Raw genomic sequence first — 57687 nt, forward strand, 5'->3', positions numbered from 1 at the left:
TTGGCAGCATAATGCACACCCTCGTGCTGCATTCACACGTGCTATAAAGGTGCCCGGTGGCTTGCAATGCATAGTTGGAGAATAAACTTCCTTTTGGGTGAGGCTGGAGCAAAAGAACCAACCGAGGATCCCCGCTTTTGCCTCTTTAACTGCACTCCCACTCCGAAAGAAAATAACGCTCAGGATTTGTAAACGCAAATGTAAGAGACTGTACAAATTCATCAGAAAGAACACAGCCAAGGGAGCCTCTGCCCCACCAGGGCTGCTATGCAGGAGGTACCTACCTGGCAAGCCCACTTTGGGCCTCAGCAGCACTTCCAGCGTAGCTTTATCATAGATCTCTTTGCTGACCTTGACTTCCGTTGGGCCATAAACACCAGCAAGCACCGAGGTGTCCCCTGAAAACAATCCGGAACAAGGGAGGGGATAGCTGTGAGTATTTTGGCTTGCTTACAGCAACCTCCGCACACAATATCCCCATCCTTCGGAGGAAGGGTACAAAGGAGGTGCGCCAGATTCCTGCTAATCTGGAAAATGGCACAGAATTTCAGCATATTTGCCTAAAAAGCAGCAGGCGAAGTTGACCCCCCTCCCCCCGCCCAAAACTTCATGGAATTGAGGAAAACTCTCCTAAATCCAGGGTAACAAAAAATGACAGGAGCAACCTCCTCTGTGTGGTATTTCAATGGAATTAAATAGGAATTCTGTGACTCAGCTGAGGGAGGGCTTTCGCCAGCCATGGACTTGCTCCTACTCTTTCCAGCCACCTATGGCAGAATCACCAATGGAACACAAGGGCGAAAAGTATGCCTCTCGGTGTACACAAATGCCCTCCCCACCACAATGGAACAAGCTACACCTGTTTCTGGGATTTTGTGTGGGGGGGCGAGTCCCCAAGACAAGGTTCATGACTTCCAGACCAGTTCACCCACTCTGAAGCTAAGCCCATAAGAGCCCAACCCTCTCAGAGAAGTCAACCGAGGGGAAAGATCTACAAGGAGGGCTAAGCATCAAGCTATGGGGAGAAAAACCAGGAACACACAGGGTGTTCCGCAATGTATGGGAGGAACTCCTCACTGGGCTGAACAGATGCATTTTATTTATTTTATTTATTTATTAAAACATTTCTATGCCGCCCCTTGCCGTAGCCTCGGGGCGGCTCACAACATAATAAAATACACAATAAGTTAAAACAATAACAATTAAAATATATGCATTGGAATAAAATAAGCCGCCCTGGCCAAATAAAATTCAATGATATTAACATTTAAAATGCTGCTTAAATAAAAAGGTTTTCGCCTGGCGCCGAAAAACAAATAACGATGGCGCCAGGCGGACCCCTCTGGGGAGTGCATTCCATAACTTAGGCGCCACCGCTGAGAAAGCCCTCCTCCGAGTAACCACCCTCCTAATTTCCTTCACTGAGGGCTCCCGGAGGAGGGCCTCTCCCGCTGATCTCAGGGGGCGACTGGGCATATATGGACGTAAGCGCTCCTTCAGGTAACCAGGACCCAAGCCGTTTAGGGCTTTATAGGTCATCACCAGCATTTCCAGGGTTCCTAAGCTGGGGGTTAATGCAGCTAGATTCAGACAAAGCACAAAGCACAAAACTGTATTCCAACAACAACAACTCATGGTACAACGACAACCTACCCTCAAGCCCCAAGTGTGAATTACGGCGTTTTCTGATCCCAGTCTCTAACTTGCAGTGCAATCCTATTAATGCTTACTGGAGGTCAGCAGGAATTACCCCCCACCCCCGTGCACCTTGCCCCTCCCCAAGACACGCAGCCATTCAAGCCATGAAGCGCTACATTCCCGGAGAGCTCGGCCGCGGGTCAGATTAAAAGAGAACTGGGGGGGGGGGGGGTACAATATCCGTCCCTGTGGGTGTTATTGCACCGCTGACACTTCGACTACGGGTCAAGGCTCGGGGGGAAGCAAGCGGCGCATCCCAAACGGAGCTCCAGTCCACAGGGCGGCGGAGCGAGAGGGCTGGGTGCTGCTTTGGGAGCTTGTTCCCGCGCAGGGGGGCGCGGGCAGGGACCTCGCCCCGGGGAGGGAAGGAGAGGCGGAGAAGAGGCCTACCTTGCATCCAGGACGCGGAGCCATCCGGACGGGACAGCGGCCCCTGCTCGCACACGATCCGGCGCAGGGCGGGCAGATCCCCCGAATCGAACCGCTTCTGCTCGCGCTCCATGGCGCGCCCACCCACGTGCCTCCTCCGGGACGCTTCCGGATCCGGGCTTTACGCGTCCCTGTGACGCAGCGGTCAAGCTCCGCCTCCTCTTAAAGCGATACCAGCTTCCCACCGCCCCGCCCCATCCCCGCGCACTCAGTCGTCCGCCCACCCGCCCTCCCGTTCTCCTTTTAATTTCCCCGCCTTCTCAAGTCCCAGTCCACGCTGGCTGGGAATGATGGGTCTTGCAGTGCAACTCGTCCGGAGGGCGCCTGGCTGGGGGAGCCTGCCGCAGATGCTCCTCTCGGCCACAGTCTTTGGCTGCCAGATGCAACCAGCTGCGTGGTCGGTTTGCGGGGGCGAAATGGTCCCCCCGCTTCCGGACTGCGCCTCCTCCTGAGGGGCGGCGAGCCCGCTCTGCCCGCGGCCGAGCCTTTACGGAGCCGTCCGTGGTGCTGAACCGCATCGGGGGCAGAGCAGGTGCGGCACCGCGGAGCGCGCCTGCAGAGCCGAGCCTCGACGCCCCCTCGGTCGCATCCCCTGGCGCAGCGCCGCGTCGAGCCCACCCGGCGAAAGCCTCGCTCTGGCCACGCTTGCCTTTCGTCCTTTCAACGCACAGGGGCGCCTCTTTCGCGGATGGCTTGAGAGCGCACGTGGGCGGGCGGGTGTGCAGCTAGGCCCGGGGCCGTGCAGGACCTCGCGTGCCACCTGTGAGCAGCTTTGCCCTCCGTGGAAAACTTCCGAGGAGGAAAAATGATGAAACAAATGCCCGGCCCCACAGCCAGTGAAATAAGAGGAAGGGGGGAACTGGGGGTTCCTAGGGGGAAAGGGGGTTGGCGGTCTTACTTAATTAAGGCACATGCATTAAAACAGGAGAGCATTCAAGCCATGGCTGGTCAAGAAGGAAGGTTCTCTGGAACAAAGACACTCTCAACAGGTGCCAAAAACACCCCGATGACAGAGCATGCCCGGCTCAAGGCAGAGAGCGGGTTCCACAGAGGAGGAGCTGCCACACCGAAGGCTTTGCACTTGGTGGCCTCCAGTCGAGCCAGAGGTGTGTGTGGAACGCACTGGAGCACCTTCAGAAGTGCCCTGGCGCATAACGCATTGCAAACATCGGGGTGGGGGGCGCAGGCACATGCACCTCACCTTGCAAGGTGGAGGGTACCTGGAATATTCTATCCCACACTGATTGGCTTGGCGGAGAGGTAGGAAATCTCTCTCTCTCTCTCCCTCTCTCTCTCGATAAATTGGAGCTGGAAGGGACAAAGCAGCAGGCACAGCAAGAACAGAGCAACAGTGGGCAGAGTTCAGCTGCAAAGGCTGAACTGGGGAAGCGCTGGGTGCTCATCCCTCCCAGCTGCCCTGCCCCTTCCAAAGCACAAACTGGGTGGGGAGCAGAGGCAGTGGGAGGGGTGTCCCGTGGCTACGCCACCCCTCTGATTTATTGGTGCGTCCTGTGCTGCTCCCGTCTCCGGCTGCCGTTCTGGGCTCTCGTGCATCAAGAAATGGGGCTGGCAAGGCTGTCGTGTCAAGTGGGGCTGCAGATCCTGCAAAGGCGGGTGCTGCTCAGCTGCCCCCCACGTCCAGGATGGGAGGCAGCTCGGGGTCTTCGAACTGGAGTAAGTCACCCTGGGCCAGAAAGCCGTTGCTCATGTGCACACCCTGGAAGATGGAGAGAATGACCTGGCGGGGGGGAGGGGGACCCATGGGTAGGTGGGGTGGGAGGCCCAGGGTCAGAGGGAGGACTTGGTTTCTCTCTGTGGGACCACCCCATCCCAGTTGGAGGGGCAGCCATGTTGAAAGGTATCTCTAAAAGGGCAGCAGGGAGGGGTCCCTACTCCCCCTGGGATTTCTGAAGCAAGACTTAGAGCTGAGGGCCTGCTCCTCTATATTTTCAGAGAGGCAGATGGAAAAATAACATGATGGGGAAAGGGAAAAAGAGATTTTTGCTCAGACTCAGTTTTGCAGGAGAGGAGAAGAGGGGGTCCCTCCCCACCATATGAAAAACTCCAGGGTGGCACAGCACTTAGATGAAGGCTGCGCTCAGTTATGCAGTTTTTGTGTGACTGGATCACATGCAACCTTCCACCCCAGCCTACTTCACAGGGCTGTTGTTATGAGGATAAAATGGAAGGACGAGAACCTTGCAAGCCGCCTTGGCTTCCATGCGAGGGGAAGACAGGTGGGGTATAAATGCAATGCTGCAACCACAACTGTGCTCACATAATTTGTTAAAATTTAAAATATATTTATCCAGCACCAAAAAGGAGGCTCCCTTGAGTGACTTAGCAACAGTTAATGGAGGCCATCAAGGAGGCTGAGAATAAGTTGAAGCCCAAGCCTCAGCTCCTCTTCTCTGACATCTACTCTGAGATGCCCAGGCACATCCAGAAGCAGCGGGAATCCCTGGAACGTCACCTCAAGCAATACGGCGAACACTACCCCCTGGACCACTACGAGAAATGACCTGCTGCCCCGGAGTAGGTCCTCGCCTCCCCTCTCTCTGACCGACCACGGCCTGTAGCAAAAACTCTGGCCTTGGCTCATTTGTGCAGAACACGTGATTTCCTCACTTTTGCCATCGCTGCCCTGTCACTATGGTGATAATATGAAAAAGAAAGATCACTGTTAAAAGGTGCCCACTGGGGCAGCTGGCACCAGGGCCTTCAAAGGGAAATTGGTGTTGCGTGGGAGGCTGTGGAGAATAAATTCAATCATTCCTTGCTCATTATCTCTTGAAAGGACTTCAGAAATGATCCCCTTTAGGCTACATCAACTGGAAACTCAGTCAAAACCATGGCAGGCATGTCATCAGCAGAGCTGACTGGAGCCGGGGGTCAGACTAGATGATCCGGGAGATCCCCTTTTGACTTGCTCTGTTTCTTTGTTTCTAGTGAATTGGGGATGGTTTTCCAGGGGTTTTCCTTGGGATCTGGATGCTTTTAGGAACTGGGAAAATGCTGGTATGGCCAATCTATGCACCCTGCACTAATTTAATTCAGTGCCAGTTTCATCTTAAATGTTAACACTGGAAATCACTTGTTGTTCTGCCACGCGATAGTATAGGTACCACTGACTTAATGTTAAAGAGTAAAGTTCTCATTTCCAGGAATGGTTGCTCTGTGCCTTAAAAGATGCAAGCGTTAACCTCGGGAACAGTATTAAGTAATTGCAAAGTAACTGTAGACATAAATAGCACAATTCCATACATGCAACACCAAAGACATTTTCTTTTATCTTGACATCATCCCAGTGCGTGGGGAAAAGAGCTTCCCGCGCTATATCCCCAAAAGAGCTAAACCCTCTTCAAACATCCATACAAGATGCAGCCTAGAAGGAAGTAACAGCCAGTAATTTAGGAGAGCACCTATTTTTTACCATTGATGGTGTGCTGTACACTTTTCTTAAGGTGTACTTAAGCTCTTTGAGGTCAGGAAGGCTGTGATTGTACACTTGAGTCCTGTGTTTACCCTGCGGTGGCTGCATTGACCTGAGAAGAACTTGTCATGGTGAAAGCATGTGCAGAGAACATATACACAATCCTAGGCATGTTTAGACTACCAAAAAGTGGGGGGAACTCCTCAGCCAGCCAAGCTGGGGGTAAGCAGGCATAGGATGTGCCCATAAAGAACCTGGATCATCCAAACCTTGATGGCATTGATTAAAAATAAAATAATCAGCAGAACAAGAATCCTACTAAAGCAGGGCCAATTTAGTCAAGCATTTCACACAGTGGCTGATGATGGGTGACCTGTTGGCAGGACATCAGTGCACAATACCAACACCACTCATGTTCCCCAGCAATTGGCATGCTTGGACATGCTGCCCCTGGTACTGGACAAGTAGCCCTTGATCAGGACCAGTAGCCATTGATTGCCTTCTCCAAGGATTTGTCCCGAGCCACTTCCAAGCAGTCCAAGTTGGTTGCCTTCACTCCATCTTGTGAAAGTGAATTCCTTATTTTCCTTTTATTTAGTCTGAATCTTGCAGCAGAGGCTGCAAGAAGCTGGTGAAAGGGCTCAGGGAGACATGGGAAGCGATGAGAGGGCTCAGGGCAAAGCTGAACAAAACTGAGGGGCCCTAACGGAGAAATCGGAAAAAGCCAAGGCGGCAAATTCAGGGAGGCTCCGAGAGAAGCTAGAAAAAAAATGAGGGGGCTCAGAAAAAGATTGGAAAAGAAATTCACGGGGGCTCAGACAGAAACTGAAAAATATTCAGGGGCCTGTGAGAGAAGCGGAAGAAAATTGGGGAGGTTTAGAGGGAAGTGAAAGAGACATTTAAAAAATGTTCAGGGGGCACAGAGAGAGACGGAAGAAAACTGAGGGGGTTTGTTTTTCGGCGCCAGGCGAAGACCTTTTTATTTAAGCGTCATTTTAATTGTCAACAGTATTTGCTTATTTTATCTGGCCAGGGCGACTCCTTTTATAGTGTTATTTATTTTATATTGTTATTTTTATATTGTTACTATTGTATTTTTCTTCATGTTGTGAGCCGCTACGAGGCTTCGGCGAATGGGGCGGCATATAAATGTTTTAATAAAAAAATAAATAAGGTGAAAAAAATCGGGGGGCTCGGAGAGAAATTGCAAGGCATCCAGGGGGCTCAGCAAGGCGTCGAAGGAAACCTGAGGCGGCTCAGGGTGCGACGGAGCAGGACTGCGCGGGCGCCAGCAAAACCTCAGGGGGCTCAGGGGGAGGCCGGCGGGGCTCAGGCGCGCAGCCGCCCCACTCGCCCCCCGCCAGGCCGCGGGGGGGGGCGCAGAGCGGGGGGCACGCGCGCCCGCGCCCGCGCAGGGGGCGTGGCCTCGCTGCCCGCCTCCAGTGCCCAAAATGGCGGCGGCGGCGGCGTCAGCTCGCGCCGGGCTGCGCTCCCTGCGGAGGCTGGTGCTGGGCCGCACCCCGTTGCCCGGACGGATCGCGGCGCGGGGGCTCCGCACGGCAGTGAGTCCGCCCGGCCGGGGGGGCGGCAGGCTCTCGCGGCCGCGCGGGGGGGGGGGGGGGGGGGGGGGGGGGGGTCCCCGGGGGGGGGGGCTCCGGTCGGGGGGGCGCTGCGAGACCCCCAGTCCCGAGCGGAGCGGGGTTCGCGCGGCGCGTTGCCGCAGGAACGGAAGCGCAGACGGGCCCCACCTCCTCCCCCCCGGATTTCTGCAGAGACATCGTGTGCCCCCTCCCCAAATACTCTCGGGGGGATGCGCGGAAAAGGCGTGCGGGGCAGAGGGGCTTGGCGGGGCTCAGATTTGCCCCTTGGTCACGCCGCTGCCCTGCTCGTTTCCCTTGGGTGCGGAGCCCAAGGTGGCTCGCACTGCGCGACTCCGGGTCCTTTCATCTCACAGCGGCCCTGTGGGGTAGGCCAGGCGGAGAAGTCGTGCTTGGCTCAAAATCACCCGGGGAGCTTCGCAAGCAAGTGGGGGGATTTGAACCCAGATCTGCCAAACCCCAGTCTGGCACTGTCGGCACACTGGCACAGACTGGTTTTGCAGGAAAAGTTGCCTCCTTCCCCACGTGTGTGGCAGGTTACATGGGGGTGGACAGAGTGGGACTAAAGGGAGTTTTGGGGCCCAGAGCACGGTTGTCTTCTTTCAGTGCGATTTGATATGTTTGGGGACGTGGGCAGCGGCACAAGCTGCCTGTCTGGGATATGGCTGGACAGCTCTTCAGGGTACGGGGCTAACTTGTGAAGAGTTAATGAAAAGCCAGTCAGGAGTAGTGCCTCGGCATACCTGGGTTCTGTTCATTCATTATGCTTTTGCCTCACGCTGGCACCACGCGCACCAAACATTGCCCCCTTCCGTCTTCGCAGGCTTTCTGGGGGTATATTGGGCCAGCCCCTGGCTGAGTTCCGACATGATTATTCACAGTCAAGCACTGAGCATAGGCTAACTTTAGGTTGCTACCCACTAAGAACCTGTGAAGAGAGCCCATGGTTTGCCGCTGGATTGTGAACCGTGGGTTGTTCGCCATGGTTTTTTACCTCACCTTGCTTCAAACCAGATAGTAAACTGCATTTCACAACAACCGTTGGACTGGCGCTCCGGAGACCCGGGTTCCAGTTCTCTCTGGCCGAGAAGCTCACTTTGGGCCAGTCACTGATTCTCAATTTAAATAACTTCACAGGGTGGTTGCGAGGATCAAATGGAGAGGAGGTTTGCTTTGGGCTCCTTGCAAAAGGAAAAAGGCAGTAGATAGAATAAATGAATACATAAAAGTAATCCGCACTCGCCCCATTTGCAACCCCTGAGGGTGGGTTCCCGGGTTATTGTCTCAACCCAGCTTCTTTCTCCCAGTCGCCTTTGTGGGATTTCAAACTGGGTCTCCCTGACTCTTCTCACCCAGCTGAGCCCAACCCAGTGTCCTCCAGACATGCTGGAATGACAGCGCCCAGCGCCCTTCAGCATCATGCCATATGGCTGAGCTCCAGTGGCTGGTTGCATTGAGGGACAGGGAGGAAGAATCGGAGAGCCTCCTAAATGATTCCTGGCCCCCTCTGAGGAGGAGCGGCGCTACGGTGGGGTCAATGCTGCCCGTTAGAATCTCAGATTATTCCACATGCCTGGCAGTGGTGGATATGGATTCTGAAGCATATTCATTTATAATACCACCTCCTGCACACTTGCTGTGGCATGTAACTCAATGGTCAAACCAGCCATCAGTGTCCAAACTAATGTTTGTTTATGCTTTGAAATCTACACTACTGTTCACAGTAAAGGCTGCCATGCTGGGTCCACTTCCTTAGGAGTAAGGCCCCTGAATTCAGTGGGGCTTGACTGCTGTGGACTATGTCTCAAAACAGGAGGGAAAATGTTGCTTAATTTCTTATTCAGATAACATTGCAAAGGAGCCTCTCAGTGCTGCTTCTGTCTGAGCACTGGCAGAGAATTGGAAGGATCCTTTGTGGCATCTTTGAGAAAAGATAAAGAAGGAGAGCCCTTTCTGAAGTCTGCTGGACAAAATAAACATATGCTCCTATTGTGGTTTAAAAACTCCGGTGCAGTTTCTTGAAAATAGATCCTATTAAACTCGAGAGTTACTTGCAGATGAAGGTGTCTGGGCTCTGGCTGAGAGAGGATCCAATGCCTGAAACGCTGGAAAGATTTCAGAAGCCTGTGTGAGGAATTCAGATCTTTAAAAGGCGGTTTTCAAAGGCAGGGCATGGAGATCAAGCTGTGTGCATTCAGCTCAGAAAAAGTCCCTTTCTTCCTTGCAGGACGGATGGGTGGGAGGAGCCTGTGCCTTTTCCCATGTGATTTTCTCCCTCCCGATTGGGTCATTTCGGGGGCGTGTGTGGTGTTTATCTCCTTTTTCCTTTCCTCCTCACCTGGTGGTTCCGAGGTCAATTCGCTTTCTGGTCACCGCTGAGCTTCACATGGTCCAGATCAGCAGAGATATTTTCCTGCTCAGGCTGATATCAACAAGGACATTTTGCCCCTCAGCTAAATGTTTCCCTGCTCTATCGGAAACCTCAGAATCGCATGCTTTTAAGGCTTAGAAGCTCAGAACTCCGTAAAGGACAGTAAAATCAGCCCTCCTCTGCGAAGGAGAGGCCGGGGCTGGAATTTGCTTTATCCGTGTCTGTCCTGCTGTGCTTTGCTGCCACGGCATTCCTGCAGAAGTGTCCAGTGCTGCTTCGAATGCCCCCCAACACTGAATTCAGCCCTTGTGGAAAGGAGTGTGATGGAGGGTGTGTTGTGTAGAGGTGTGTGCTAGTCAGAGGGAAGCTATGAACCTCATGGTGCCCACCTGTTAAAAGCCAACCTGTGCTCCAGCCGCAGCAGCCCCATGCCGCAAGCGGCGTCTGAGAACTGCTTGTCACGAGGAGGGTAAAGCTGTCCATGGCTGGAAATGGTGCTAGTTGTGCATGACTCCCCTGGATAGGTTGGCTCACGCAGGGGAGTGGGAGCAGGAAGCTCTTGCTGCATTCATCCTATAGGTTGGACGCTGTATAGACTGGTCAGAGGAGATCGGCGGGGGAGGCCCTTCTCCGGGAGCCCTCTGGGAAGGATATTAGGAGGGTGAGCACCCAGAGCAGGGCCTCCTCTGCGGTGGCGCCCCACCTATGGAATGCGCTCCCCAGAGAGGTCCGCCTGCCGCCGTCGTTATTTGTTTTTCGGCGCCAGGCCAAGACCTTTTTATTTAAACGATTTTAATTGTTAATTGTTTTTATTTACTGGTTTTATACTATTGCCAAGGTGCTCCAGATTTTTAATGTTTATTCTATGTTTGCTTAGTCTGCTTTGTAAGCCGCCCCGAGGCTTTCTGCGACGGGGGCGGCATAAAAATGCTATAATAAATAAACCTGCATGATTCTGGCACCAGTTGACTCCTCTTGCTCAGCCTCTCATGTGGGCTGTTGTTTGCTTCCACCCCAACCAGGTCTTCCTCCAACAGCAGGAAGAGTTCACCTCCCTTGAGGAAAAGCCTCAGTTCCCAGGCGCCTCCGCTGAGTTCATAGACAAGCTTGAGTTCATCCAGCCCAATGTCATTTCGGGGATCCCCATCTACCGGGTCATGGACCGACAGGGGCAGATTGTCAATCCCAGCGAGGACCCTCAGGTGAGAGACAGGGCCCGAGCAGAATCCCGGGGCAGAGGGGCAGGGTGTCCATGACGCCCTTGCCGAACTCACCCAGGCTCACGGATTTGCCGCCGGAGGTGTTTCCCGCTTCACTCCGCTGGTCTTCTCCTTACAGCTTCCGAAGGAGCAAGTGCTGAAATTCTACAAGAGCATGACCCTCCTCAACACCATGGATCGGATCCTCTATGAGTCCCAGCGGCAGGTACGGCTCCGTGCAGCCCTGCTCCAACAGGCGGGGGACCAGCATCCCGGCCTCCTCCACTGCCTGCCCAGCTCCAGAGCCAAGCTTTCACTGGCCCCTGAGGAGGTTCCTCCTGATTTAGGAATACTTAATCCAGTCACCTGAAAGAAAACAGAACTTGAGGGCTTGACCTTCTTTCCATGACAGTAATTATAATCTTTTGTTCGCAGGGTCGCATCTCCTTTTACATGACTAACTACGGGGAGGAGGGCACCCACATTGGCAGTGCTGCTGCCCTGGATGACACCGACCTGGTATTTGGACAATATCGGGAAGCAGGTAAGGGGCAGTTGCTACCTGATGTGCTGCTCTTTACTTACCCTCTAGGTGGCAGCACAGGGCAGCTGACCCGGGAACCCTCCCTGGCCCTCAGCATGTTCCCAACCCAAGGAAACTTCTGCCTGACGATCCCTGCCCCTTCCTGCTGTCATGGAAGCTGCAAATATTTAAATGGGGCAAGATAATAGTCAGGCTCCTTGGTAGGCAAATAGCCTCTACTTCAAAGGTTGATTCACCTGGTTTGCTAATGCTCCTTTGGGCATTCCATAGCACTAGGGACCATATGTAGTCCATGAGATGTAGAGCAACAAATACCAGGAGAGAGCAGTAACTGCAGCACTTACGATTCATGAAAATCAGTGCAAGGTGCTTGTAGCAGCAGCCTTGTTGCTAACCGTGTGCCCCTTCTGCTCCCGCAGGTGTCCTCATGCACAGGGGGCATCCACTGGACCTCTTCATGGCACAATGCTACGGCAATGCCAGTGACCCAGGGAAGGGCCGCCAAATGCCCGTCCATTACGGCTGCAAGGATTTGCACTTTGTTACCATCTCTTCCCCGCTAGCCACGCAGATCCCGCAAGGTGAGACGAAACCAGGTTCAAATATTTCCTTCCGGAGAGGCAGGCAAAACACCACCAACTGCATAGCCACTACTGTGCAGTTTCTCTGTGTCCAGTACCGAAGGAGCAAAACTTCTGCTTTGTATCGAGGGTCTACTAACCTTTCCCTTAATGGGTTTGGGAGCACAGTATTGATGCGCCACTGCATCAAACAAATCCCAGGCTTAAATGCATGCAGATATTTTTCTGCACAGATTTCAGGTGCAATATTTTTGCTTCAAAGAATGCTTCACCAGGCACAACTGAATAGCCGGCCAAGCTGTCCCTAACATAACGATTGGCTAAAACACCCAACTTTTTCTGTGTGTGCATGGCCACTCTGAAATCCCCCAGACATCAACCCTTTGCTCTTCCTATTCCCGTTCCTTCTCACCTCCCCATAACAGCCGTCGGCTCTGCCTATGCCATCAAGAGGGAGAACAGCAACCGGATCGTGATCTGCTACTTTGGGGAGGGCGCGGCCAGCGAGGGCGATGCGCATGCAGGTTTCAACTTCGCGGCCACCCTCGAGTGCCCCATCATTTTCTTTTGCCGCAACAATGGCTACGCCATCTCCACGCCGACATATGAGCAGTACCGGGGCGATGGAATTGGTAAGACGGTTAAGTTACGGAGAGGAAACTCATGGCGGGGGGAGCTTCAAGGCCCCAGAAGCTTCTAGGGCTGTGCTTGCAGCACCTGTGGAAGCTTTGCAGAAGGGCAGCGCAGAAATGTCTTCAGTCAAAATTACGAATCGATACAAGCACAGGCACAGGGGCTGCCAGGGGTGGGCTCCAAGGGTCTCCGTCCTTCCTTTCCCTCTGCAGCTGCCCGGGGGCCTGGCTACGGCATCCACTCGATCCGGGTGGACGGCAACGACGTCTTTGCGGTGTACAATGCCACAAAGGAGGCCCGGCGCCGTGCCCTTGCCGAACACCAGCCGTTCCTCATTGAAGCGATGACCTACAGGTGGGCATAGAGCTGGGAGGTGGAAGCCGAGCACCGGCCTGACCACGGTGGCTCCGCGAAGGGTGGCCAAGTGCACAGGTTGGACTGAGGGCCCTACCTGAATGCTGAGGTGCCTGTTGCCTTCTCAGGATTGGGCACCACAGCACGAGTGACGACAGCTCCGCCTACCGCTCTGTGGACGAAGTGAATTACTGGGACAAACAAGACCACCCCATCTCTCGTCTCCGCCACTACATGGTGGGCCGAAACTGGTGGGATGAGGAGCAGGAAAAGAGTTGGCGCAAGAAATCCCGCAAGCGGGTGAGTGGCTGTTTGATTGAAAACAAGACAGAGTGCTCTGGACAGTCTCAAAATACAGAGAACATGTTCTCAGGTGCCTGAAAATAAGCCCGGGAAGTTTTTACAAAGGTATCTCTTTTCTGGTTTTTGACTGAACCATGGCTCTTTTCTCCAAATGTGTCCACACGAATCAAGCAGCTTCCACAGATGGGCAGAAGGATCTCATCTCAGACTTGCTGATCTGCCCTAGCCAACTCTTGGGAATAGTAGTTTTGTGAAAAGAGCCTGGGCCCTTTTCACATGCAGAGTTATTTCCGCTTAATGCATGTTTTATGTTTATATTTTAACTCCTGTGTTGCTCATTTGGGTGAAGTAGTGTCCACGCCTCTTTAAAGGAAAGGAGAACTACCTTTTCTCCTGGCTCTTGCTTGTGTAAATGTCCCCTAGGGATCTTGTAATAGGGGAAATTTTGGTATCCTTAAAAGAATGAGCCCTATGACCAAAGGTAGGCAATGTCATGGCTTGCTCTTCAGGTTAATCAGTAGGGTATAGTTTACTTTTGCTATGTTCACGCATGTTTTATAAACAGAAGTAATTCTCCAGAGCCTCCTATGGGGAAACATGCCCAATTTCATGGGAGAATATTCTGGTGGACTGTACTTATTTTCTAAGCAGAAAACTGATCTCCCTCATGAATGGAAGCATCTTTGGTCAGGTGGACGTACTTTGGCTATGTTCACATGAACATGACAAAATGCCCCCCTTTGAAGGAACCAGACTACTCCTTGGCACAGGGATTAAAGCTCAACAAAGGTTTGAAAACAGAAGTCTCCTACCTTCGGAGCACGTTCTCCATCTCTGGTTTTGTTCCATGTCTACCATTTTTTCCAGGTCATGGAGGCCTTTGAAGAAGCTGAGCGCAAGTTGAAGCCCAAGCCTCAGCTCCTCTTCTCTGACGTCTACTCTGAGATGCCCAGGCACATCCAGAAGCAGCAGGAATCCCTGGAGCGTCACCTCAAGCAATACGGCGAACACTACCCCCTGGACCTCTACGAGAAATGACCTGCTGCCCCGGAGTAGGTCCTCGCTCCGCCCTCCCTGACCACCCAGGACTTGCAGCAAAGACTTGGCCCCGGCCCATTTGTGCAGAACGAGTGACTTCCCGGGTTTGCAGTCGCTGCCGTGTCACTAAGGTGACGATGTGCAAAGGAAAGATTGGTTGTGAGAAGGAGCCCGCTTCTGCTCGGAGCCGGGGCCTTGGGATCCCTCTGGCTTTTCGTAGCCCGCCATGAATGGCTCTTGAGGAGTTTCCAAAAACTCCTTTAATTTGCACAGAGCCCATGTAAAGCACAGGAGCCCTTCACATCTCTTCCACCGTGAATGGGAGTTGCCTTATCTCTGCTGCTTTCTTTACGGGCGCTCCAGTACTGCCTCTTCCTCCATTCCAGGTTCAGCTCAAAATTGGGCCTTCAGGAACGGTTTCCTTCCATGGAGGAGTTTGTTTGGAGCAGAAAGCCTTTTTGCCAATATTATTATGGGCCTCGGAGACTGAAAACCTGGGGAACGCGCTTGCTTTGCGGGATGTCTTACCTTGCTTCGAAGGTCAAGGTGTGATGGCTGAGTGGGAGGCCACGGCTTGTTTTCCCTAGGAAATGTCCAGCCCTGCGCTGGGCAATATGCTGTCAAACAGACCTGCAAAATGTTGCCTTGCAGGAAAGTGTGTCTCAAGCTGGAACTCTTCTTCAGCCAACTCCTCCCACGGGGATGTGTCTCCAAGGGTTTAACTGGGATCTGGGGGCTTTTAGCAGCTGGAAAGACCTCTGGAGTAATATGTGAGCTGGCTTGGGCAGGGAAAGGGATTGATAGTGGGGGAACATGGGGAATGTATTCACTGGGCTTTTGGCAGAGCTCTTGGTGATGGAGGGGTGTGATTTCCTGCAGCTTTCCGTGGTGGAGGGGCTGAGCTCTTTTGGTCTGTTACACGTCCTCATTACTGTTACAACTCGATGGGATGCGTATGCCGAATCCGTGGCGAGTATCCGGTGAGTGTTTGTCACTAGGCCAAATTGGGAAATTAATAAAGAAAGAAATGGATCTTTGCCTCTTCATGTTCGCTCTTTGAGCAATTGAGTAAGCAGAGAGAACAATCCACGTTCTCCCCGGCTGGGTGGCAGCTGGACGCATTAACCCTGGAGCAGGACAGCACATGTCCGGAGATGCTCTGTCACTGTGTCACGGGAAAGAGGGCATCTGCCTTGGATTGAAACAGGCCCTGAGGCTAAGCGCAGGGACACGGCCTGCTCAGTTCATGACACTACAGAACTAAACAGGGTGTTTTTCCTTATCTAGATTTCAACACCAGCGAGCCTGCTGCTTGAAAAGAAGCAAGCACAAATACCTTCCAGAGAGCCTCGGTCTAAGTGGCCATAAACCCTCAGATCACAGCCAGTGATACACACAATGCCCGAGACACGTTTTATTTTGTCTGTCTATCCTTCCGGTACGGGGAAAATGCGCTTGTCCCACTAATTAAATAGGTCTCACGGAAAGTCTTGAGCCTCCTTCAGTCATCTATGCAAGATGCAGCCTAGGAAGAAGTAACAGCCAGCAATTTAGGAGAGCAGCTATTTTTTCAAATCCTGGATGGTGTACATTTTTTCAGGCATGCTTCAACACTAGGTGGTTGGCAAGGCCGCCAGCGCACACTCGTTTCCTTGACTGCTGTGTTTACCCAACAGTGGCTGCACTCGCCCTAGAAGAGTGCATCACAGGGCGAACAGTTGTGGAAAATACTTCAAGGAACAGAACTTTTCATGGAAAGGAAATGCAAAGGTTAGCTAAGGGAAAAAGCAGGTGAGAAAAACGAGAAGCAGCAAGGTGATGAGCTGGGGCCAGCCAGAGTTGGGGCACTCCAGGACAATTGCCCCCCCCCCTTTCCTGCCCTCCTGCGCTTGCAAAACCAGCTCAGCATACCAAAATTCGGTGGGCGAAGTTTTTTCCCCGCATTTGGTTGTACAAAGTTTGCCTTTCCAATTTCTCTGTGCCAGGCCCCGTTAGAGAGGCACCGTGGGAAGGGGGTGGGAAGGGTTCCCCTGGCACGCGAGACCATGCCGATGCATCCCTTCCTCTGTACTTGCTTAAGTGGAAAGAACGAGGGGTATCCGTTCTGATCTTTTGGATTTCTAGTGCTACTGATTCTGGTAGCTGGTTTGCAATACGTGGCTGCGCTGGCGTGAGCCCATGTTTTCATCAAACGTTTTGAAAGCACCTGAAATGACTCTCTCATTCTGTCAAGTCAATACAAGTTGGAACAGGAATTTAGCAAGGGTGTCCTCAAGGGAGCGATGATGCCTCCTTCCAGTCTGGGGGCGCTGAAGGGTGACGGGGACAACATCGCCCTTCAAAATCTGCAGGAATATCCCCTGACCTTGCGGTGCTGCTGCGTCTCCCTGATTTGATACAACCCTTGCAATACATTTAACTTTGGTCAAGGACCGAAAACTAGGCCTCTTAACCAGGCGGACCTGTTGGGCCACCTGATCCAGTGCCGTTCATGCCTGGCTGGGTCTCCTTGGATTTCCCCAGCCTTGCTGTACTCGAAGGTCACTTCAGCTGCCGGTTCTAGGAACTGAAGTGGGCACGGAATGTGTCAAACAAGCTTTGCTCCGAGTAGCCGTCCCATTCCATTTCTGATAACCCTTGGCAAAAGTCCCAATCCTTTTACACCCTGCATTCAACAGATCTGCTTCTTTGCACATGCCGACTTTTCCTTCACCTCCCTGGTATCCCAAAGCAGGCAATCATTGCTCTGCATGCAAATCTAAGAGGAGGAGAGCTGGACTGGGCCAAAGGCCTCTGTTTCCGAATCTTATTTCTGTCCAAAACCGCTGGGGCCCTCAGCCTGGGCTGACGGCGACAGCTTCTTTTCCGTCTCCAACTTTCAGAAGGAGCCTGGATCTGTGCTGAGCCATGCCGCCTCCACCCAACACCAGCGCCCGACCACTCCCAACCATGGCCCCAAAATCCGCCAGTTTCTAACTCCCTCGGCTTCCCCTTCTGCACCTGAACAGGTGGGCCTCCAACACCCCCCTCCCCACTCAGGTCTGCTCATTCCCGGCTGGCTTCAGCACTTGAGGTTGGGGTCCTTGATCTGCTTCCAGAGGTCAAGAGTTTGGTGGGGGCTGCGCCGGTGCACCAGGAGGAGCTTGCTGTGTACACAGGGGTCCATCCGGTCCTTCTCGGCGATGTCGAAGGTCTGGAAGCCGGGGTGGGCCTCGGGGAGGATACCCAGGGCGTGGAAGCAGAGCCCGGTGTAGACGTCATCGATGGGGTAGAAGGCGATGTATCGCGAGACGAGGTGAAGCCACCGGACAAGAGGCCCCGAGAAGATGTAGCCCCCGCCCCCCGCGTAGGCAGGGTATGGGCCCACGTAGAAGGATTCTGGGATGTAGTACTTGCTCCTGTGGACGCGGAACGGGGAGGCGTTTGACACCACCTGGCCCGTGTAGAGGGGCCTGTGGCTGTCTACAGAGCTCAGGTAGCTCAAGACCTGTGGGGTGTTGATAAATACGTCGTCGTCTCCCTTGAGAATGAAACGGACGTCCCGGCAATACTCCAGGGTCCAGTTGAGGAAGAGGAAGTCCTTGAGCGTCAGATTGAAGAAGGTGTCCTCGAAGTCCCACATCAAGATGTCGCCGTACGTGCGGCTCTCAAACGCCACCATGTTTTGCAGCCGGAGGCCGTAGCGGCTCTGCCCCGTGCCCAGCAGGAAGACCGTGCGGACCGGCAGTCCACCGGGCTCCCCCTCCCGCCCCCACGTGTCTCTCACGGCCTGCCGGGCCGCAAAGTTCTTGGGCAGGGACTTGATGGCCAAGAGCAGGAACGTGCGGTCCTTGGTACCGTTGCACTTGTCTGGCTGGTTGATCAAGAGCGGGAAGGTCCGGCAGTTGTCGTAGAGAATGAAATTCTTGTGAAGCTCTGAGTAGGACTCAAAATCTTTGATCTTGGCCGTCTTCTCTGCCGTTGTGGGACCAGAGCATTCGCTCTGGGAGTCATTGGTGTGGACCGGGCGGCCCTCCACGGCCCGGAAGAGCTGGTGCTGCTTGGCATTCCAGTAGGCCTTTGCTCTCGGAATGGTCTGCCGGAGCTGCTGCAGGGACTCGTTGAAGTGCTGCCGAACAAAGGTGAGCCAGTCCTCCTCCGAGGGCCAGACGGGTGTGACGGGTGTGATGGAGCTGCTGTGCCACCTGCTGTCTTGCGGGGCCGGCAACTGCTCGTCCTGCTCGGCAGTCCATTCGATGTAGGCCTTCAGGGCGACCAGCGTCAGCAAAGCGGTGGCCACGGTGAGGCAGCGGGACTCCTTCATCTTCCTGCAAAACAAAGCGAGAGCAAAGCTGAAGACTGAAAGGACCTGGGAACGAACGCAGCCGGCGTGGCTGTATTTGCGGCGCTTCACGCTCACAGAGCGCTGCAGAAGAAGCGGAGTGTTTCAACTCGGTGGTCTTCTTTTGCAGGAAAACCTGTAAATTAGGCCTTCGTGCTCCTCCACTGCAGAGGCCAAACGTGCGGCTTGCCCTAAGCTTCTTGCACAGAATTTCCCATCTATTCATTATGTACTGGGAGGTTTTCTACCCTCTTTTTCAGCCCTTCCTCGCAAGCTCTCAGAACAGCTTTTAAAAATCAGTTATAAGACTAACAAAGCCACATCAGCCAAACAGGATTGTGAGGGAAGAGGTAAAAAGAGCAAACTTGCGTGCAATTTCCAGAACATCCACACTGCTCTTATAACAGGCACGGGGGTTGCATAGCGGGAAGGGAAGGGAAGGGAAGGGAAGGGAAGGGAAGGGAAGGGAAGGGAAGGGAAGGGAAGGGAAGCGGGCCCGAGGGTGGCTGATCCCTTGGCATGCGGATGGGGGGATGGGCAGGGGAGACGTGAGCCATGCAGTTCTTTGTCTCCCCGACTTCCCCAAGCACAGCAGACCTGCCCATTTTTATATCCCCTGCGGCACCCGATCTGGCATCCCGCACCACCTGACTCCGCAAGTCAGGTGACCCATGATCCCACCTTGTAATCTCCTGGCCAGCAAGTTGGTTGTTTCGATCAGCTGCTGCAGTGATGGAGCAGGCCAGGCTCCGATTCACGGGGCTCCGGGTTCGAGCGTCCCACTAGCTTCCGCACGGAGATCGATGGGAACGTGGAACTGTCACCAGCCCAGCGCCGTTACCTGCTCTCCAAGCAGAATGCCTTTCGCATCTCTCCATGCATCACTTCTGTAAAGAGAACGCCTTTTAGAAAAACCTCCCTGTAAAGCCTTTTGAGAAGGAGGGCAATGTGTGTGCCGGGTGTTAATTCAGAGAAAAGGGGCCCACGGTGAGATATTTAGGAAGGAGAGACTCAGTCAAGTGCTGCCGACAGAACTGCCTTTGCCGTGAAGGACGCATCGCAATCCATCGCTAAGGACCCGCTGGAAGGCCCTCGAGTGCTCTAATGCGCTCCGGTAATTGATGCTGCTTCTGGTTGTTGTTCCTGGCACGGCTTGCGGAGAATCCATCTCCAAAGAACGGGAAGCGTAATCCCACAAGATTCTCTCTCGCAATTAGCCAGGGCCCCGTCCTGGCCGGCTGCAGCCACACGTCAACAAGAAGGCCGCGCTGCACCCAGAGCATATCATAATCCTTACACAGAATCTATACCCACCTTTCTTCCTCTTGTGAGGAACCCCGAGTGGCTCCGCGGGCTCTCCTCCTCTCCCTTTCATCTTCACAGCAACAAGGAGGGTATGAGGTGAGAGAGGCTGAGAGCCAGTAACTCTCCCAAAATTCTCTAGGGAGTTTCATGGTTAAGTGAAGACTGGCAACCAGATCTCCTAAATCCCAGTCCAGCTCTAAGCACGGCTCCACACCGGCACCTAAGGAGGGGAACTGGGGTGCTTCTGCTACCCCCGAGTGCCACTGACAGGGTGCTGGGACTTTCTTTTCGTCAGAACCTGCAGCACCGAGCACCAAAAGCACTCAAAGGTGCCAGGCTGAGTTAGCAGAAGCGATTTATTCCCTTTGCAGCCCACGTGCCTTCACTCTTGTGATAGCCACCATTTCCCTCATTCTTAGGAATACTAGAACTGAAGACCAAGCACTTGATGCTTGGGGCAAAGATGACCTTGGACTGGGTCACCACAACAGAACAACCCAGAGAATGGGTAAAGTATGAGTTGCTGTTGAATTCTGGGCTGTTGTGCTGTATGAACCCAGCTGTGCTAACAAACCATAGTTCGTTAACTACAAGAAAACCCATGGTTTGTTGTTGGGTTGTGAACTCTGGATCGTTCTTGGTTGATAAACTCTGGTTTGTTAGCATAGCTGGGTCCATGCAGTGCAACAACCCACCATTCAACAACATGGGTTATTATATTGTTAACATCCTGGTTGACAAACTGGGTTTTGCTTGTTGCTCTAATTCAGCAGGAATATAGATGCAATTGTGAAATATGGAGCGGTGCTGGAGGGCAAAAGAAATGCTGGCTGTGTAATCACAACAACACTGCCCATGATCATGGAAAGGGGTCCCCAGGAGGCTATTCGGTTCAGACACAACCTCAGAAAGACTCAGTCTGGCATAATAACTGGAGTGTTGGACCGGGATTCAAGTTCTGAATGGAGACTTTATAGCTTCATGGCTTTGCTTAGCTATGAAGCCCATGGGGTGAGCATAGACCAGTCAATGACCCTCAGCCTAACCTACCTTGCAGGGTTGTTGTGAGGATAAAGTGGAGAAGAAGAGGAGGGTTATGGACACCACCTTGGGTTCCTTGCAGGAAAAAAGGCAGGCTATTGATAGAATTAAGCGATAAATGATTTCTTAAAAATTAGCCAGCTGCACCTCTGCTCAGGAGAGGAAGTGGACCCATCACTGGTCCAGGCGCTGGCCCGGCGGTCAGGAACACGCTGCACTCTGGTGTGGAAGAGCCCTTCCCGCTGCCCTCCTCTTCAGGGGTGGGGGAGGCAGGCCCTTTGGCTGCGGCTCCCACAATTCCTTGCCACTGGCGGTGCTGGCTGGGGCTGATGGGCACTGCAGCCTGCCCGCATTCAGAAGGCCACAGGTGCCCCTGGATTGCTGCTCCCACGCTCTCTCCTTCCCAGAGGCCCCAGCCTCCCTCTTCCTCACTCGCAGGCTGGCTTCTCTGACATGACAAGACACATGCCCGGCATGAGGCGAGAGTTCCAGCCCTGCTGAAGTTGGCAGAGCACCTCCAGCAAAGCTGCCGAGAAAATTTATAGGCCTTGAACGTGCACCCACATCGCTCCTTCCAAAAATGCTGAGATCGGCCAGCTCCAACCCCACCCAGCCCCCTTTAATGCTTGCAGGGAGGGGGAGGAAGCAGCCAAAAGCTGGGGGCAGGCAGTCTCCCCGGCCGAGCACACACAATGTCCGAAAGCCAGAGCTGTGTGGAAGGTCTTGGATCCACACATCACTCTTCCACTGCATGGCACCCTGCTTTGCTTCTCTTTTCTTCCTCTCCCAAAGGACCCACGGCCTCTTACAGGGTCTCCTCCTTCCCATGTGCTCTTCACAGCAACAAGCACCTGTGAGGCAGACTGGTTGAGAGGCCCAAAGTCCCCCGGTGGCTGAGGGGGGCTAGAGCCGAGATCTCCCAATTCCCGGTCCAGCCACTACTCCAGCTGGGCTCTAAACATTTTGGGGGCAAGGTGACTGAGTTGCCCTTAAGTGCATGGAGAGACGGGAAACAGCCCTGTGACCTTCAGCGTTCCCCAGCCAGCCCGGAGAGTTGTTCTGGCCCTCTCCCACGCCCTGGCCAGAGGAGAAAGATGCCACCAGCAGAGGGAACCTTCTGCCTCAGTTGTCCGTAAGGCAGTTGTCCGTAAGGACAACTCTCCCACGGCCCCTTCTATCCAGCTACGTGAGGCCCTCTGAGCTCCCTGGAAGGGCTCAGGCCACTGGGAGCGCCCCTGAACCAGCCTTCCCCAAGCATGCTGGCAAGGGGATTGTGGGAACCGCAGTCCAACATCCCCAGGGGACACCAAATGGGGGGACCTGGACCCCCATTTTGAACACGCCTCCTTGACACACCTCACTATCGTGAACGGACATCAGATTACCTCGCCACGAACGCATTTCCTGATCTCGCTCCAGAATTCCCTTTTTTTAAATGCGAACTCGCAACACGCATCACACGCGCGCTACAGCCCGGGCGCATCCTGCAGCTCTGCCTGCCTCGGTTGCCCGAGCAGTCATCGCCCTATAAATCATTCTGTAAAAAGAGCCATCCGGCCGCCGCCGCGCACCGCTAAACTTCCCCACGCCCAATTCCCCGAAAGAGCGATTCGCATTAACCCCACGGCCACGGGCCCGCCAGTTGCGCCCTCGCCCTCCCAGGCGCCTCAGCCCTGCAGTGCCTTGCCAAGCCCGGGAACACGGTCCGCCCAGCGGGAGGCTCATCCTTGTTCCGCGGAGCGGACCCTCGGGAGAAGAGGTGCCCCCATGAAAAGACCCAGAGCGCACCTGAAACCCACGAGCAAGACAACTCCCTGGGTGCCCGTCGCGTCTTTCCCGTCCTCTGCCCCAAGCTGGGCTCGGCTTCTCCCGCCGCCGGGCTTTTCTCCTGCGCTCGCTCGCCGGCTCCCCTTGAGGCGCGCGCACGCGGACACCCGAGGCTGGCGGACGCCTCCCCTGGTGCCACCCCTCTCTGGGAAAGGCAAAGCGAGGAGCGGAGGCACGGCGAGGTGCGGACCTTCTCCCCGCACCCCGAGCCCGTGCAGGGCGCACCGAAGGCGGGGCGTTCCAGAAATGTGTCTCAAGAGCTCCTCTCCGATCAAACAGTCATGCAGCCCAGAGGCTGTGCGGGAACCGCTCGCTCCCCCGCGCCTCCAACAAGGGCTTGCCAGGCAGCTGCGAAACTAACCCTGCCACCTACAGGAAAGGTCAAGGCAGCGAGACGCACCTGGGGAATGCGCGCTGGAGTGGGAGCCCCCGGGCACCTGAGTGGCAGAGAGAATCCATCCTTCGTGGGGAGGCACGCCCAGAGAGCGACGGTTGCATCACTGGCAGAAAGTTCAGCGGGTGGAGCCACCTGTCTCCATGCCAGGGGAAAGGTCAAAGCCTCCACCGCGCGGCGAAGCTGGCCGGGGTACCTGCGGTGCAGGGAGAAGCGGGGACTCCTCCTCGGAGCAGGGCCGGGCAGCTGGCGGCCTGCCAGACAGTCTTCATCTTGTGTTGCCCAGTGAGGAAGCAGAGGCGAACATTTTCCCGATTTGCTGGATGGTGGGAGATTCAGGACACGTAAAAGGACGGACTTTTCCAGGTAACACACAGTTAAAGGTGGCCCATGTGCAGTCACAGGAGGAGGTGGTGGCGGCCCCCAGTTTGGAGAGCCTTAAAAATGATGGAGGACGAGGCCATCACTGGTTACAATGGCTATACAGGCGGGGCTTTCTCGTTGGGGGCCCCACGCAGTTGGGTCTCCTTCTCCAGGAAAATGCATTGGTGTAAGAAAAACACACACCATGACGAGGAAATCAAGCCTGCATCTGCAGCTTAAAAAATCATTTGCTGCCACGGGGCTGGGGGGGTGGGGTAATTGTAATCGGATGTTTGTGTTTCAAACATTTTCCAGCGATTTCACTCCAAAATCCCAAATCTCCACCTTTGACCCCAGAGCTGGAGCTACTTGCCACGGAAGGAACTTCTGTACATGTTCAAGAGAACACTTGACTAGGTCCTTGGACCAGTCTCACCTGCTCCTTCCCATGTGCACATTCTCCCAGCCCTCTGTACGTATAATCCAAAAACAGGAGTCACACTGTTCTTTCAACAATGAGGTGGTGACAGGGGCAAATAAGATGAGGCGGAAGGCAGAGCTGGGTCAGATTTTAGGAAAACAAACACTACTTTTCTGTGGAAAGGTGAGAAGAGTTTTTTCACTCAGCATTCGAGAAAGATCTTGGCTGCTTCCAAATGCACTGGACCTCAAGCCCCATCATTCCCAGTCAGCTCCAGTCCAACACATCTAACAAGGCTGGTTGGCGAAGGCTGAAATGTACAGCAGCCCTGCAAACACACGCTGAGAAGTTCTAATCTCCCACTTCTTGCTTCTCACATGGGTGGAATTTCTTCCCCTACACACAAACCATTTGGAACAACTTTTAAAAGTGTCAAACTCCTCCTGAGCCTGAAGTTCAACATGCTCTTTTCATGGTCTCTGATTCCAGACCGATCATTCCACCCCTCCTTCTGCTTGGGGTTTTTCTTTCACAACACAATGTTTGGAATGACTCCAAAAACGTTCACATAGAGACACCACCAACAACAGGCCCTTTCCCCTGTCCAGAGATGGCGATCTTTTGTGGCTTTCATAAAGCTGGCCTGCCTACGAATATACTAATTTGCAAAGAGCACCTAGCACAAAATATTGGCAAGTGGGAGAAATATTCTGCTTTCTTTCCTGATCTTCTGACTTTCCCTGCTGTGCTGTACAAGACACAACCATCTCCAAACTGGCGCATTTTCTTGCTATGATGGGGGGCTCAGGTAGGAATTCCGGGAAAGATGCACAGTGTCCTTTTTCCATTTTGGCATCCCCAAATATCCCTGCACAGGGCAGAGAAGGGAGTTTTTACACTTTACAGGATGCTTACTAGACATTTTGGGGGCTTGAGAAGGCTCAGTTCCCTCCCTTGACCTGCCTTGCTTCTCTCTTTCAAAAGACACCTCAACATTCTGTACATCCTGAAAGTTAAAGCATGCTTTTGCTATCTTCATTTCTTATGAATTTACATATTTATTTATACCCCACTTTTTCCTTCAAGGAACACAAGGCAGCTAACATAATCCTCCTCCTCCTATTGCTCTTATCCGCACAACAACCCTGTGAGGTAGGTTGGGCTGAGAGTCAGTGATTGGCCCAAAGTCAGCCAAGGAGCTTGTGGCCGAACAGGCGCTAGAACACCCAGGCTCTCCTGCATTCCAGGCCAACATGCCAACCCCTCATACCCAGGGAGACCCCAACTTTGTGCAGAAATGGCAGTCGTCACTTTGGGCAGCTCATTTTACCTCCAAGCAGTAGGCACTCAATCCCAAGAGCTGTCTATTGGGGATATCGATCGATAATTATGAATTGCACCTTGCGGGATCAGACCATAAACCCGTATCTGCTGCTTTCCTTTGTCTCTGATAAAGCGAAGCAGCAGGCCCCCCAAAAGCTGTGTGCTTGCCAGATTGGTCCATGCCGTTGGGGTGATCCCAAAATACAAACTCAGCAGTCACACAGAAGACTGACCTGTGGAAATTTCCAGAAGTGGAGAGAAAAGAGTATGTTTGTATTTAGAGCTCCAGGGTAGGGCAGAAGATGCAGGAAGGACCTCGGGCAACAATGCATTTGTGCAAAACAAGTTGTTTGTTGGTGAATGCACTGCAAGAGTGCAAAGGTCGCATCCAGCACCACGCTTCCTTCCGCCAGTTTGAGAACTGGGTTTGTACCAGCTGAGGGAAGGTGGAGAGGTTGGCTACCCAAGAAGCAGAGACCCCTGTGCTCCGGATCCAGCCATGCAAGAGGCCAGAGAAGCCCAGAAACACCATTACAAAGCAAGGAAATGAAGGAAGCCGCTTTCAGCCTCCCTGTGCTCATAAGTATTCTAAAAATGGTCACACTCTCCATTCAATGAAAGTCAATGAACAGCTTCTTATGGGCTCAACCCCCCCCCCCCGCCCCCCAAGACTTTTCTTCAGCTTCAAAAGGGTGGCATGGTGAGTTGAAATCACCTGTTCTTGCACTGGGTCTTTGGAACACTTTCAGCCCAGGGTGAAAAAGGAGGGGGTTCAGTGCGACCTTCACCAGTTTGGACATGGGAAGAGGTTCCTTACGGGTGATGCACAGCATGATTTCTGTTTGCCTCTCTGAATCCTGAAAGTTTCATGGGACTTACCCGCCTACCGAAGACGAGTGTGGGTTAGGGGTGCGTGTGTGAATATGGGGAACTGATGTGGAAGGGGGAAAGATAGTGGAAGACTTGTCTGTGTGGAACAAGAACAGGGATCCAGGTTTGGGCTGAGAACCTCTGCCCAAGAGAGGTGCTCTCGCGGATCAGCATCCTGAAACTGGCCGCTGCTACTGCATAAGGAAGCTCCCGGGGAGACTGCTTGCCTACATCTTGCGGGAGATTCTCTTCCGGTTGATCTTTGTCCTCGATTCCCAGGCTGAGGCTGAGGCTTCCTTTATGGATTCAATCCATCTCCCACGACCTGGTCAAGCTTCAGCTCCCACGTCAAGGCGGGCCCCTCGGTTACTTGGGGAAAGAGGGTGGCAATTTCGAGGCCAAAGGGTGGCCCGGATCGCCTGCTTTGGGGAGACAGGAAGGGCCAAGCCATGAGCAGAGACGGCCAGCGGTGTGAGCACGAGGGGCGAGAGTCCAGGAGAGCCCCTGCTGCAGACACAAGCTGGGCTGCCCAGACTTCCATTTCTAGCCTCCCCCACTCACCACCTTCTCCAGCAAAACACACACACACAGAGCATCTGTTCTCAAAAAAGCAACGCTGGGGCAGGAAGCGAGCCTGAAGCCCTGTCGAACCAACCAAACCAAACCAAACCACACCAAACCAAACCAAACCAAACCACACCAAACCACACCAAACCACACCAAACCATCCCAAGCTCTCCAAAGCCGGGAGGCAGTAAAGCCGAATGGCAGCCCGAGAGTGAAGCTGGAGAGAAGCGCATTGCCACGTGCCTGAGTCACGCCGATTACGAGATGCTCCAGGAACTCGGGGAGGTGATACTGCAAGTTGCGACTTGGGGGTGGGGGAGCAGTTAAAAATAAAGCAGGGTGACAATACCGAGCCCGTCTGTTTCACAGGAGATCATGTGAGTTTGCAGCCCTGCAGGGGAAGTGCGGCTAGCTCAAATGAAAGCACAGGTCTTATTTTGGAAACGCAGCAAAGGAAAGGAATGGGAATTGTTCGTGGTGGCTCAGTTCTCAGGCTGAGACCGTAGGGTTTAATCCGAAGCAAAACACCAACAGTCAAGCCAGCAGGCTGCAAGAGAGCGAGGAGTTGGGTCACACGGCCCAGCTCTTCTGGGAGACCTCCTGCGGGCGCAGAGTGCAGGCGGGGAGGCAATAAACTCCTGTAAACTCGGCTGCATCATTTCGGAAGCATTTCTGAGCACAATTTAAAGTGCTGTGTTTGTCCTTGAAAGCCTGCCCAGACTTTAAAGCCAACAAGCAAAGTCCTTCCCATTTCCTGAGAAGTCTAAGTATGCAACGGTATAGAAAAGTTTTAAATAAAATAAATTTCTCCAGCCTTTAGAGCCATAGGATAGTCAAGCACACAAGAAATCACTCAGAAACAAGTCCCCTGCAGGGTCCCACAAAGCCCCATCATTGCAAGCTTTTAGGAAGCCCACCCCTCCCAAAAACTTGCTCCTTTTCTCTGGCCCCCCTCAATTATGTTTTAGGAGACCCAGCTGTTGCTGCATTTGTGTATTGCAGGTTTTGTCTTTTTCTTTCATCTCGCAGCAGCTGTTTTAACTCCCACATCCATTTTCCTTCTGTCTTTCTCACCATTGTTAGGACCTTGGGAAAGAAATGATCTGAGGAAATGAAAATATGCCAGAAGCCCTGGAAGCAATTTGTTCCAAGGAGCAGCGTAAAAATGTTTCAAATACGCAACACCCACCTGTCTTTTTCCCGTGGCAGATCCCAAGCCCCTGCCCAGGGAGGGCGGCGTTCTGCCTGGCAGGCATGCTGCCGACGAGGCTCTCCAGGCGCTGCCGGTGGATGATCTCCCGCCTTCTGTCCACACACCGTGCTTAGTCCCACTGCTAGTGAGCAAAGCAGGACAAAAGTGGTCTGAGCCCCGGGCCGGGGTGCGGGACGTCCGGGGACTCACGGCAGCGTCCCTCCTGCTGATGGCGCTCCAGAAACCGCAGCTGCACCACAATGCCATGGGCGGTGATGCCAGGGACGTTCCATGGCGTCTCCCGTGCCCGTCCTTGGTGCCGCGTGTGTGAGAGAGGCGGCCACGGCAGTGGCGTGACGGGTGCACATCCGCGATGCCCACATGCAGGAGGCATGAAAGAACGCAGCAGCGGGGCGAGTTTTGTACCGTGGGGTTCTCTTCCGGGCGACCTCTGCCCTCCTCTCCCAGCTGCCTATGCGTAGCTCCCTTTCCTCTCCATTGTCGGTGGTGCTGTGGGCCATCGAGTCGTCTTCGATCTATGGCTACCGTATGAAAGAAAGCCCCCAGGACATCCTGCCCGTGACAGCTGCCGTCAGCTCTCCCAGCTCAAGGCGGTGGCTTCCTTTACGGAGTCAATCCATCTCCTGTTTGGTCTCCTGCCCTCAGCCTTTCCTAACATCACAGCCTTCTCCAGGAAGTCATGCCTTCTCGTGATGTGCCTAAGGTACAAGAGCCTCCGTTTCGCCTTTTTGGCTTCTAGGGAAAGTTCTAGCTTGCCTGGGTCTAGGACCCCCTAGTTCATCTCGGGGTCCAGGGTATCCCCAAAGCTCGCCTCCAGCACCATGGTGTGAAAAGGATGGCTATCCAGCACGATCAGGGGGAAGGATCACCCGCTTAAATGACCTTCTAGCCTTTGTGCACCAGAAAGACACTTGCAAGGAAGGCCAGCTGAAGGTTCAGAATGTGGCTGGTCTCAAAACTCAAGGGATTTGTTGGGGACCAGCTGGCTAAGGAGCAAGCCTTCAGTGCCCTACATCTCTGCTGCTATAATTACCTAAAGAGAGATCCGTGCAAATATCTGTGCATATTCGCTGCATTTATCTAATAAGGGAAAGACCCGGATTTCTTTGGCTACTCGATTTACCTCTGACAGAAGAACTAGGTGCTTTTCAAACTGTGCCCTTCTATTTTAATGACTACGACTTAACATTTACATATTTTTCTTCATCAAAAACGGATTCAAGGGCAATCCGTAAGAATAAAACAGTGAAGAAAATACATCCCGCAGAGCTCCACTTTATTCGCTCAACAATCCACAAAGTACGTTAGGCTGGGAAGCTGGAACTGGCCCAGGATCAGTGTTAGGACTGAGATTTATCCCAGGACTGCGTTAAACACTGTCCACTAAACCACACTCTCCTGTGGGGTATTTGCCCCCAAAACGCACATCTCCAAGGGCTTTGCGAGATCAGAGGCGACATGTATGGATGCTTCAACACACAATTAGCAGCTCGGTCTTTCTGTTAGCCGAGCATCCTTCCAAGACGGCAGCAGGGAAGGGCTCGTTTCAATTATTTATGTAAATTTCCATTTGGCCTCGTGCTGCAACAGCATTTAGCCACAGAATTCCCCAAGTGCAGAGACTGGCTCCTTTCCTAAGTGCGCGAGTCCCACAGGTCGTCGCTAACGCAAGGCTTGTTCTTACTTGCAAAAAAGGGGCAGTGTTTTCGTCAACAGCCCACGAATGTGCAGCTCAGGTGCTTTCCATCTGAGGCTCCGAAACAGATCTAGCGACAGAGGCTGAGCTAGCAGACATGGAGAACACGTGCCGACACGCGTGGCGAAAAAGGGGTGGCACCTCTGCAAATGGGAGGTGCGTGTGAGCGAGCGACCAGTGCTCCAAACCAGACACGACTCTAACCGTGATCGGCAGGACCAACGGCGATTCTGCGTAAGCCTCATGCAAAACGGCAAGAGGGAAAGAAAATTCTATGCTGTTTTTATTCTTAGTCTTTACTGCCCCGTTGCTGGAGCTCTCTGGGTGGGTTACAATCTGCACAGCCGCAAAACAGCAGTGGGGGCTATGCTCCAAATGCCACCCACCTATCGCCATGGCTAAGTGGAGCCTCCAAATTCGAAGGCAGTGTACCTGTAAGTGCTCGATGCTGAGAGATGATTCATGGGGGAGAGGACACCACTGTTTTTATGCCCTGCTTTGGGAGCTTCTCAGGTGGGGTTTTCAGCTGTTGGGAACAGGATGCCGGACGAGACGGCCTTTTGGTCTCACCCGCCAGAGCTCCTTTCCTGTTCAAATCTGAAAAGATGCCAGAGGCCTTCCTCGCTTACTGCTTTCTCTGGTGCAGAGAACAAAAGCGTCTTTGAAGACTGAAACTCAAACACAATTCTGGGTGCTTGATAAGGATCAGGTCAATCAGCCGACCCTTCCATTGGTCCAAGCTGGAGAGCAGGTACATTCCAGGCTCGCTTGGCTACAGGCTGTGCTAACACAGATAAAAGATAACTACAACTCATAACACAACGAGCTCAGAGGTGCTCTGCTTCCAAGTATGGAGGTTTAATTAATAATGATGCCAGCCCAAAGGAAGGAGAACTGAGAACAGGTCTGGCATCCTCCAGAATGACCTCATCCTTCATTGTCCCTGTGTCAACCAGGTGCAGAGGAGGACCAGAGAGACTTCGCAAGCACCAGCGTCATCAGGTGAGGTTCCCTGCAGTGCTGCCTCACCCACTCAGGCGGAGATTTCGGCGTGTTTCCGGTTGCTGGCAGAGTTCTGAAGTTCCTCAGCATCATCTCCGTCCGTAAGCTGCACCAGCCCTTCATCACTCTCCATCCCAATGATCTCACAGTGGGGAAGCATCTCCTCTAAAAGGATGCGAATAAACGGTTTGTTTGGAATGGAGGGGAGGTTCGAGACGTTCAGGCGCTTCAGATTTCTGCAACAACCACCAAGGAAGCAGGAATGAGAGAGTTCCCCACGATTCTTAACGAGCACACTAATCAGGGTGGCATAATTAGCAAAGCAGCGAGCTCAGCAGCAAGCTCAGCAACTGGCTCAATCTTTAGCGGCCTCACCAAAAGGGAGGTAATTTTATTTGGGACTGCAGTGCCCCATTTGTTAGAGCCAGCAATTAAAACCCTCCCAATCAATCAGAACAGTGCCCTGATGAACCAAGCAGAAGTCTTTAAAGCATTAAGAATATGTTTTAAGTCCTTATAAAACCTGCAGGTGACAAACGCCATGGTGGAAGTGGGAAAGCATAAAAGGAAGCCTGCGGTGACCAAGCATGCAACTTTCTTTTACAAATGCTTATTTTGTGCTCTTACATGTATCCTTTAGGCAGTCCTAATTTAAACCTCTGGGGCTGCATGCGCACTCCTCTCAAGGCTATTTTGCTCATGGTGCATTACTAACATGGCGCATGAGGAAGGTGGCTGGCACTTCCCCTCCTCTTTCCCAAAACCTTTGGATTTTGTGTCTTGTCCTTTAGATTAGAAATCTGAGAGTAGGGCGGGCCTTGTGATCAATCTTTGGAAGCCACTCTGAGCAGCTTTTTTGTGTCAAAAAGGGAGATAAAAAATGTTACATGTAAAGGCTGGTTTTCTAAGCCATTAGCCATCACCACAACCTGTGGCCATGAGTTCTGTAGGCCAAGCTCTCAGCCATCTGAAGAAATACTTCCCTTTCATGGCCTGGAATCTGTTGCATAACTGAGTAATCGGATGTCACCAACAATCTTCCAAAGGGAATTTCCCCTTCGGAAAACTTGGGAGGGCAAAAACAGCTCATTTGCCAACACAGTGCCCAGTGATGTAAACCTGACTCAGGTTTTGTAGGTGAGGGGTTGTCCCGGTGGCCCAGACCCCTTCCAGATCGTCCTGTTTTCCAGCTTTCTTGGCCTGACTCACAGCACTTTTAAAAGACACCTTGCTTATCTTTCGATCTGCTTGACTGATGCCAAGAGCAGAGCAAGGCTCAAGCAGCTTAGGAAAATGTCACATGCCTGTCGGCCTTCCCCAGCCAGAGGTATTGGGCCAATGACTCCCAGCAAGCCCCAGCCAATGGCATGCTGGGAGTTGTAGTCCAACACACCAGAAGTGCCCCAGGTTGCATAGGACAGCACAACCGGTATGAGCTGCAGAACGTGCTGCCTCCTTACAAGCTTCCCGCCTCTTTCTCCAACACTGGAACGAAACCGGCATCCAATAAAACACCCCCAGTGGCTGCGCTCACCTGAGATGGTGGAGACAAGCAAGCCCTCGCTCACTGATCTGGGGGCAGCCAGCCAGCGAAAGCTCCTCCAGCACATCTGCAAAGCTGTGAAACCGGCCCAGGCTCCAGTCGTCGATGTTGGGGCACCTGCTCAGGTCCAGCTGCTTCAGGGCTTTCAGATTCACTACAGGAGGGGCCAGAAAAAAAGAAGTAAAGCTCTAAAACAGGCTGTGACACCATCCCCAGGCGCAGGGCACCACAGAACGAGGTCCTGGCTCCCACGACGGCAGGACCGCAACGGGGGCTCCAAATTATTTGGCACTTCGATAAAGAGCTAAGGCAGGCATTGAGGATGCCACCATTGCTTTCCATTCCAGAGTGATCAGCTTGTTCACATGCCCTCCCTTCTTGCAGATTAACCACAACAGGCTACAGCAAAAACCGCAAAAATTGTAGCCACTGCCTTTAAAATAAAATAGGGTATTTTACCAAAGCCAAAATGTGTGTAGTTTATAAGAGAACAGAAGTCCTGTTACGTGTAAAGCACGGTGTATTTGTTTGCCCTTAATATACATTTTAGAATGTGTATGAATTCGGGCAATTTTAGCTAAGTACAATTTTTGCGTTTATTATTTTTGGGCATCATGTGAAATTACAGGGGGGCAAAGTGGCCCCCAACTGAAGTGAGGATTCCCTCAGCTCTTCCTTTTTGGAAGGTTATGGAGGGCACAATGTAGCTAACATGGGGGGAGTTGGGGGGCTTGTGGGTTTCACTAAGGACCCTCACTTCTTTGAGGACTTCAAAGGAGTCCTCAAGTAAATGAGGTTTCGGTTACCTCCCCCACCCCCATAATTTGAGAACTCTGTGAAATTGCCAGGGGACAGATTTGAACCCAGAACCTCCAGTGGATTACCCTTACGTTAAGGACTACAGCCTTGCAGGAGCCACGCACCCAGGTTATCCAGACCCTCATAGCTGATGAGAGTCCCGCTGAGGTCAATGGCTTCCACAAGGACCTCTTGGCCCACTGTGAGATTCAGAGTGCTCTGCCAGCTTTTGATGCTCCCATAGTGACACGTCCTTTGGCCCTGGCACCTAAAACAAAACACACGTCAGTCTCATACAGCTCCAGCAATGTAAATCGTGCTTCATGGGGCGGCTCAGGCCAAAGCTGGCACGTTAAGGGTGTACATGCAGATTTGAGTCTGTAAAACTTTTGGTCCTTCCCCATCATTGAGGCAGGTTGTGGAACAGCTCTTTTCTTGGTGCAGAATTAGAGGGCGGCTCTCCTGTGTAACCCAGACTGATTGGCTTGAAATACCGTTACCCTGTTTTCTGAACGTAGCTCTGGGTGCAAGCAAAATAATTAAAGGCAGAATGCTCTGCATGGCTGGCTAGGGAAAGCCAGGACTTCTGTTTGCTTGTTTAAATTTCAACAGGATCACACCTGTAACGACATTCATTCATAATCAAAACTAGCTGCGTAAGATGCCCCCCATGTTTGCTGCAGTGACAATGGGCTATAAAGGCGACAGAAAAACGCATCCAAGAAACAGCCAATAGAATCCAGCTGCCCTCAAGGGACCAGTATCCTCCTACAAGGTTTTTACAGCATCCCCATTAGGGCGAAAGACACTGCCAGAGTGCACGTTACATACCTAACGCCTCCCTTTAGATTCAGGACAAAGGCAACGGCTACAAGGTCGTCTCCATGGTGTTGACATGCCTCAAGAAAGTGCCTAAGAATGAGGTTGGACAAAGGTATCATCATCATCTTCACATTGCATTTGTATCCTGCCTTTTTAACTGCTGTGAGGAACCCGAGGTGGTTTACACAGCTCCATCTTATCCTCATAACAACAACCCGGTGAGGTAGGTGAGGTGGAGAATGAGTGACTGGCTCTAAGTCATCCAGGGAGGATCAGGGCTGAGGGGGGCCTCAAACCCAGACCTCCCCGTCCTCATCCAACACTCCAACCACCACACCACACTGGCCAAATGCATTTTAAAATCGTTTTCAGAAAGCTCTCTGTGTGGCACGTTTATATGTATATGGTTTTCATTATATACTTTGAAGACTTTAATCTTTGTAAACCATCTAGAGAGTGTCTGCTATTGAATGGTACCGAAGTGAATAAATTCATTGAATAAAGGGAATGAAAAGCAACTTGGGGAGATCAGAAACTAACTCTGTGAGATGGACATCCTGCTTATCCATTTTCAATCTGCCAAAATGGATAAAACGGCTTCCGGATTAAAGAACAGACGTACGCAACAGTAAAACCTTTTTAAAGCGCAAAAAGCAGAAGGGCAGCACAAAATGTGATAAAAGAGCAGAATGCAAGTCTGCAAATTAACCATGTTGCTGCAGGAGAGAATTCTCTCAGCTACCAAAGGTCTAGAAACTTGGCTGAAAAACACCCCTCCCCACCCCCACAAGGGCATATACCTGTTTTTCCTTTGAAGATTCCACTTCTTTAGACTATGGATTGTCTGTGCAAAATATTCAACATCGTAGAAGTGCTTGCAGAGATATCGGAAGACCCTGTTTTTCACAGAATCAGCAGGGAGACCTGTTGAGTTGCTATTGTGCCGAGCGCTGGTGTACAGCAAAGAGATGAAACCTTTACTGCGTCGCATCTGGGAAAATAATAAACCAGTCAGAAGGGAGAGAATTATTTGGAGAAGAAGGCACATTCAAGTGAGATATACAGTTCCAGGGAAAGGAGGTGAGGATCTCCTCACAACTTCTCGTGGCAGCTGACCACAATTTATTTCTGCTTATTAACTTTCTCCACACCATGCACAACTTTATATGTTTCTATCATATCATTACTCACTCCTTTTCTAAGCTAAAAAGCTTCAGGCAGTGTACATATTTTTCCACAGGGGCTTTTTTTCTCATAGGGAATTCACTGTTTCACCCCCCGAACCATTTTGGTTATTCTTTTCTACACCACTCCCAACCCTACACCATCCTTTTGGATGTGTGGAAACTAGAGCTGGGCATTATGTTCTAAGACTGGCTGTGCAATAGATTCAGATATAGGCAAACAATATCCACAGGTTTATTTTAAAATAAAATAAACTTTAGATTCCTCTCCAAATATTTGTCAACACGGATTTCTTTCTTTCTCTTTCTTTTCAGCAGCATCATATTGGGTTGACATTTCCATCAAACTATCCACCCAATATTCAAACAATCCCAATATTCCTTTCTTGGTCAGTCACTGCTCACTCAGATCCATCAGTGTGTATGTGAAATTAGGCTGTTTTGCTTCAGTATTGGACACTTTACATTTGCTTACACTTAACTGTATTTAAACTGTATTTTCTCAGGAAAGTCAAGGTGTTGGTCATAAGTAGTTAAAAGTGTAGGAATCTGTACCAGAAAGAAGTGGTAACCTGACATTTAAATGTGCTTACATACAGTGCTATATAAAAGAGATATTGAACCATTAAAGAAAACTCTACTGACATACTCTTCTGAGTTTATAGCACCACCAACTGGTTAACCCTCCCAGCCACACAGCAAACAACACTGAAGCTCTCCAGATCATCTCTCTCCACTCAGGACAAATGAATCTGGAATGCACAGCTCCTGAGTGTTTAAAATTCTGAGGATACCTTCCCATAATCACCCCACCCTTCTTCCAACACAAATACTAAAACAACCATCAAACTTTCTGAATAGAACTCCTTAAAATCTCAATAGCTTAAAAAACAATAGCAACAACTTTCATATAAACACACCTGAAAACGACATCAGAATCCACATGCCTGCCAAAATAAACTATGTTTTCAGACTTTAAATAACTGATCTGCATTTCCTTATAAAGATACATGAGATGTTATTTTCCACTGCTACTGTTCCTTTAACAGAACCCCCGAAATACAAAAATGCAAGCAGCGAAGCATCCTTAAGCATCCATGCCAAGAGACGCTTTTTCTCCTAAACTTCAACAGGACTTACTATCGGTAAAGACCAAAGAGAGAATTTAAGAAGGCGTGGTATCCCCTGGCAGAGAAATGGAGGGGGGGTGTGGAGCTTCAATTGCTTGCTTAACGCACGCTAACGCTAATGGTGCACCAGTAAGGCCAGAAGACGCGCTGGCAACCTCAGGTGCGGATGCAAAGAGGCGTTAAAAACGTCAGCTCCCCCTTCCAGAAAACTGCATGTATTTTTCGGCTTGCAACGCCCGCCCGGAAAAAGCACACTTTTCGTTCTCCATAAGGGGCCCTGTAAAAATAAATACTTTTCCTTTGCAGCTCCACTAGTATCAGACTTGAATCCTCTCCCCTGCAAACTGCGAGATCAGCCCGCCCAGCAAAACTATAAAGGAGTTCCCGCAGGTCACTTACCAACATGTGCGCGGCCATCTTGAACAGGACATGTGACACCGCGGTGGGGAAAGCTCCGCCTACCTGCCGACCTGACTGCGCATGCGTCTTAAACCGGGCTCTGTAAAAACGAAGCCAAAGATGGGCATACTTTGATCTTACCGAGCGAACGGCGCGTCCAGCTGCGCGGAAGTGCACGTGAAGCGCGCAGAGCGATCCCATGCTTCTAGATCAGGCGGAGAAATGCAGAGGGGAGGAAATCGTCCAGTATATGCATAGTGTTTTCCTTCTGGAAAAGTCATGAGTCCAGGCGAAACGCCCGCAAACTCTCTGGCTAGCTGCCCGCCAATTAGAGGGCATTTTCCTGGTTAAGAGTGCAATCCTGTTTAAATCTAGACTTTTTTTCCCTATATAGACTCGCAGCGGATCGTGCTTTTAGCCAACATTTCTGCCTTTTGTCCAGCTCCGACAGAGGATTTCAAGCCAGGATAAATATTTATTTTCCTAATTATCTCTAAGATTATTGTGATAATTATTTAAATAAGAGACGGTGGGTGTCTCTGCATTTTCTGCAACTATTCAAGGGCACTGTCCATACAATTCATTGTTATCAAAGCGGTGCCTCGTTGGAGCACTCAGCACATGGCCAGAGACACTGTCTCCTTTGGGGACAGTACTAAGCCAGTGTCCCTTGCAAAGGCAAGGCATTTTGCACATTTTGCATGTTTACTCATACATCAGTTCTGTTCCTTCCAGACAATAGCGGGAAATAATATTTTAGCCAGTGTCATTTCCTTGACCAGCTGCTGTATGATAGAGTCTTATTTTCTCCCAGGAAAACCAGTAATTCCTTGGCTTCTGACCGAGCTCATAAGAGCTTTGCTGTATCAGGTTGAGGATCTATTAAGCCAAAGTTCTGTTTTCAACAGGAGCCAACCATATTGTTCTGGCAAACTGGGGGGCACCACCTTTCCGCTCAGCATCTGTTCAGAGACAGACTGCCTCTGGATGTGGAGGCTCCACTGTTTCCTGCATTTCTGAGGCGCCATTCCTGATGTAGCCAAAGCGGAACCACCCGTGCCAATGGGGAAGAGATGGGAAAGGTCACCGAAGCCTCAGGAAGGGCTTGGTGTGTTCAGCAGGCACAAGATATTCACTGACCCGCGGTAGGCAGGGGAAACTGGGTGGGAGAAGGAATGGAGTATTCTGAGAGGAGGCATGGCTGGAACTGAGGAGCAGCAATCTATTCCACGCTGCAATATTTTGTTGCGGTTCCCTTTGTCTGGCAGAATGAACCAGCGATGACTAATAGCTGCCGGCTGACTGGCCCTGGATGAATGTGCTGAACCCGTTGAAGCAAAACGAAACACCCACTGCTTAAGGCAGAGACTTCAGCACATCCTGTGGGAGGGCAGGCATTCCTTCCGTGGATGATCGCGGGGTGAATGCCTCCCTTTCGGACTCCTGGGCCTGCCACCGGCCCACCGCACAGCGTCCCCCTCTTCGCGTGTGTTGGCAGCCGGTTCTTGTCCTGCTGCTGACCTGGTCCTGGAGGGACTTTGTTTGCTCTGGGGCAGAAAGAGAAAACAAGGGCGGGCATGCGAAGTCTTTGTCACCAGTTCAGCATCTGAACTTTGAGCTGCCCTGGCGCCGGGCGTGTTTCTTCCGAGCCTTTCAGAGGCATTCCTGGCGTCAGCAGCTGCTGTGCAACGAGTCAGTCGTTTCAAAGTTGCCTTGGACCATTGGAGGAAAGGGTCTCGGAGGCACTAGAGGAGCAGCTGGGTGCCCACACTTACCTGCTCAGGTGTCCCACCCAGCAGACTCCTCTTCCATCTCCTCCCTGGACCAGAGAAAGGACCTGTCCGTGTTCCTTTCCCCTCCATCCATGCCCCTGCATTCCATGAACTTCCAAGCTCCTTGCATCCCAGCTGATCGCCGTTGACCTCGGAGGCCTCTTCGTGATTCACTGGAAAGGGATTTGGACGAGCCGCTATGAAGAGGCAAGGGCAAGCATTCCCAGAACTGGAGTCAGGAAGGTAAGTTCTGATGATTGTATCAGTGATCCCCGTAAGAGGCAAATAAGCCTCCTTAGACCACCTGCTGGCAAAAAGGAAAGAAAAAGGGATAGGAAGCAGGGAGAAACACACACGACTTCAAGTTTCAGTAACCTTAAAATAACCCAAGAGTTCAGGAATGAGATCCTGAGTAGCCATGCTGGGTTTCCCCCACCCCTCATTTTTCCTGACCCTGTAGAAATGCTCCTGGGACCCTAAACCACCCTTAGGAGAGGCACCTCAGCTCTTAAGTATGGGGGGTGCACAAACGGTGGGTGGTCGGAAGAAAGTCGTTATTTGTTTTTCGGCACCAGGCTAAGACCTTTTTATTCAAACAATTTTTTAACAATGTTTATAGGTTTTAATTGTGCAGCTGGGGTGTTTCTGGGTTTTAACAGTTTGTTTGTTTGTTTGTTTATTTATGTGAGCCGTCCTGAGGCTATATAGCAAGGGGACGGCATACAAAAACTTTAAATAAAGTAAAGGGGTGAGGCCCCCTGGGCACCAGGTCTATATTCAGCTGTGGGACTGAAAGAGGTTCCTTATACCTGCATTGGCTGGAGGGAAAGATCTTGGTTTTAGCACCCTTGCACTAAAGGAGACCTTGGCGAACGCTGCCTCTGAAAGACTGCATCGCAGCCGTGCCCACGAACGAACGAACGGGGCTCGAAGGGACGGAGGAGGGGCGGCTGACGATGAACGCCATTAACTGCATAATTATTGAAGGGAAAGGCGTCTGGGTGCGTCGGGTGTACGAACTGCAGTGCCCTCCATTACTTAATAACGGCACAGCAACAAGACACGGTTTCTGTTTGCTTTTGCCGCTTGGAGATCCAGGCACAAGTTTGCACAGGAACCCTGGAGCCCTCCTTAAGGGAGTCTGCTGTAAAAGCCCTGGAGGTACCGGGATGTGTGCGGTTCTGAGTTCTTATTCTGTGCGGGAGGAATAGGTCGGTTCGCTGCCAGCATCCACGTCAGCATGTCTGACGGGGACGACAATGGGATCGGCTGGCGCTGGCGCTGGGCATACAGCTGGGGCACAGCAAATACTGGGCAGGATATACCGTTGAGGCCTGAGAGGGGGAGAGATGTGACCACGAAGAAAGATGCACCTGCAAGGCCCAGAAATGACAGGAATGGGCACCTCCACTCCAGAGTCTCTGCCAGGTGTCCCCAGCTTCTCTGAACCGGCACACACGTCTGCGCATTCGAGAAACTGCTGCAGGTGCCACCACCAAATGGCTCTCCTGGGAAACCTGGTTATTGTCATCACCACAGTTACGGCTCACCTTTCTTCCTCTCACAAGGAACCAGAGGCGCACCAAGTTCTCCACTGTATCCTCACAACAACCCTGTGAGGTAGGCTAGAGGGAGGGGTGGTGACTGGCTCAAAGTCACCCAGGCAGCCTCTTGGCTGCATGAGGACTAGAACCCGCGTCTCTGTAGGCCCAGTCTGGCATTCTAACCACTACACCAATCTGGCTCCAGCAAAGCTAGAGAATGGGGGAGAGAGGAATCTGCAAGTGTAGGAATAAAGAAAGACAACTCCCTAGCATCTCCCAAGCTTCCTATTTTAAAAGGAAGCCGTTTGAAGGAGCACCATGCGTTGGCGTCACTGTTGTCGGTCTCTGCAAGCACCATCCCCGGGACCATATTTATAGCTGGAGCAGCCAGTCTGGTTGGGGCTTGTCAGGATGCTGCCCTTTAATCGTTGCCGTACCTGCCCAGGTGCGTAGGCCACTGGGGGATGAAGGGCCCCCTCCCCACAGAATCGGAGGGCCCTTACCAAAGTGCTTGTGAGGACCGCTCCACACACAACAGGTGTCCACACTGGCATTTGTGCCGCTGCCCCAAATCCTTCGGCGGTAGATGCTCACCATGCGATGAAAGAGGCACCCGAGGCGGCCAGCAGCGTGTCCCCGTCAGAGCCTCTTGGAGGAAACTAACCAGACCCTCTTGATCTTCCAGGGACAGCCTTGAACCTGGAGCAGAGGATCCTCCGGCAGACACCTGGCCCTGGTCCAATGATGAGGAGGACCCTCCCTTCAAAGGGCTGCCCCCTTTACCCAAACTGTTTAGGAAGTGCAGCCTGTCTGCATCGTGTCTGCCTGGGAAGGAACAGCAGGAAGACGACGGAGCATTTGACGAGAGCCGCTCCAGCCTCCAAGACAAGATGACCTGGCTGCACGGAGAACTGGTGGGTCCTCCCGGCACAGTGGAAGCAGCGGCCTCCCAGCGGTTCTCCGCCATCGCCGTTTGTCTCCGGCTTCTGGGAGCCCAGTGAACGGCCTGTCCTGGACAGCCGTGCTCAGCTCTTGTGAGCTCAAGGCTGTGGCATCACCCCATCTCTTTGCTGGCCTTCCTCCTCTTCTGTCTTCGACTTTCCTTACTGTTACTGTCTTCTCCAGTGAGTCTGACCTTCTCCTCATGAACTGCAGAAGCTGCGGTTTCATTGTTTTTGCTTCCAGGGCAAGTTCTGGCTTGATTTGGTCCAGCACCTGCTTGTCTGTCAGTCTGGGGATTAGCAAAGGTCTCCTCCAGCACCATATTTCAAATACTTCTGATTTCTTCCTGTCGGCTTCCTTCACTGTCCAGCCGTCACACCCAAACCTCGTGATCAGAACTAGAGTACTGTGGCTGACCTTGCCCTTGGGCTCCGGTGACACATCCTTACACTTGATTATCTTTTCTAACTGCTACATTGCTGCCCATCCAAGTCTCTTCTGCAAATTTCTTACCACCAAACTCCCTTGGAACGGGAGTCAAGCTGCACAGAATCGTTCACAATTCCAGTTTCTTAACTGTTGACATTAAGGTTGTGCCTGGTCCCAACTTTTGTTATCTTAAAAGTTCAGCTGTGGTCCTGCTTTTGCATTTGCTTCTTTCACTTTCATCAGGAGTCATTTCAATTCCTCACTGCTTTATGGTGTCATCTGCATATTTTAAACGCTTGATTTATCTTCCAATGTCCTCTCCTTTCTCTGCTTCTGTGGTATGTTGTGTGTAGATACACAACACCCTTCTCTGATGCCTATTGGAAACTGTGAGCGTGCCTTAGAAATTCTGTTTCTTTGGTCAGTAGCCTAAGCTTTTTCTGCTTTTACTACAGGACATGTCTTTCTGGATGTTTCCTTAACAGTCTCTGTTTCAATCTGCTGTTCTCTGGATCTCTCAAAACCCCTCACCACACCAAGATACACATTCCAGGGGGGGAAGAGTGCCCATGAGACCCTATGTCCAACTGGAAGGGTATGCAACACCGTGCTGGCCAGGTTTTGGACTGCAGCACCCATCAACCCCAACCAAAATTTATTTATTTACTTACTGTATTTCTGTGCCATTGAAATTCGCATTGTGCTTGCGGAATGGTCTACACCAGGCGTTGATATCAATTGTCTCCTTCACTGTGCAGCTGAGATTGCGCCTGGAGGACCTGGAGCTTTTCAACCAGCTCTACACTCTCGCCCTGGAGATCCAAGACCTGAAGGAGCTGCACCAGGAGATGGAGGCCTTCTCCAAGGAAGAGCAGCCCCCAACGGAGCAGGGCCAGCGGGCGGAAGAGGGCGCCCGCTCTGCAGCAGCCTTCGAACTGACCATCTGAACTGACCAACTCGTGCTGCTCCTTGACCTGTGACCACTCATTCACACATGCAAGCCAGGGCCCGACACCCCAGCTGCGGCGTGCTCAAAACACGGCTACGAACCTGCCCTTGCTTCCAAGAACAATCTGGATTTGAAATGTAAGGAGGGATTGTCAAATTCTTGCACTCCACAATCAACCCCTGCGCAATCCAGAGGCAATGGGGCAGCCCTTAGATTTTTTCCAGGGAGAAACATCAGTTCTGCATTTAACTTCTGCCTACATGGGGTCTTTTTCTATTGCTGCTGGAAACTGCCCATGTGCTTCTTGCAGCCCTCAAAAGGGGAAGATGGTTTCAAACCTCCACGGATATTTTCCGACCTTTTCGTACTGGCCCAGCTGCAGGGTCTTTCACACACAAATGTTAAGATGAGACATTTTCCCGATGAAATGCAGAGCAAGATTTCACCCTCCAAATTGCTGAAGTCGGAGAGCAGTAATGATAAAGCAAAGTGCAGGAACCCTATACCCAGCCCAGCTACCTTTCCAAAGGTAGACCTGGCTGCAGGGACTGAATACTGTGGTAGTAATAAGGATGACTCAATTGTTTGTTTGTATGTATGTATGTATATATATAAAAATGTAATGGCAATGGAAAGTGTACAGAAAATTAAAAAGGACAATGATTGCAGTGCCATAAAGATCTCGAGGGAGGCCTTCGCGCTCAGGGCGGTTCCAAGCTGGTCTTCCCGGCGAGATGCTCTGGCGCCACCAGCCTTCCCCCTGGTCCCTCAGAGGCCTTGGGGCACCCTTCTGGCCAATTCCAGCCACTGGCCAACCTGGGCGGAGATTTGCTGCGGAGAGACGGGAGGAAACTCGAGACTCGCCAAAGAGCTCTGTGCTGTTAGCAGGGCGCTCCGGATCTGCTTGGCCAGGACGCCCCCAGACGCCAAATTAGCAGGCCAATCACACGCAGGGACAGGATGCGGGTGCTGGCCTTACTGCGCATGTTTACTCACCGCGCCAATCTGACTGGGCAGCAGGGGGCAGTGAGCCCCCAGCGAGGCCGCTACCAGCACGAGCGTCTGCCCCAGCACGGGCTGCGTCCCTTCCCTTCGGATCCTCATCGGATCCAACGCTGGGAGAGCGTTTTCCCCAGCACTGCTGAGTTCCCCTCTTCATACAGGGAGATGCAAGCAGCCAGTTGGGGGGGGGGATGGGCAGAGAAGGGGTTCGGAGCAGCATGCCGGGTGCGGCCAGGGGGGTGCAGCTCCTCTGAGGCTTCAGCAACACGGCTTCCTAATATTCCCACAGACTTTCAGCCAGTGTACGCCAGGTCCTCCCCTAATCCAGGTTTTAAAAGCTGCCAGAGAGGTGCCCAGTAAAGTTAATCTTGACGTTCGAAGGCAGTGGGCCTCCGGGTACCAGATACTTGAGACAGACACCGAGAGGGACAGGCCTTTGGCCTGCCCTGGGCTAACTGCTGCTCCAGTCACTAGCCCATGACTGACCTTGAATTAGAATTTCTGGCGACAAAGCACATGCAAGGAACTAATGCCAGGCTGCATGGATCAGAAGGGAACTGGGGACTGACAAGCAGAAATGGAACATCCCCACCCCAGGAATGGGGGGGGGGGGGCTGGACCCCCGCCCAACCCTTTTCCCCGCCGCCCCCCCCCCCCCCCCGCAGCCTTCTGGACAGCCTTCCCTCCCCTCCTCACCTCTCTGGCCTGGACAAGGGGCAGCGGGTCCGAGGGCGTGGATGCCAGCATGTCGGCACAGTGGGCCGTGCCGCTGATTAGAATGGCCCGCTCGGAGCGGGTCTGATTCTGGAGGACGCTGAGCACGTGCCAAGGGTCAATGTCACCTGCGGAAAGGGCAGAGCGAGGTTGTCAGAGAGAGACTGCGGAGCAGAGGGCCAGCCTGTTCTAACAGGCATCTTGGAAGCAAAGGTCTAACATAGCTGTTCGCAATTGGGGCACTCCAAGGCTGTGGGACTACAGCTCCCATTATGCCCAGCCACTGGCCATCTAGAGGGCACCAAATGGGGAAGGTGGGAGTCATGTGATGAGGGAGAGCCAAAAGTCAGGCTGCAGTGCTTCCTTCTAGTGCTTCCCAAACCCACCGTACAGATGGATCGGACGAGGCTCACAAGAGGCAACCGCAACTCTTTTACCTAAAAAATTATTATCGTATTTATGCCCTTCTTCCCCACCTTCTTTTGCAAGGAGCCCTAAGCAGCTTCTGTCGTCCATCTCCCCAACATTTTATTTTCACAACAGCCCTGTGAGGTAGGTTAGCCTGAGAATCAGGCTAGCCCAAAGTTTCCCACTGAGGGGGCCACTGCAGAAAGTTGCATCAGCTGAAAGCACCAACAATTTGGTCATTGTATTTAGAGGATCTTGGTGGCCACTTATATGCTGACCAGAAGCCATTTCCTGGCCCCTGTAAGTCCAGGGTCGATCGCCCACTGCTGCTAAATAAGAAACGTGTTGATATATTTCCCCAGATCCTGACAGGAAGAATTCTCAGTGCTCCTTCACAATTCTAGTTCTTTGGGCTGCCAAGTGGGACTTTCCAAGAGGAGAGCAATGCCTGGGGGAATCCCAGATCTAGACCGGGGAAGAGGCTGATGGGCTGCGTAGTGCCAACGGCTTTCCCCGCTACCCAAACTGAAAACATCAAGAAAGGGCTCTGAGCTTGCATGCCAAATGGACACTGCCAACCCCATTTTCCTTGCGGCAGGGTCAGGGTTACCAGTCTCGCTGGAAAGGGCCCTGCATATGGGTGGAATTAGACGCGGCACCCCCAGCTCAGCCTCCGTACCGTTCACGAAGAGGACGCGGGACGCTTTGGGGTGGTCGGCCCCATAGTAGTCATTGGTGAAGGTCACCGCTTCCCGGACGCTGCTGGCAGAAACGTTGTAGACTGCCGAACAGATCCTGAGCTCGTTCGCCAGGGTCAAAAGGCGGGAGAAGGGGCAGGAAGAGTCCTCACAGGTTTGATCTGAAAGGGAAGAAAAAGAATTGGGACCCTCCGGGTACAGGGACTGGGGCCACGATGGGGGACTTGGGAGGGAGGGCTCCAGAGTGGCTGTGATGCCACTCACCGTGTCTGTTCTGGTGGAACTCCTTTTTTTTTTTAAAAAAAAGTGAACATCCTCGAAGGGAGGGAACCAGACTGGACCACCGTTTGCCCCTGCACGGGCTTCATCCTTGCTGTGGTCCTGGGGCAGAATCAGGCCAGCTCATTGCAACCACATGCTGTGGTCCCAGCCCAGTTCAGCTTCCACTCTCCCCATCAGCCGTTCCTCTTGGAAAAGCATCGTACTTGCCGTGGTAACAGATACAAATACCACTGAATCTTACGTGGTGTTATGAATATTTATACTCTGCCCTTCTCCCCATGTTAGTTCCGTAAAAGTAAAAGATGTTCGTGCAAAGAGATCTTAAATATGTAATTTTTCACATCCTGGTATAAGCTCTGTTGAGGCATGTGAGCAATTTTGAGAATAATACCAGCTGTGGAATTGTCTAACTGCAGAGCATTTTGGTTTTGCATGTTTTTGAAGGAACCCCAAATAAAAGTTTTGTAGGTTTTAATTTTCTTTGCAGTCGCCTTTCTGAAGTGCATTGGGTAGTAATAAATATAACATAAATATATAATATTTATTTACCTTTGTAGAGCGTCCCATTACTGACGTCAGGACGGTTTAACAATGCAAAATGTAAATAAATAAATAAAATTTAAAACGCGACGTCCTAAAATTTAGCTAGTAATAAAACCCCAGACACCTGAAACTACCTTCTATCCAGTACACAAAGGGGGGAGGAGGAGTCTGAGCCAGAGGTGGAGCTTTGGATGGGGGAACCTGGTACTTGTCTACTTTTGCCCTTTGAAATCAGGCGCAACAGTTGCTGGATTTGTTCTGCCCAAGTGCACTTTGAAGAAAGGGTGGGAGTGAAGCCGAGGACGATTTTCTGGGGTGGGCGCAGGGGGCTGCTCCAGTTGGCATCATTTAAGGTTGCAGCAGGCGAAGGGAACTGTTTGTGCTTCTCTTAGCAGAACAAAGGAAGACACTGCAAATATTTTAAGGCTCTCAAACAGAAACGGAGGAAGAGAAGAGTCACACTATGCACTGGATTTAATCCTTCACCTGCTGGATGACATTTTCTTCGACGGCTCATGGGTGTTCTTGGTTCGCCTTGCCAGTGGATGAATCCAATCTCATCTAGTTGGCTTTTGTTTATTAAAATACAAACTGCCCTTCGACAGTATCAGTGGGTCCCATCCCTAACCTCCGGTGCCCGCATGAGAATCAGAGAGCACTGGAATGTCCCATGGTTTTCACGGTTTGTTGACGGCACCGGGATTTTAACTCTTTCCTTAGAGGCGCCGACAGGTTTTACATCCCGCTGACTGCCACACGAGCATACCCGAATTACCGGGCCGGTGCGGCAGAGAGGGCAGAGCGCATGCGGAGCCAAAGGGGCGGGCAGAGCTGGATGCTCACTTACAGTAGCCAAACTCGGTACATGTCTGGAAGAGCCACTGCCTCATCATGCTTGACTCGAGGACCTGGGTACTGCGCAGTGTCTCCAGCCACGCCGCGTAAGAGCTGTCCAGGCAGAGAGCCAGCAGGCGGTGTAAAAATATCTAGCAGAAATAGGAGTCATTGGGCAGAAAAGGCTGTGTGTGAATGCCGGTACCGTGCCAGAAATGACATTCAAGTCCCACCCTCCTGATGTGTTGGACTACAACTCCCGTCATCCCCAGCTAGCATTGTGCCAATGCTGTTCTTCGCTACCCTTCCCATGGCGCATCTGGGAAAAGGAGCCAAGCGCTCCTTGCTCAGCTGAAATGTTGCAGAATCACAGAGTTAAGAGAACCGGGAGTTGTGAAGAAAAAGGCACCTGCACTGGGGCCTTGGGTGTTTTGGTGGCCTTCAAAGGAGGATTCCTGATTGAAGGAGAGAAGCGAAGGAACCTTCTTCTCCGGAGATGCCTGCCACCCAAAGATTTGGGAACACATCGCTGGAAAATACTCGTAAGCCTTTTCTGCAGAAAGTGCAGGCTAGCATTGAGGGAAGGGGCCTAAACCGACTGAAAATATTCCGCTGGCTTATTAATAATGTTTGCAGCTCCTTAAAAAAGCATCCCATGAGATTTTGGCACTTCTAATAAGCGGTCTTAAGCCAGCCTTCCCTAACTTAGTGCCTTCCATATGTCCTGGACCACAACTCTCTCCCAGCATGATGGGAGCTGTAGTCCACAATATGCTGGGAAACCAGAAAGATGGGTGAAGAGTATCTTATCTCCCACCCCTACTTCAAAAAGGGGGTGGGGGATAAGGTACAGGGGCTCTTGCTGAGCCTCGGGGAGGCACCCTGCCCACTTCGATACAGTCTTAAATAAATAAATAAAGCCGGTCAGCCCACAGAAGCTCAGCGCTGCAGTTTTTGCCTCCTGGCCTGCCGGGGGCCCGCTGAGGAAAGAGGGAGAGCCACCTTCCCGCACTAGGCCCTGGGGAGCAGGCTGCAGCCTGCTTGGCCTCTGTGAGGATAAACGGAGATTGTTCGCCTCCACGGGAATCCAGCTCACCAGCGGCGACCAGGCTGCTGTTTAAATAAAGAAGCCCACTCACGCTGTTGACAGTGATCAGCCTCTGATAGGCGGAACCGATGCTGGCGTTGGTCATGACGGCACACACGCTGGCCACGGAGCCCCACTCGCTCGCGCCCTCGCCGTCGTACTGCACGGCGCCCATGAAGTAGTCGGCCAGGTTGCTGAGCAGGAACACCGAGTCGTCCATCCCCTGCAAGGCCTGGCAGGAGTGGAAGTCCTTTGCGAGCCGGGCCAGCTGCCCGGCGTGCACCAGGCTCTCCACGGCGAAGAAGGCCTCGGCCACTGCCTCCAGGCACTGCGGGAGAGCGGAGAAGGCGTGTCTGGAGGGTCTTTCGGCAAAAGTGCGGCGCCGCCGGGGCAGGAGAGAGCCAGAACCGGGCCACCTTCCCAACCCGGCCTCCTCTGGATGGGTTGGGCTACAAGGCCCGTCTTTCCAGCCAGCTGCCTGAAGCCCCCTGCCCTAGTGGCAGAGAAGGGGGGAGCAGCTGGGGGCTGAGAGAGCTTTGTAAGGGGAGGGTGCAGAGAGCTCGGCCTCCTGGGTTCCCCTCCCGCCAGCCGCCGTGTAAACGGGTGCAGAGGGACAGATGTTGAAATGATACATAAAAATAAATAAATAGGGGGTTCATGGATTCGCTGGGAGGCCTCTTTGCGGGGACAGGAGGCACCATGCCAGGCACTTGGGCAAAGCAGCCTTGCCCAGCTCAGCACCCTCCAGATGTGCTGGCAAAGGCACCCATCCTTCCCAGCCCACCTGGCTAGTCCAAGACACCCAGGGATGCACCTGGTTGGGAGGGGCCAACTCAGAGTGCTGCGAGCTCTTGATAGACCTCCTCCCAGAAGTCCCTTCCACCTCCCGGGAAGGCAGGCTGCCCGCTGAGCGGCGGGCTCAGCTCCTCCGTGGCAGGCAGCAAGATGTCCCAGGGTCACCGCTCACTCCCCTTCACCCCCGGGCACGTTGGGGAGGAGCGCAGAGGCCTGCGGGATCCCCGGCGGGGAGTCGCAACTGCCGTCCCGTCCCATCCCTGGAAGCTCACTGCAGATGGACAGATTTATTTTTTTCCAGACCATCAGCTTGGCTAATGAACTGACCTCTCTGGAACCTCCAACCACGGGATTCACGAGACTTGCGGCAACAACCTAAAGAGGGCAGGCGCCAAAAGAGGAGGTTTAGGCACATCTGAATGAGCCCAGGAAGTTTAACTGGGCCCACCTAGCCCAGACCTCTCAATGGCTCTCGGGGTCCCAGAAAGGGGTCTTTCTCCACACCGCCCTTTCTCTCAGAGAGATCAGAAGGTCCTGGCACCTTCTGTACATCAAAGATTCAGCCCACCATCGAGATGGAGGAAAAGATCTGCGTCCAAGGTCAGCAGCGATGGGCCCTCAGCCCCAGCCGCCGGCAGCCGAGGCCACTGGCCTTAAACAATAGGGCGGACCACCCTCCCACCCGTCTGGTTGGTGGTGCAGCCATACAGTCCTTCTGAGGGCTTTGCATAACATGCTCCCACAGGTGGATGGGCTGGGGAAACCGAGGCAGCAGTGTGCGTACCGCTTGGTCTATGTCCGTGTTTTCGGCAAGGTTATACAACTAGCAGGGGGAAGCCCACCAAACGCCAAGGGCCCCTGGCCAGGCGCCCTCACCTTGTCGTAGCCCGTGAAATCCAGCTGGGCTCGGACGGGGGCAGAAGAAGCCACAGCAGCGAAAACCAGGTGGGGATACTGAGCGGAAAGGAAGAGAGAGAGAGAATTATTTTCTCCTGGGATCAGCCTTTCCCAAGCTGGCTCCACCCAAACCTGCGATCAGCTCCCATCACTCCAAGGGGCTGGAGATGACGGGAGGTGAAGTTTGGGTACAGCATTGGGGGTGGTCGATCTAGCCCTTTGGCTGCAGATGAGCAACTGGGGACCCAGGAGTTCATTGGGACCCAGGAGTTGCTGCTTTGGGCCGCCACCCTGCTGTGCCTCCTCTCCTGTGCACCAGGGTCTCAGCCTGAGACTTCCAGCACCTGCATGAGTCCCAGGCCTCCTCACAGGACGCTCCCCAGGCCTCACCTTGAGTCTGAACCAGGCAGCCAGGTTGCCAGGATAGGAACCTCCAAAGCAAATCCAGGTGTTGTTCAGGGTCAGCTTATATTTCTGGGTAATGAAGTCACGGAAGGGAAGGAAGTCGGCCAGACTGCGGAGGGAGAAAACAGCAAAGCTCGAGGATCCAGGACACAGGTGGGCTCCCGCAAGCCCCCTCAAAATGCCCTGATCATATCCTCACAGCAAGGGTGGCTGTAGGGTAAGGAAAAGGCGCCCCTTTCGGTGCAGGATTCTCAGTACGGCAATCGACGTATCAAACGGAGAGCAAGGAGGAGCTGTTCCACTCATTCCAAAGGATGCAACATTGCATTCCTAGGCAGGGACAGCAAAAGCTGACACCTCCCCCCAGCAGCCCTCCCCGAGCCCATTTCCAGGCCAAAACAAATTAAACTCTTGCAGTTCTGCTGGAAAAAAAGAACAATAGCAAGTTTCTAGCCCTCAAGGAGGTCTTGAAAACACATAGGCCCTGCATCAGGGATGCATGCAAAGAAGAACTTCAGGGGTGAGAGCTGCAAGGCTTCTTGTCACCAGAATTGGTTGTGAAAACTAAGCCAAGATATGGCTGGATGCCCCCCATGCACCCCCCGAGCTGTGGCCAGGTGCCGACTCACGCTTGCTGGCTGGTCAGGAACCGGAGGTTGTGGTCCTCCAGCCCGTCGGGGTTGAGGCTGGCGCCATAGAAACGGTGCTCCAGGGCCACCACCAGGGCGCCATACTTCCTGGCCATCTCCACGTGGTGCCCTGTAATCCGGACAAGAATGAGGTCAGCGCATCAGGGTCGTTGGACAGAGCCAAACCGGCCCCCTCCCAGGAAAGTTTTCTAATGGCCTGAGGGTCCCCTGCCCCTCTGTGCCCATACATTGCACTGTGCTTCCCCGCAGCAGGGGGGTCGCGGGGCCAAGCCCTGGCCCTCCCCAAGTGGTGTCAACAGAAGCTGGCTTTCTTGCTCTGCTTAATTGACATGCAAGAGGCAATCACCAAGGGGAACGGTGGCCGGGCAGGAAAGGGTCAGTCCTCCTCCTCCACATCCTGCTCCCCCAGATCTCCTGTTAGGGTGGAAAACTCAGTTGTGGGACAGAGACCACCAAGCAAGGGAAAAAGCCAAGCTTTTTGCTGTGAAAGGCTAGACCACTCGGCCCTTCTCCCCCAAAAGCAGGCACAAACAACCCTTTGTGTGCCTGGAAAAGACAAGGGGAAGCTGATCCTCATACCCAACCCCAAAGGCCCGCCCCAGACCTGTGGGCCCCGACTGTGCAGGAACCCTGCCTCTGCCAGGGAAAGGAATGCCCATAGGGGCATGCAGACTGGACCCCCATCACAAGCCCCCCTCCAGCAAGCCCCGGAGCGCATCACCCCTCTGAAGGGACCCTCGCTTGCAGCACGGCGCTAGGCTCAAGCCAAGGGCACGTACCCCACAGCACGTCATACTTGGATAAGGCGCTCTCGCCCCCGATGTAGAGGAACACCGGCCCACCAGGCCTCCAGTAAAGCGCATTCACCCAGAACCTCTGTGGATGGAGGGAAACGGGGAGAGGAGTCAGTGCGAAAGCTCGGCTCCGCAGCCCTCCAGAGGGGCTCACGGCGGCCAGGCTGCACCCCCGCCTGGGGCCCCTTGATCCTCGGATGCTTTGAAGGGGAGGGGGTGTCCTCAGGGTGGCTTGACTCTGCTGGCCACCACGCTCCTTGCCTCCTGAGCTATCAGGGGTCATGGAAGGACAGCCCTTCCACCACGCCTCCTTGCGGCTAGCAAACCCAGGCAAGCGGCTACCTCGCTCCATGCCAGCCCCCAGCAGGCTAATCTGGGGAGGGGGGTCCTTTGCACTGGCTGATCAAACTCCCCGACAGGAAAGACAATCCAGTGTCAAAGCAGCCTCACTTCCAAATCGTCCCCCAGGGACTCACCATGCTCTTGATTGTCAACATGGAGAACAGCTTGTCATTAATAATCTATTTATCAGATTTCTATCCCCCCACCCCATTTTCCTTACAATGCAGCCTACATTGTTCTCTTCCTCCTGCTCTGAATCTTATCCCCACAACCACAACCCTGTGAGGTAGGTCGGGCTGAGAGTCTGTGACTGGCCGAAGTCACTATTCTTGAGGCCATTCTGCTTGGCCATCAAAATAAACTTGTATACCCTTCATGATATATCCCTTCAGCTAACTACCAGTAACATCCAATCAGCTCCAGATGTGTTGGACTACCATTCCCATCATCCACCAAAGGCTGACTTAAGCAGCCTTCAACTTCTGGATTGTCTTCTCTCCTGGCCAATCGCATTCCTTATGAAGCTCCCACCCGTCACCTTTCCTGACCACCTGGCCAAGAAAACCACAGGTGAGGTCTCCTCCCAAAGCAGCTTAAACAACCTGTTCGCCTCCATTCATCAGCTCCCATCACCAAGGCGACCACGACCGGTTTAAGACGCTGCAGACTCTGGCACAACTAAGCCCAGGTCTCCTTAGATCTATTCCAGCCTCACTGAGGTCACAGACGGTGTGATGTTGAAACACGGGGAGAAAGTGACAATATAATCCTCCTTCACAGTCACCCTTTCTGAACGTTGGACTCTCTCTCCGTGCGCGGCCAGCAGGATGCCGAAGCAAGCAAAGGCAAGGAAGTGCCTGGAAATGTTTACTCAGCAGCCAGACCTGGACTTTGCTTCCTCCTGTTCCTGGACACACCTTTGAAGACATGGCTCCCTTTGCGGTCTTCATATGCAACACAAGAAGCGCATGAGAATTCTTGTCCACAGGAGTGTCTTTTTTACTCTTTTGCATGGGGGAGAGCCTGCGAAACACCACTGGGTCGCGTTCGGCTCCCGCACTCCACCTCCCTTGGCTCTTGCCTCTCTTCCCGCCCCCTGGATTGAACTTTGATGGCAGGCTCCTCGGGGCAGGGGCCTGCCTTTCTCTGCCCACTGCACCACAACTGACTTCTTCCTATGGGGAACAGCCCCGCTGCAGAAAGAGGTCTCCTGCCTCACCCCACACGCTCTAAATGCCCCACAGTGTTCTGGTTCTCTATGGGGAGTGGTGACTTGTCCCCCGTTCCACTGCGGAGGGGCACCCCTCTCAAGTCCGGGAAAGAACATCTGTGGGCAAAGCAGGGCGGAGGAAGGGACACATAGGCAGGTCTGGCCCACCGCCTGCCCACAGGAGCTCGCAGCTGTGATTTACCTGGTTGAAGGTGTGGCGGTCCTGCCAGCTGAAGTGGTCCAGGGGCTGCCGGATGCTGCCACTGCCGAGAAAGCTCCATGCCCTGCCTTCCGTCCCCTGCTTCAGGAGCCCCAAGCGACCATAAGCCTCGGCAGCGTGTTTCTCCCGCTGCTGCAGGATGTGCTGCCGGAAAAGCCAGAAGTTTTTGCCTGGAGGGTGGGAACAAAAAGGTGGAAAAGCTGGAATTTCCTGAGCAATGCTGGACTCCGTGTGCTAAGACAGTATCCGAACCAGAGAACAGTAAAAGCAAAGATTAGAGCATCTTGCAAGGCTGGCCCTGCCATGAGGCGGACCGAGGCAGCTGATTTTGGGTGTTGCAAAAGAGCAGCGAGTTCCTGGCTTTTTGGGGGGGGGGGTCCCCTTGAGGTGGCTTTTCTTTTTCCCTGTGAGAGATGAACAGCCCGTGTGGCTTTGGGTGCTGCCCCCCTTGACCACCCCATGGTGGGCGAGGTGCCACCCGCTGCTCGGCTCAGGCAGCAAGCGCCCTCGGCCCTGATCCAATGGAGCTTGAGAGGGTGCGTGTTCTCCCCCCATCTAATTCACACAACCCCATGAAGCAGGCTTAGACTGGGGGCAGGCAACTGGCCCAGGGGCACCCCGTGAGCTTTGGGGTGCAGGATCTGGCTCTCCGCATCCACACCCTGCCCCCCATTTTCCATTGCTTGTCACCAATGGCAAGCCCTCACGAGGGTAGTTTGGCTCTTTTGTTCGTGTTCTTTTTGCCCACCAGCAACTGTAAATATAAATGCTAACTTGCCACACGCCTTTCCATCCAAGAAGCCCAAACTGGGCATAGATGATCTATTTAACCCTTATGACAACAACCCTGCGAGGTAGGTCAGACTGAAAGCCAGTCACCAGTACAACGTCACCCAGTGCGTTTCGTGCTGGAGCAGGGATTTAGACCGAGTGGGACCAATTTCTACCCGACTGACTAGAAGCAAGAGAGAGACAAGAAATATTTGTGCACACCACAAAAGAGAAGCCTCTATCCAGCTGTTTGCAGCTCTCTCGGAAAGGAGTGTCTCTTGCTGGCCTCCACGGCGGTGGGACATTATATTAAGGCTGCTTTTGGGAAATCGAAACCATCCGGACGAAGCCAAGCACTTGCTGATTCTCCATCAAGTGCAACCACTGCCTCCCGCTCTCTTGCTTCCAAGAAGCCAAATGCTGAAGTTGCTGATCAGATGGTCTCCACTTCCTGTTAGCAGCACAGGTTCAGCCCACAAGGAGCGCTGCGCTACTCATGAGGCGCAGACTCTTCAGGGTGGGATCCAGGCAGAGCGGCACCTGCCACCCACGGAAATGTCTCACAAGGAAGCCGTGGGAAGGCTTGAACATGGCCTGAGTAAGACCCTGGGCCAGAGGAGGCCAGGGCCAGCCCTTCCGTGGGGCAAAGTGGAGCTGTCGCTGCAGGCGGCCAGGGCCAGGCGGCGGAGGAGCACGTTGGAGGACAGGCTGCTGCACCATGCAAGCTTCCCTTTGCAGGCAGGGCAGGGCAGGGCAGGGCAGGGCAGGGCAGGGCAGGGGGGATGCCGCCCCATGAGTAGCAGGGAGCACCACCGCTCTTCACCCCGGCAGCAAAAGGTCCCGATCAGACTGGAAAGGCTGAGGACAGATCCAGAAAGAACGGAAGTGCTGCAGGTCCCTAGAAAGCCCGGCTCACAGATGAGGATTCAGCCAGTTCTGGAAGGGGTCATGCTGCCCCCGAAATCAAGTCTGTAGCTTTAGCGTTTTCTGGAATCCTACACAATCCAGAGCTATGCCTGGTCCCCAGTTGCCCCTTTCATGACTCAGTCTAGTCAGGCAACATTTATCCATGCCTGGTTACATCTTGCATAGACTACTGCAATTTGCCTCACATGGGGCTACCCTTGATGAACATCCAGAAGCATTTTATCTTTTAAAGCCCTACATGGCTGAGGGCATGGTTAAGAGACCAGTTGCCTTAGCAAGAACTTGCCTGCTTATTAAGATAAGGAGAGGTGCTTCTGAATACACCCAGACTTACAGAGGCCCGTCGGAGGAAAGATCTTTTTCCAGTTTTGCAGTTGGAAGAGCGTTTGCCCTGGAACTGCAAAGGAGATTCCACACTGTCTCCCCTCATAAAGTCAAAATGCCTCTCTTTCATTTGAACAGTTTATAGTTGTTTTCACCTTTTATTATTATGTTCAGTTCTTGCCTGCCTGCAGCGTGTGCATGCCGGGGGGAGGGGTCCTAGCAGCTACTCTCTCCTCCAGAAGGTGATGCATCCTCAGGTGAGTTCAAGGCAGAGATAAGGAATCCCCACCCCTCCTGGAGGACTGCCTTTCTAAGAAAGTCACTCACACCCCTTCCGAGAGCTGCGGATCCTGTGCTTCTTTTCAGCACCTTCTTGCTCTTGCACAACTCTGTCCGTCCTTCTCTCCCCAGCTGCCTCCCTTCCTCAGTTCCAAACAGGCTTTTAACAAGCTGCTACCAGCATCCCTTTAGCCAGGCAGAGCGGAGGCCCTGCTCCAAACCAGCATGTGCACTGAAGTGAGGGAAGCCTTGGATTCTGCGTACGGCAGTGGGGTCGTCTGCTCTTTGGTCCCAGACCAAAGGCGAGGCTCTCCCAGTGACATCCCCACCTTCTATCCCATATCGAAACCTCTTCCATACAAGGAACGCCCACGAAAGGAAAGTGTTGGGGGGTACTTACTGGGAGAATGCTGACCTGATAGGATCAAAGGTTGTGACATTATGAGAAGGAATAGGAATTGCCCATTTTGGAACTGGACACATGTGCAGAAGCCACAGACACACGATTCGGGCAAGTCTTCGGCCTTGCAAAGTTTAACCCCAAAGCAAAACTAAACTAAACATGACCACGGATCTTTAGTTTAGTTCCGTGGCTTGTTGTAAACCAGTGCAGCTGCCTTTGATTTCGTTTTACCGCAGGGAAAACAAGGAAGGTTAGACATCTTGCAACACGGAGTCCCACAGATTAACTGCGCTGCATTGATTGCCAGTCCGTTTTAGAGAGGGCTGTTTCGCAGGCTTACTTTTTCCTGCCTAAACTTGCTCATTGTTGCCCCTCCGGAGCCGTGAGCCCGATGGAAGAGCTGCTCCTGGAACTGGGCTCGTTTCTCATGGGCCGGCACACAGCGCTGCCCGCAATTTCGGGCTCCCCAGGGGCAAGTCAGCAGAGCTGCGCCAAGGGGGACCCCCCCCCCCCACGAGTGCGAGGGCCGGAGGCTCAGGGCTCATGGCAGAGGAGCAAAGGGCCCGGAGGCAGGGCTTTCTTAACAGCATGATGGGCCCCGGGCAAAGCGGTGTCCTGGGGCCCCTACGGCAACGGCAACTACCGTTAATTTTGGAAGTTTCCCGACTTTCCAGGGGTTCCCATGCACGGATTAGTATGGCGCCCACGGGCAAGCGCCCCTCGGGCCCACGCGTGAAGACGGCCCTGCCCGAGACACGCACCTGCGTCGACCGGAAAGAGCAGCGCCAGGAGCAGCGCCAGCGCCGCCGCGGGGAGCCGGAGGGCGCCCATCCCGCATGCGGCTCCGGGGCGAAGGGGCCGGTCGCGCGCGGAGCCGCTCCGGAGCCTGAGCGCGGAGGAAGGAAGCGCAGCGCGGCGCCCCCGCTTTTAAAACTCCCCCGCCGCTCACATGACCGGCGACCCACGCGCGGCCCCTCCCACCGCGGCAGGCGGCCCCTCCCCGCCCGATAGGTAAGGGAGGGGCTGGGCAGCGACGGCCGGTGCCCCGGAGCCCTCCTGGCTGCAGCTTGCCTTTCAGGGATGATGAGGAAAACCCCCCGCAGTCCCGTCTCTTTCGCAGTAGCCTGGAAATCTTCGCTCCCTTGCCCGGAAAAAGCTGTCCTCGGCTTAAATTTTAAAAAGAGGCAAAGGGAGGCGCATGCGGGCTGGCCTCCGCGGAAGGCACAGGAGCAACGCCAGTAAAAAAGTTGGCAACGGCGGAGAGCGGCGCGGACTGGGGTTTTTTTGGGCGGGGGGGAGGGAAGCGCTTAGGCGCTGCAGGGCGTCGGCGCCGCGGCAGAAAGCAAAAGCGGAAGGCCGTCGGTGCGGAGGGGGCGGCGGAAGATGCCGGCCGGGGCGAGCCGCTCGGGGGCGCCGCGGGTCCGGCCGGGGCCCCTCTGGGCCGCGCAAGCCGCAGGATCGGCCGCGCCGCCGCGCTCCCCGCTGGCGCCACTGCGCGCGGACCGAGGGTGGCGAGGCCCGCGCGCCCCGCTCGCTGCGCGGCCGGACCCCGGCGCCAGCCAGGCCCCTGCGGGAGCCCGCGGACCCCACCTGCACCGGGCGCTGGCCGGCCGGCTCCCTGGGGCTGGCTCGTGGCCGCCGGGACCCGTCGCCGGGCCCGGACGTTGCTTTGGCGAGCCCCTTGTAAAGCCTTCCCCAAGCGTCGCCTGCCACTGCATCTTGTGCAAACGAATCCCGCCGTTCAGTTCTGCACGATCCGTGCTTTTATTTGTCCTCCGTCTTTCCTTCTGTGAAATGGGCCACAGAGCAAGACACTGCTCGGCTCCCCCCTCTGCCGTCTGTTTAAGGTTTCCGGCAAGGGGCTTTCCTGTTTCACCGGTTTGCCTTGTGGGAAATGAGTGCTTTGTGATGCCCCAAGCAGCCTGGAGACGGTTTTGTGCATGGGCACATCCCTCGCACGGCTTCCATTCCAAAATGTCACAGGTATTGACCAGCCCACAAATGTTTGGGTCCCTTGAGCCGATCTGCCACACCTGACTTCCCCAGTCTCGCACAAGGCAGCTGCA

General features: G+C 53.3%; 6 protein-coding genes and 1 long non-coding RNA gene across 13 annotated transcripts in view; 3 read left to right on the forward strand and 4 right to left on the reverse strand.

The window, feature by feature from the left end:
* EXOSC5 (exosome component 5) overlaps positions 1–2237 on the reverse strand; it is an 18662-nt gene extending 16425 nt beyond the window's left edge. The window contains exons 1-2 of the mRNA XM_044435176.1: positions 2089–2237; positions 285–398 (exon numbers count right to left, since the gene is read on the reverse strand). Of these exons, the coding sequence (XP_044291111.1) occupies positions 285–398; positions 2089–2200 (226 nt within the window). The 5' untranslated portion in view covers positions 2201–2237. The remainder of the gene's footprint in view (positions 1–284; positions 399–2088) is intronic.
* Positions 2238–4524: 2287 nt separating this feature from the next.
* Positions 4525–15213, forward strand: LOC123025772. Its single transcript, XR_006415178.1, has 2 exons — positions 4525–4666; positions 14200–15213. It is a non-coding gene; the product is annotated as an uncharacterized LOC123025772 (long non-coding RNA).
* Positions 7008–15213, forward strand: BCKDHA (branched chain keto acid dehydrogenase E1 subunit alpha). Its single transcript, XM_044434749.1, has 9 exons — positions 7008–7122; positions 10552–10731; positions 10868–10954; positions 11164–11272; positions 11692–11853; positions 12279–12485; positions 12699–12840; positions 12969–13140; positions 14011–15213. The coding sequence occupies exons 1-9, from the start codon at positions 7012–7014 to the stop codon at positions 14179–14181; spliced, it is 1341 nt and encodes a 446-aa protein (XP_044290684.1). The 5' UTR covers positions 7008–7011; the 3' UTR covers positions 14182–15213.
* A 367-nt stretch (positions 15214–15580) lies between these two features.
* Positions 15581–30209, reverse strand: B3GNT8 (UDP-GlcNAc:betaGal beta-1,3-N-acetylglucosaminyltransferase 8). 4 transcript variants are annotated; one of them, XM_044434752.1, is made up of 4 exons: positions 27803–30209; positions 23076–24249; positions 19184–19389; positions 15581–18488 (listed from the first exon to the last, which is right to left on the reverse strand). In XM_044434752.1, the coding sequence occupies exon 4, from the start codon at positions 18482–18484 to the stop codon at positions 17243–17245; it is 1242 nt and encodes a 413-aa protein (XP_044290687.1). In that variant the 5' UTR covers positions 18485–18488; positions 19184–19389; positions 23076–24249; positions 27803–30209; the 3' UTR covers positions 15581–17242. The 4 variants fall into 4 exon arrangements, with proteins under 4 accessions (XP_044290687.1, XP_044290686.1, XP_044290688.1 ...); XM_044434751.1 differs by lacking the exon at positions 23076–24249; XM_044434753.1 differs by lacking the exon at positions 27803–30209 and having other exon boundaries at positions 23266–23297.
* Positions 30210–30356: 147 nt separating this feature from the next.
* DMAC2 (distal membrane arm assembly component 2) lies at positions 30357–38542 on the reverse strand. 4 transcript variants are annotated; one of them, XM_044434754.1, is made up of 7 exons: positions 38176–38542; positions 36401–36500; positions 34488–34678; positions 33697–33777; positions 32991–33133; positions 32059–32221; positions 30357–30760 (listed from the first exon to the last, which is right to left on the reverse strand). In XM_044434754.1, exons 1-7 carry the CDS (start codon positions 38274–38276, stop codon positions 30556–30558), a joined length of 984 nt encoding a protein of 327 aa, XP_044290689.1. In that variant the 5' UTR covers positions 38277–38542; the 3' UTR covers positions 30357–30555. The 4 variants fall into 4 exon arrangements, with proteins under 4 accessions (XP_044290689.1, XP_044290692.1, XP_044290693.1 ...); XM_044434757.1 differs by having other exon boundaries at positions 30357–30689; positions 38176–38479; XM_044434758.1 differs by lacking the exons at positions 36401–36500; positions 38176–38542 and adding an exon at positions 35792–36238.
* On the forward strand, positions 38285–42553 carry LOC123025771 (protein FAM167A-like). The gene is made up of 3 exons (XM_044434759.1): positions 38285–38415; positions 40402–40630; positions 41846–42553. The coding sequence occupies exons 1-3, from the start codon at positions 38372–38374 to the stop codon at positions 42032–42034; spliced, it is 462 nt and encodes a 153-aa protein (XP_044290694.1). The 5' UTR covers positions 38285–38371; the 3' UTR covers positions 42035–42553.
* Positions 42554–42617: 64 nt separating this feature from the next.
* Positions 42618–56475, reverse strand: LOC123025766 (thymus-specific serine protease-like). Its single transcript, XM_044434748.1, has 12 exons — positions 56383–56475; positions 52900–53087; positions 51131–51227; positions 50331–50460; positions 49687–49810; positions 49276–49353; positions 48727–48774; positions 47657–47932; positions 46531–46669; positions 44840–45019; positions 43735–43880; positions 42618–42867 (listed from the first exon to the last, which is right to left on the reverse strand). The coding sequence occupies exons 1-12, from the start codon at positions 56450–56452 to the stop codon at positions 42805–42807; spliced, it is 1539 nt and encodes a 512-aa protein (XP_044290683.1). The 5' UTR covers positions 56453–56475; the 3' UTR covers positions 42618–42804.
* Between the last annotated feature and the right edge of the window lie 1212 nt (positions 56476–57687).

The sequence above is a fragment of the Varanus komodoensis genome, unplaced genomic scaffold, assembly GCF_004798865.1.
Source record: "Varanus komodoensis strain SLA01 unplaced genomic scaffold, ASM479886v1 scaffold29_1, whole genome shotgun sequence".
Lineage (NCBI taxonomy): Eukaryota > Metazoa > Chordata > Lepidosauria > Squamata > Varanidae > Varanus > Varanus komodoensis.

Excerpts from the sequence above, each read along its gene's own strand:
- BCKDHA (XM_044434749.1), top strand. The coding sequence starts at position 7,012 with ATGGCGGCGGCGGCGGCGTCAGCTCGCGCCGGGCTGCGCTCCCTGCGG. Across the intron at positions 10,955-11,163 it reads TCTATGAGTCCCAGCGGCAG|GGTCGCATCTCCTTTTACAT; the intron begins GTACGGCTCCGT and ends TTTTGTTCGCAG. Across the intron at positions 12,841-12,968 it reads ATTGAAGCGATGACCTACAG|GATTGGGCACCACAGCACGA; the intron begins GTGGGCATAGAG and ends TTGCCTTCTCAG.
- B3GNT8 (XM_044434751.1), bottom strand. The coding sequence starts at position 18,484 with ATGAAGGAGTCCCGCTGCCTCACCGTGGCCACCGCTTTGCTGACGCTG.
- DMAC2 (XM_044434754.1), bottom strand. The coding sequence starts at position 38,276 with ATGCAGGGGCATGGATGGAGGGGAAAGGAACACGGACAGGTCCTTTCT. Across the intron at positions 36,501-38,175 it reads TGGGTGGGACACCTGAGCAG|AGCCCGGTTTAAGACGCATG; the intron begins GTAAGTGTGGGC and ends TCGTTTTTACAG. Across the intron at positions 33,134-33,696 it reads AATCTAAAGGGAGGCGTTAG|GTGCCAGGGCCAAAGGACGT; the intron begins GTATGTAACGTG and ends GTTTTGTTTTAG.
- LOC123025771 (XM_044434759.1), top strand. The coding sequence starts at position 38,372 with ATGAAGAGGCAAGGGCAAGCATTCCCAGAACTGGAGTCAGGAAG. Across the intron at positions 38,416-40,401 it reads CCAGAACTGGAGTCAGGAAG|GGACAGCCTTGAACCTGGAG; the intron begins GTAAGTTCTGAT and ends TTGATCTTCCAG. Across the intron at positions 40,631-41,845 it reads CCTGGCTGCACGGAGAACTG|CTGAGATTGCGCCTGGAGGA; the intron begins GTGGGTCCTCCC and ends TTCACTGTGCAG.
- LOC123025766 (XM_044434748.1), bottom strand. The coding sequence starts at position 56,452 with ATGGGCGCCCTCCGGCTCCCCGCGGCGGCGCTGGCGCTGCTCCTGGCG. Across the intron at positions 49,354-49,686 it reads CTGCCTGGTTCAGACTCAAG|TATCCCCACCTGGTTTTCGC; the intron begins GTGAGGCCTGGG and ends CTTTCCGCTCAG. Across the intron at positions 42,868-43,734 it reads CCCTTGTCCAGGCCAGAGAG|CAAATCTCCGCCCAGGTTGG; the intron begins GTGAGGAGGGGA and ends GTCTCTCCGCAG.